Raw genomic sequence first — 69,566 nt, 5'->3', positions numbered from 1 at the left:
GATGGGTGGATGGATGGCTGGATGATAATTGAATTGGTGGATGGATGGATGGATAACTAAGTTAGTGGATGGATGGATGGAGGGGTGGATAGTTCAAGAAGTGGATAGATGGATAACTGAATCGGTGGATGGATGGATGGAGGGGTGGATGAGTGGATGATGGATAAGTGAATTGGTGGGTGGATGGATGGATGGATGGGTGGATGGATAGTTGAAGCAGTGGATAGATGGATAATTGAATTGGTGGATGGATGGATGGATGGATGGATGGATGGATGGATGGATGGTGAATAACTGAACTGGTGGATGGATGGATAACTGAGTTGGCGGATAGACGGATAACTGGACTGGTGGATGGATGGATGGACGGATGGATGAATTGAGGGGCAGACGTGTGGACTAATGGGTTGTGCCCAGTTTTTCTCCTGTCCTGGGCAAGCTCCTCCCGTATCATGACCTTTTTCTGCTGTAGACTCACCCTGGACTCCTTACCTTATGGGCCAGCTCCTTTAAGGCCGCAGCTGTCTCCGAACTAACTCAAGCCGACTGGACTCTCCTGCCTCCTTCCTGCTCCAGCGGGGCCCTTCCCCTCTGGGTCTCCCCCTCAGTTCACGCCACTGCCCTCAGCCGGCAGCCAGAGCGTGGGACCTCCGGTGCCCTCTTACCCCCGTAATCCAACCGGACACCCCGGATCGAGCTGCGAGGCCTTCATCCCATCCTCATCCTCCGCTCGGCACCTTCGACCCGGCAGCCGCCCCCGCCCCACGCTGCCGATCCTGGTGTGGAGCCACGTGGGAACGCCGAGGCACGACCCCAGTGGGAGGCGCCACAGGTCTGCAGTATAAGGTCTTCCCGCGAGCGCGTGGGTGGGTGAGCGCACCCGAGCCTGACTCAGCGTCGCCGTTACTGTAAGAGTTTACTCGGCATCCTGCGTGTGCCTGAGGGCTGTCTCCAATTTCGGGTCGCCTGCAGACAGACGCCTTCACTGCACACACGCCTTTTACACCCACAGGGACTGTGTGTGTGCGTGCAAGCCCAGTCACGTGGTCATGTCCGTCTCTTTGCGACCCCATGGACTGCAGCCGGCCAGGCTCCTCTGTGCCTGGGATTCTCCAGGCAAGAACACTGGAGTGGGTTGCCACGCCCTCCTCCAGGGAATCTTCCGGACCCAAGGATTGAACTTGAACCCCCTACATGGGTACGTGCATTCTTTACCCCTAGCGCCACCTTGCGGAGCTGCCACACAAATGTATGGAATACAATTTACACATATGCTCTTGTGTATCTGTGGGAAAATCATTCCATAGGACGAATTACCAACATTGAGATTGCAGACGCAAAGAGAATGTGGGCACGTTGAAAATGGTATGTAATAGAATTTGTCCAACCTCCTTTGCAGAATCAGACGAACTTGTGCACGCGACACCAGCAGAGCAGAGACTGGATTCTCTGCTCTGTCTTCCATTCGCAGGGAGACTTTTTATTATGCTGCGTAGTGGCCACGTATGGATGTGAGAGCTGGACCACAAAGGAGGCTGAGCGCTGAAGAATTGATGCTTTCGAACTGTGGTGCTGGAGAAGACTCTTCAGAGTCCCTACAAAAGCAGGGAGATCAAACCAGTCCATCCTAAAGGAAATCAGTCCTGAATATTCATGGGAAGGACTAATGCTGAAGCTGAAACTCCAGTCCTTTGGCCACCTGATGCAAAGAGCTGACTCCTTGGAAAAGACCCTGATGCTGGGAAAGACTGAAGGCAGGGGAGAAGGGGACGACAGAGGATGAGATGGTTGGATGGCATCACCGGCTCAATGGACATGAGTTTGAGCCAACTCTGTCAGACAGTAAAGGACAGGGAGGCCTGGGGGGCTGTAGTCCATGGGGTTGCAGAGAGCTGGACACAACTTTCAACTGAACAGCAAAGGGCATGAGAAATTGCGTTAAAAGTTCTGGACTAAATAAATAAAGATCTAACAAGAGACTGAGGTGCAGAGGACGGACGGGTTCCATGAACTGGGTAACGTTCATGGGGAATGACCAGGCTGATGCCTTTGCTAAGGATGGATAATTAACGTTGGCTTCAAAACAAGACCAAAGGATCACTCCAAGGGAGCTCCCTCCAGTTCCTTAAGGAGGTGTATGCGCCACCTGGTGGAAAGGAGTGGTTCTAACTCAAGTCTTGATATTTCCTGCTGGCTCAGTGGTAAAGTGGAGAAGGAAATGGCAACCCACTCCAGTACTCTTGCCTGGAAAATCCCATGGACAGAGGAGCCTGGTAGGCTACAGTCCATGGGGTCGCAAAGAGTCGGACACGGCTGAGCGACCTTCCTTCAGTGGTAAAGAGTCCACCTGCCATGCAGGAGACCCGGGTTTGATCCCTAGGTCGGGAAGATCCCCTGGAGGAGGGCATGGCAACCCGCCCCAGTACTCTCGCCTGGAGGATCCCACGGACAGAGGAGGCTGGGGGGGCGGGGAGCGGAGGGCTACTGTCCACGAGGTCACAAAGAGTTGGACGTGACTTAGTGAGTGAAACAACAACAGTCTTGAGAGGCATGGATCTGTGAGGTGGATGGACAGAGGCGTGGCCCGATGGGCAGACGGAGAGGTGGGTGCGTGGGTGCACATACAGACGCCCAGATGGATGGAGGCATGGACAGATGAGTGGACGCAGATGCGTAGGTGGATGGATGGACAGTCAGACCAATGGACAGCTGGATGCATGACTGAGTGAGTGGGTGGTAGATGGGTGGATGGGTGGATGGATGGATGGATGGGGGGAGTGGATGAGGTATGTATGTATGGATGGATGATGGATGGTGAGATGGATGGGTGGATAGATGGACAGATGGGTGGATGGATGGATGGATGGATGAATAGATGGATGGATGATGTATTTATGGACGGATGGATGATGGATGGTGAGATGGATAGATGGATGGATGGATGGATGGATAGATGGACAGATGGATGGGTGGATGGATGGATGGATGATGGATGATGGATGATGGATGGGTAAATGGATGGATGAATAGATGGATGGATGGATATATGGATGGATGATTAGACGGATGGGTGGATGGATGGATGAATTGAGTGAATGGATGGATGAATGGATGCATTGTTGGATAAGTGGATGGATGGATGGACGATGGATAGATGGATGGATGATGGATGGGTAAGTGGATGGATGAATAGATGGACGGATGGATATATGGATGGATGGTTAGACGGATGGGTGGATGGATAGATGGATGGATGAATTGAGTGGATGGATGGATGAATGGATGCACTGTTGGATAAGTGGATGGATGGATGGATGGATGGATGGATGGATGGATGGATGGGTGGAGAGGTGGAAGGATGGACTGCTGGATGAGTGGGTGGATGAGTCCCCGGATGTTTGGACAGATGGGTAGATGAATGGATCGATGAACAGATGGATACCTAGGTAGACGGACGTTGGAGGGGGGCTACGCGTAGAAAGAGCACAGTCAGCTCTGACAGTCATCCTCAGATCGGTCATCAGTGGTCTGACCAGCACCATCTTGGTTGTTTTAGGTACAATCAATCTTCAGTTGCACGGTCAGTTTGTTCCCATTCCTTGAGGCCAGTTCTCAGATCTGGGACAGCCTATGTCATGCCTACAGCCTGGCCATGAAGTTGTTAACTTCTCCCCCTGGTAGGGGGTGTCAGTATCTACAAGGCAGCTCACAGGAGGTGGCTCAGAACCTCTATAGCTCTTGAATGCGTGCTCCGTCGTTAAGTCGGGTCCGACTCTGTGACCCCCATGGACTGTAGCCCACCAGGCTCCTCTGTCCGTGGGATTTTTCCAGGCCAGAATACTGGAGTGGGTTGCCGTTTCTGACTTCACTACAGCCCTTCGGGAGGAACTGAGGGTACTTGACTGTGCTTAATGAGTCAACTGTCATAATTTAGTCTTGCTTGACTGATTTTGTGTGGTTCTGCCATGTTCTTACTTCTCTGATTAAACTTCTGCTTCAGCTAAAGCTTATTTTATTTTTTGACAGACAGAAGGCAGGCGGAGGGCGTGGGAGACAAGGACCATAGGTTGTTGCTCCGTTTCAAAGGGACACTGCAGACTGTCAGCAAACCACAGAAAGCCTGCCGACAGACCCGGAGCAGATCCTTCCTGGGAGCACTCGGAAGGAACCGAAATGCACCCACGCCTTGGTTGGTTTCAGACTTTCTGGTCTCCAGAACAGTGAGGGTGTACATTTCTGTTCTCTCTGGGGTCACAGCTTACAGCAGCCCTCGGAAACGAACAGAGCGGTAAGATTTAAGCACAGAACGTACATCATTGTCTGCATGGGGTAGAGAGGCACACTTTACTCTGGTCGGTTGTTGTTCGGTTGCCAAATCATGCCCAACTCTCTGCGACCCCGTGAACTGCAGCACGCCAGGCTTCCCTGCCCTTCACCAGCTCCTGAAGCTTGCTCAAACTCATGTCCGTGGAGTCGGTGATGCCATCCAACCATCGCATCCTCTGTTGCCCCATTCTCCTTCTGCCCCCAATCTTTCCCAGCATCAGGGTCTTTTCCAATGATTTGGCTCTTCACATCAGGTGTCCAGAGTATTGGAGCTTCAGCTTCATTCCTCCCAATGAATATTCAGGGTTGATTTCCTTTAAGATGGATTGGTTTGATCTCCTTGCTGTCCAAGGGACTCTCAAGATAGTTCAAAAGCGTCAATTCTTCAGTGTTCAACCTTCTTTATGGTTCAACTCTCACATCCATACGTGACTCTAGCTTTGAATACAGACCTTTGTTGGTAAAGTGATGTCTTTGCTTTTTAATATGCTGTCTAGGTTTGTCATAACTTTTCTTCCAAGGTCAGGCCCACCTAGAATACTCTTCTCATTTCATTAGACTGACAGCATCCATACCTTCACCACTCAGAAGCCACATGCCAATTCCTGCCCAACGGCCTCTTTTTTCCCACCAGGCAATTGGCTTCCTCAAAGGCAACCAGGCTGTGTTTCCGCCGTTTTAAATGGTTTGGATCCCGACACCTGATTAGGGCAGGCCCACCAGGAATAACTTCCCATTTCATTAGCTGGACTCTACAGATGATGGACTTTAATTTCAATTGTAGAATTCCTTCAGCTTTGCAATATCACCCTGGAAGTGACCGTGCATCCTATTGCCATTTTCCATCATGCTCAATGGGAGTGAAATTCGCATACCTGGTATTTATCACTCCTCAAGAAGATTAAGGTCCCTGGGAACTTTGTTTGTGTTTCTGGGGAACATTCTGTGGAGGGATATTTTGCTGAAAAAATGTAAAACGACTTTCTTTGAATATTTCCCAGATTCTTGCAATTGTCTCTGAGTCTTGCTCGTCCCCAAGAAGGGAGTATCTCATGTCTTAATTCTCTTTGCTTGGTACTTGGCAGTTTCCAAATTTAACAGGTCCCCAGGGATATATTTTTGCCTGAAAAAATCTCACCAACAGAGGAGCCTGGTGGGGGCTACAGTCCAAAGGGCCACAAACAGCCGGACACGACTGAGCAGTAGGTTGCCATTTCCTTCTCCAGGGGATCTTTCCGACTCAGGAATTGAACCCAGGTCTCCTGCATTGCAGGCAGATTCTTTACCAACTGAGTTATGAGGGAAGCCATTTTATTTATACCATAAAATGACCTAAATGTACGGAGAAGGCAGTGGCACCCCACTCCAGTACTCTTTCGCCTGGAAAATCCCATGGACGGAGGAGCCTGGTGGGCTGCAGTCCATTGGGTTGCTAAGAGTCGGACACGACTGAGCGACTTCACTTTCACGTTTCACTTTCATGCACTGGAGAAGGAAATGGCAACCCACTCCAGTGTTCTTGCCTGGAGAATCCCAGGGACGGGGGAGCCTGGTGGGCTGCCGTCTCTGGGGTCACACAGAGTCTGACACGACTGAAGCGACTCAGCAGCAGCAGCAGCACCAGACCTAACTGTATTATTATGCATAAGATAAATATTACAGGTAAAATTATACAAAAGGTCATTATTTTTGAAATGGATTATATATAACGTGGGTTTCCCGTGTGGCACAGTGGTAAAGAACCCACCTGCCAATGCAGGGGACACAAGACACACAGGATTCACCCCTGGGTCAACAGGATCTCCTAGCGAAGAGAATGGCAACCCACTCCAGTACTCTTGCCTGAAGAATCCCATGGACAGAAGAGCTTGGCAGGCTACAGTCTATGGGCTCGCAAAGAGTCAGACACAACTGAGCGACTGAGAACACAGATATATAACACAGAAAGCATATTATATATTTATATTTACATTTTATATATTAAGCAATTTAAAATAATAAAATGCATAGATGTATATCAAAAATATAAAATAATAATTATGGAATTTGTGTTATTTTCAGACATCCTTAAAAGTAAGCATGGAACATCAATGTTAAAATGTAAAAGGTTTCAATATTAAAATACTAGATGTTTATACTAACACTATATTACTTAAGTGTGTGTAGTGACATTACGGGAGGTGAAAGTCGCTCAGTTGTGCCTGACTCTTTGCGATGCCTGAAGTCCACGGGATTCTCCAGGCCAGAATACTGGAGTGGGTATTCATGCCCTTCTCCAGGGGATCTTCCCAACCCAGGGATTGAACCCAGGTGTCTCTCATTGCAGCCGGACTCTATCAATGGATCCACCAGGGAAGCCCGTTACATTATATGTATGCTACATTATAGCATGATATAACAATGTCATCCAAGCAATCCATACTCATTCGGAATAAAATCAGTAATTAATAAATACACACTTGTCATAGTTCATAATGATATGATATCTCATGTGCGACGCATGACTATAACAGCAGTGTGCCCCACACAGCCGGCCTGAGTCCCGAGTCTGGCGTCTTCACCCTGGGGCCCCAGGTGAGGCCTCTGCCTGGACCTGAAAACAGGCAGCAGGGTTGGGGGCGGGGCGGGGCGGGGCGGGGTGGGGGAAGGGCGCGGCGGGCTCGCGCACGCGCACCGCGAAGCCCGGGCCGGCCGGCCCCACCCACCGCCGCCCCGGAAGTCCCGCCTCTTGGGGGCGGGGCCATGGCCCGGAGGAGAAACCCGGACCCGCCGCGCGGCCTGCTTCCGCGGGCCCGAGCGGCGGAAGCGGAAATGCGTCACGGGGGCGGGCGGCGGCGGCGGCAGAGGAGGCGGCAGCGGGTCGCGTCGGGGGCGCCTCCGGCGGACGGTGGCGGCGGCGGCGGCGCCGGGCGGGGAGGCCGGGCCTGCCGGCGTCGTCGGGGGCCCGCGGGAGCGCTGGGGCCAGGGCGGCGGCGGCCTGGTACGTGGACGGGGCCCCGCCCGCCGGGCGCGGGGGACCCCGGGGTGTCGGGGGGCCGGGGAGGGCGGGCTCGCGGGGCGGGCGGCCGGGGCGCGGGTCTCCTGGGCCTGCGGGCTTCGGGGGTCGAGAGCCTTCGAGGGGCCTGGGGGCGGGGGCGTCTGGGGGTGACGGAGAACCGGGGGCCGGGGGCTGCGGCGGTCTCGGGGCGGCCGGGGCGGGGGTCTCGTGGGCCTGCGGACTTGGGAGCGGGGGGCCTGGGGACTTGGGGGCGGGGGCTTTGGGGGTCGAAAGCCTTGGAGGGCCTGGGGTGACGGAGTGCCGCGGGCCGGGGTCTGCAGCGGTCTCCCCGGGCGACCGGGGCAGGGGGTCTCGTGGGACTGCGGACTCGGGGGCAGGGGCTTCGGGGGTCGAGAGCCTTTGAGGGGCTTGGGGATGACCGGGGGCTGGAGGATGTGGGGGTCTCCCGGGACGGCCGGGGCATGGGTGTCCTGGACCTGCAGACTTGGGAGCAGGGGTCTGAGGACTTGGGGGTGTGGGCTTTGGGGGTCGAAAGCCTTTGAGGGGCTTGGGGGTGACGGACAACCGGGGGCTGCAGGGGTCTCCCCGGGGTGCTGAGAGTGGGGGGGGGTCTTCTGGGAGAGGATTTGGGAGAGGGGACAACGGCGATTGAGCAGAGGAGGGGAGGTCTCCAGGGAGCTGCGGGGTTGGGGCAGGGGGTGGACAGGGTCCCTGCAGGCGAATCGGGGTCCACCAGGGTAAGAGGTAAGCAGGCTGTACCGGGGTGGGGAGTGAAGTTAGGGGTTACTGGAGGCTGGAGGGGGTGACCGGGGGCCACAGGGGCGGCTGGGGAGAGAGAAGGCGGGAGTTGGGCCAGTGGGGTGAGCATTTGGAGGGGTGGAGGCGATGAGGATTATGAGGGGCTGCCAGGGGTGTGTTGACAGGGGTGCAGCGAATGGGCTGGGGGTCATCCCCAGGGTGCAGGGGCAGCTGGGCGACCAGGGAAGATGGGAATCCCCAGGGTTCCTAGTAGGCAGTGGGCTTCCGGAGTCTCTGACTCAAGTTCTCTCTGAGGTCTGGAGGTTTTCTGCGGGTGGAGGGGGGCTGTCGCCACTCTCAGCGCAGGCTGAGCCCCCTCACTGGTGCCCCAGACCTGGGCCAGGTGGCTCTTCCCTCCAGCTGGGACCCCTCCACCCCCATCCCTGCAGCTTCTCCCGGGTCTGGGTGTGTGTGTGCTGAGCTGCTCGGTCGTGGCTCTCTGTGACCCCGTGGACTGTAGCCCACCAGGCTCCTCTGTCCGTGGCTTTCTCCAGGCAAGAATACTGGAGTGGGGTGCCATGCCCTCCTCCAGGGGGTCTTCCCGCCCCAGGGATTGAACCCAGGCCTGGTCGGAAGCTCTCAGAGCCATCTGGTGCGCGGGCACAGAGCCCAAGGCCCCTCCATTACTGTTTGGTGTCCGTGGGTCAGGTCTGTCCCTGCTTTGCGGAAGTAGGCACCTGTCTGACCGGTAGGGAGAAGCTGGTTGAGGGGGAGGAGAGCACAGTTAGCTCCCCGTCCGCGGCTTCCCAGAGGCCCCGCGGCTTTGATGGTTTTATCTGGACACAGAGAAAGTGCTTCTGCCTGCGGTAGAGATACTGAAGTCAACGGTCTTCAACCATTCTCTCGGCCTGAAAGTTCCTTCCTGTTTCCGCGGGCTTCCTCCTGCACAGACCTTCCCAGGTGCTTGTGTGGGTCGTCCCTTCCCCAGTGAGGCGCCTGCAGCCTCCATGGAGGTGGCCTGTCCCCCACATCCCGAGGGCAGGGACGCTGCCCATCTGGGCTCCCGCCAGCCCAGCCCTGGTGGAGCTGCCTCTGAGTATTGGGGGCAGCTCAGTGCCCATGGAGGCTTGGGGCAAGCAAGTGTTCCTAAAAGTTTTGAAAACCCAAATTTTTTTCCCCTGCATTTGTGTAATCTGATTAAAAGGGCCCACATGTCAGGGGCTGGGGCTTTCCTGGTGGTTCAGACAGTAAAGCATCTGCCTGCAATGCAGGACACCCAGGTTCGATCCCTGGGTGGGGAAGACTCCCTCTTGGAGAAGGGAAGGGCAACCCACTCCAGTATTCTTGCCTGGAGAATTTCAGGAGCAGAGGAGCCTGGCGGGATACCGTCCACGCGGTCACAGAGAGTCTGACACGACTGAGCGACTAACCCTGAGGGGCTGAGGGGCCTTCCCTGACGTAGCGACTAGTGTGTCGGGCACGCAGAGGGCAGACGGGCCTCCCTGCCCCTGGCCCGCGTGCTGGCCAGCCTGGGGGCGGGACACCGGGCCGGCCGTGAACGCGTGGCGTGTGCGTCTTGTGTTTCAGGCCCAAGGTCCCGGCTATGGCCGCGGCCACCATCGTGCACGACACGTCTGAGGCGGTGGAGCTGTGCCCGCTGCACGGCCTGTACCTGAAGCCCATCACGAAGATGACCATCAGCGTGGCGCTGCCGCAGCTGAAGCAGCCGGGCAAGTCCATCTCCAACTGGGAGGTGATGGAGCGGCTCAAGGGCATGGTGCAGCACCACCAGTTCTCCACGCTGCGCATCTCCAAGAGCACCATGGACTTCATCCGCTTCGAGGGCGAGGTGGAGAACAAGAGCCTCGTCAAGTCCTTCCTGGCCTGCCTGGACGGCAAGACCATCAAGCTGAGCGGCTTCTCCGACATCCTCAAGGTGCGCGCCGCAGAGTTCAAGGTCGACTTCCCCACGCGCCACGACTGGGACTCCTTCTTCCGCGACGCCAAGGACATGAACGAGACGCTGCCGGGCGAGCGGCCGGACACCATCCACCTGGAGGGGCTGCCCTGCAAGTGGTTCTCGCTGAAGGAGTCGGGCTCGGAGAAGCCGAGCGAGGAGGTGCTGGTGCGCGTGTTCGAGCGCTTCGGCGAGATCCGCAACGTGGACATCCCCATGCTGGACCCCTACCGCGAGGAGATGACGGGCCGCAACTTCCACACCTTCAGCTTCGGCGGCCACCTCAACTTCGAGGCCTACGTGCAGTACCGCGAGTATGCCGGCTTCATCCAGGCCATGAGCGCGCTGCGCGGCATGAAGCTCATGTTCAAGGGCGAGGACGGCAAGGCCGTGGCCTGCAACATCAAGGTGCGGGGGGCGGCGGGCGGCGCCCCGAAGGGCCTCCGGCATGGGGAGGGCTGCCTGGGCCCCCCACGCGGTGAGCGCACTCTGTGTCTCAGGAAACGTGGGGAGAAGCGGAACGCGCTCGCAGCCGCCCTTGAAATGAGGGCGCTGTTCATCATCGCCGCGGACTCTGGCTCGTGCTGGCTCCCCACGTCAGGCTGGCGGAGGAGCCGGGGCCCTCGGGGCGCGAGCTGTGCCCGGGCGCTGGGTGGTGAAGGCAGCTGGCTGCAGAGCGAGGGGGGCGCCCACCGCAGGAGGGGGAAGGGGTCAAGCGCTCGCACGCAGGGCTGGCCTCCGGGGCACTGGTATTTCCGGCAGAAGGGGCCGTCCTGGAACGGGTGGGGTCCCCGAGCACTGATTTCGAGCCCTGCCCCCCAGTCCCGAGGTTCCCCCAGTCCCGAGGTTCCCCCAGTCCCGAGGTTCCCCCGGTCAAGGGCATTGGGGGGTGCCCGCTCTCTACGGTGAGTCTGAGGCAGGGCGTCCGGTGAGCGCGGGGCTGTCTGCGTGCTCAGGACGGTGTGTGCGCCTCCTAACCCTGCCCCGTCCTGCCTCCGAAGGTCTCTTTCGATTCCACCAAACACCTGAGCGACGCCTCCATCAAGAAGCGGCAGCTCGAGAGGCAGAAGCTGCAGGAGCTGGAGCAGCAGCGGGAGGAACAGAAACGGCGGGAGAAGGAGGCGGAGGAGCGCCAGAGAGCTGAGGAGAGGTGCGTGCTGCGGGCCGGGCGCCAGAGAGCTGAGGAGAGGTGCGTGCCGCGGGCCCGGGCGCCGGAGAGCTGAGGAGAGGTGCCGAGGAGAGGCGCATGCTGCGGGCCCGGGCTCCGCGGGCCTGGGCGCCTGCGTCGGTCCCCTCGGAGACGCAGCGGGACTGCGGGGCCTGCGGCCGACCCCCAGGGCACCGCCGGCTTCCCACCCGGCCTTCTCGCTGAGCCTCCCGGGGTGCCGTGCCCCACCCTGCTGACGCGGGCATGGAATTTTTGTCCAACTTACAAGGTTTTTTGCGTTCAGGCTGAAGCTGTCTTAAAGTGAAGTAGGGAAGTGAGGGTATTGTTGGCTTTTCCCAGCAAGAGCCGTTGAGGAGCCCTGTAAAGTCACTGAGAGTCAGGCGTCTTGGCTCAGGACCTCTGTTTCTCGCTTTGACGTTCTGGCGCTAGAGGAAAAGAACCCGCCTGCGTGCCAGTTCAGTAAGAGAGAGTGCGGGTTCAATCCCGGGTTGGGGAGATCCCCTGGAGAAGGGAAAGGCACCCCACTGCGGTGTGCTGGCCTGGAGAATCCCATGGACCGGGGAGCCCGGCGGGCTGCATCCGTGGTGCCGCAGAGTGGGACGGGACTGAAGGGACTGCGTGTAGCGTGCTGTGAGCCCTGCAGGCAAGCTGGCCAGTGTGCTGAGCTGGCTTCTGGGAAAGGAGCGGCAGTTCCTGGTGCGCCACCCTGACCCCTGTGCTTGGGGGTTTCTCCCGCACTTGTCCGTGTGCGTGGCGGGCAGGGTTTCTTGTGTGTGTTTTGCAGACTGCTGAGTCTCAGGCGTGTGTGCTCCGGCGTTCTCTCCTCACCAGCCTGTGTGTGGGTCTGGGCTGACCTGACTTGTGTGTCGCTCCGGCCTTGGGGCTCCTGTGTGGTTCCCGTTTGGTTCCGATGCTCACTAACACAGATTCGGGCCTTTCTCTGGGGTCAGTGCTTCCCCTGTCTGCCCCGGAACCCAGTTCCAGAGCGGCAGGTGCTGGAGATGGTGCTGGCCTGTGTGCAGGCAGCTGGCGAGGGTGTGGACACGGGTAGGGGGTCGGGAGCCCCGGAGTGAGGCGGTGGCTGCAGAGAGGACAGGTGCCCAGAGAGGGCGGGGTGTCCTGGCTGCATGGCAGGCCTCAGGTGGCGGCCACAAGGGGGAGCAGTTTGGATCTCACACTGGACGAGGCCGCGGGGTCGACGTGCCCACCACAGGCTGAACCAGGGAGCGCAGGTGGCATGCGGACCACGGGTCCTGGTTCCAGGCAGGCCCCGTCCTCTCTCTTCCACAATCGACCTTGTGCGCAGTCCCCGAGCTGGGCGTCACAGGGGTTACCCCATGGCCTTTCCAGGGTCTCAGGGCAGGCGCTTTTCTCCACCTGCACATTAATGCGGGGAAAGCCGCCCTGAGGGTGGCCTTTGAGCTCAGGCGGCAAGGGGTGTCGTGGTGGGGACACTCATAGTCGGCGGGGTGGTACCTCTGATGCGGCTGAGGTGGCTGGCAGGGCTGGCCTGGCATGAAACATGGGCCCGGGGGTGCCCGGGAGGCCCTCGGGTGTGCAGGGCTGTGTCCAAGCCCAGTTGGCCTCACTGTTAGCCTGCGGGCCGGCCCGGGAGCCTGGGCGTCTGTCCTTCGTCAGGGGCGAGCGAGTTGGTCCTTTCCTGCTAATGAGGTACAGCGTGGCCTGCAGCAGTCCTGTTCCTGGCCATGGGCCCTTAGCTGGCCAGGTGAGGGCCCTGGGCACTCAGGGCCGCTGACCAGCAGTCTGAGCGGCAGCCCCTCACTGACCCCTGCTGTGGGAGACCGTCTGGTGTGTGGCCTCCCGGACGCCAGCGTCCTCGCGAGCTGCTTCGCCTCCCTGCGTGGCCCGGCCTCCCCCACGGCTGGAGCTCTGGTCCTCCAGCCTCCTCATCCAGCGCTGCATCTCTGCAGGCCTGGCGCCCTGGGAATGATGCCGGCTCCTCTGCAGAGTGTCCTTCCTGGCCTTGGCGTCCCCGGGCCATGTGCTGTCCAGGGTGGCCTTGCCTCTCTGCTGTGCCCGCCCTGCCCCTGGCCTGAAGGTTAAGTCTGAGGGGTGCGAGTGTTCCGTGAGGACACGCTCATTGGTCTTCCCGCCCCTGGAGGTCCGGATCCCTCCCAGTTGTGCTGGGGTCCTGGCTTCTGGGTGAGGAAAGGGTGCTGTTGGGTCTGAGCTGGCCGGCGATCTGCGGGTGCTTACGGAACTGCCACTGTCCCCAGGTGACCTCACGGGCTTTCCCCAGGGGTGCATGCTGTGGGGCCCCTCTGCTGAGGGACACACCCCCCTTCCCCAGAGCAAGCCGGATTGGCTTTGTGTCACTGAACGTGTGCCTTTTCTGCTAGTCCCCATGAAAGGCCATGCAGTGTGTTCTCTTGGGGGCTTCCAGTAGCTGGGTGCTTCTAGAAACTTCCTGCCACCGGGTGCATTCCTGCTCCCCTCCAGCTCCGGGGCTGGGGGCTCGGGATGGGAAAGCCCAGGGCAGGGGTTTCTCGTGCAGTGGGAGCCGGGCCTGTCCAGCGCTCGAGCGGTGCCCGTGTGGTGCCCGTGGTGGAGGGCCTCCTCCCTGTACCACTGCGGCCTGTCCTGGTTCGTCTGCTGCGGTCCCTGCAGGAGCAGCTGGATTTGGTGAAAAACTCCGCTTCCCACGCGTCCGTCTTGTTTGTTCCGGTGTCTGGGCTGGGGTCGAGTTTAGCCAGGCTCTCCCTGGAAACATGGGGAAAGCCTCGCCCTGTGCGCCCCTCACTCCTGGGGCCCTCGGCCGCGGCTGAGATGTCTGTGTGGACAGAGCGCTAAGGAGCCAAGTGCCGCGATCGCCGGCCCGGGCCCTGCGGCCCTCACGGAGCCGTCGTGTCCCGCCCGCCCGCGCAGGAAGCAGAAGGAGCTGGAGGAACAGGAGCGCGAGCGGAAGCGCGAGGAGAAGCTGCGGAGGCGCGAGCAGAAGCAGCGGGACCGCGAGCTGCGGCGCAGCCAGAAGAAGCTGGAGAAGATGCAGGCGGAGGAGCAGCGCAAGCTGCAGGAGAGGATCCGGCTGGAGGAGCGCAAGCTGCTGCTGGCGCAGCGCAACCTGCAGTCCATCAGGCTGGTGGCCGAGCTGCTGAGCCGCGCCAAGGTACCGCCCCCCCCCAGGGGGACGCCCCGCCCTCAGGAAGCCCCGCCCATAGGGGCTGCCAGTCTATAGGGATGCCCCGCCCTCGGGAAGCTCCGCCCACAGGAGTGACACCCCCACAGGGACTGCCAGTCTCTAGGGATGCCCCACTTACATGGGCGCCCCACCCTTGGCGGGGTGGCACACGCTCAGGAATGCCTGGTGCAGAGGGCGGATCAGCCCTTGGGATGTCCTACCCTTGGGGAGGCCCTGCCAGCCTATAGAGATGCCCTACGCTGGGCCATCCCCCGCTCACAGGGCCTGCCAGCCTATAGGGATGCCCCATCCACAGGGATGACCTGCCCGCGGTTATGCTCCGCCTCTGGGAAGCTCCACCCATAGGGCCTGCCAGCCTATAGGGATGCCCCATCCACAGGGATGACCCGCCCACGGTTATGCTCCGCCTCTGGGAAGCTCCACCCATAGGGCCTGCCAGCCTATAGGGATGCCCTACCCTGGGGGATGTCCCGCCCACATGGCCTGCCCGCCTATAGGGATGCCTGGATGTCTAGGGAGGATCGGCCTTCACGGACACGCTGCTCCTCGCTGGCGCCTGGTTCTAGCCTGGGGATGGTGTTCGTCGCGGGGGACCGCGGTTGCCGCGCTCCATGTTGCCCCAGGCCGGGTCTGTACCCCAAAGAAATGGCAGCGCCGTGGGCCCGTGTCCAGGCTTCCAAGGCCCAGCGCCGCAGCCTCGCCAGCGATGGGAGGGCCACCGCCTGGCTCCAAGACTCTTCGTGGTCCCGCTGCGCCCATGGCGCCAGTGTCCTTCAGGCCAGGCGTCCCCGACCGCCCGGGAGGACGGGGCGGGCCCCAGACGAGGCACAGTCCCCGTGGCAGCCCTTGGAGCCGGGCTGTGCTCCCGCCCCCACTGTCGTGAAGCTAGCTAGCCGCCCTGTGCGGGTGGCGCGCGTGGAGCCCAGGCAGGCGCGGGGCGACCCTCACCTGCCATCTGGTTACAGTTGTGACCAGTCTGCGGGAAGGAGAGCAGCATGCATGCCGAGAGCTGTGGCCGCGTGTTCTTAATTGCGTGGTGAACGTTGAAGACCCCGAGCAGGCCAGGTCTCCTCGCCTCCCACACCCACGCGGGATGTCAACTGTCCGTACTGTAATCTGGGGCCTATGTGGCAGGGAGCGTGCACCGGAGGGCCCGGGCCGCCCTCGAGGCGCCCCCCACCCAGGGCTGTGCCGAGGAGGTTTGCCGGGCTTGCTCCTGGCTGACGATCATGGCCACAGAGCGTGCCAACCCGGAGAGGCTCGGTCCACCCGAGAGGGGCCCCTTTCAGGAGGGCTGTGCCGGGAAGCTTTGCCGGGCTTGCTCCTGGCTGACGATCGTGGTCTGCGAGCGTGCCATTTGGAGAGGCCTGGGCTGCCTTGAGAGGTGCCCCTCCCTGCCTCCCTACGCCACAAGGTTGTGCCCAGGAGCTTTGCCAGGCGGCATCCTGGCTGATGATCGTGGCCTCCGAGTGTGCCACCTGGAGGGCCCCGGCCCCCGATAGGCGCCCCTCCCCAGGGTTGTGCCCAGGAGCTTGGCCGGACTTACCCTTGGCTGCCGGTCGCAGGACTCCCGGTGTGGTTGGACCCAGCGGGCTGCGCTCCAGCGGGGCCGTCCGTGGAGCGCCTGCCTGAGCGGAGAGCCCGGCTCAGGCCCCGTCGTCCCCCTCTGTCCCGCAGGCCGCCAAGCTGCACGAGCAGGAGCACAAGGAGGAGAGCCTGCGGCTGCAGCAGCTGGAGGAGCGGCGGCGGCTGCAGGAGGCCGAGCTGCGGCGCGTGGAGGAGGAGAAGGAGCGCGCGCTGGGCCTGCAGCGTCGGGAGCGCGAGCTGCGCGCGCGCCTGCTCAGCCTGCTGCTCAGCAAGAAGGCGGACGAGCCGCGCGCCACCGCTGCCGAGCCAGGCACCGCCTCCCCCGCCGACCTGCTGCGGCCGGTGCTGGACATCCTGCACACTGTGTCAGCCTCGGCCGGCGCCGCGCCCCGGGACCGGGAGCCCGCGGTGCGGCCGGCCGCCCCCCAGAACCTGAACGGGAGCGTCGCCGCCGCCGCCGCCGCCCCCGCCACCGCCCCCGCCGCCCAGGAGGAGGCGGCCCCAGGCAAGGAGGGGCAGGACCCTCGAGGCCCGGAAGACAGCCACTCGGAGAAGAGGTGCCCTGCCGTGCTGGCCTGCATCCCGGACAACACCCAGCAGCCCAAGGCCGCGCCCGCTGCCTGCGAGCCGAGTGCGCCCCGGAAGGACGCGCGCTCCGAGCAAGACAAGTGCAACCGGGAGCCCAGCGGGGGCGGCGGCCGGGCCGGCGGCGGGGCGGGCCGGGATGACGGCGGCGACGCCGAGCACAGGCCCAAGCGGGAGCGCAGTGCGCCGCGGCGGCGGGCAGGCAGCCGGGAGGACGGCAGGCCGCGCCGGGAGCGGCGGGCGCACCGCAAGCGCTCGCGCCAAGGCCGCAGTGCCAGCCCCGAGGAGCGCGGCCGCCCCCGCAAGTCCCGCAGCCGCAGTCGAGAGCGGCGCAGCCGGCGGGAGAAGAGCCAGAGCCGCGGCCGCGAGCGGGACCGCAGGGCTAGCTCCAGCCGGAAGCGCAGCCGCCATCGGCGGGGCGACGACAGGCCGCGCTCGGGCTCCGCCGGCCGCCACCGCAGCGCCTGGAATAGGTAATGAAGGCCGCGCGCCCCGGGGTCGCCTTCCCGGAGACCGGCCATGCCACGCGCCCCCGGGGAGCGTCCCGGCGAGGAGCGCAGGGCCCCAGGCTTTTCGTCCAGAGCATCTTCCAGGCGGCGGCCCTAGTGCGTGGGGCTCGTGATCACGAGCTTCGGTTTTCCATCAAACTGTTGATCCAGTCGCTTTAATGTCGCCGGTCCTCCCTGGATCAGGAGAAGCTCAGGGGGCTGCGAGCCATAAGCATCGGAGACCCCGCCGGGCTCAGCCAGACCAGCGGCGCGGCATCGGGCCACCCGCAAGGAGACGCCGTGTCCTGACCTCACGGGAGCAGAGCCAGGCCGCAGTGACGGGGACGTACCGGCTTCCAGTCCGGCAGCCGCGGCCCCACCGGGCATTAAGAACAGGGAGCCTCTCGCTGGCGGTCTTTGGTTTGCTTTTTGTTTTTCCTGTTTTCTGTTTCGTTTTTTCCCCTTTTCTGTAGGGTTAACCTCTCGGGAATGAAGTTTGGGTGGGATGCCAAAGGCAAGTGGCTGTTAACGCGATTAAGTCACCGGAAGGAAGCTGCGTGCTGTGAAACACGAAATTCTCCTCGGGCGTGGGCTGGTGCAGACGGGATACAGAAGGGGCCCAAACTTTCACTTTCTACGAATTCAAGTCATCCAACGTACAAAAGAAAAAGCGTCAAGTGGTACACAGGGGTCCTAAACATTCACTTTTTACAAACTCAAGTCATTCAGCATAAAACAGAAAAGCAGGTTGGTTTAAAATTAGCTTTGGTTTCTAGTCAAGGTTAGCCTGTGTGGTTTTTTTAAGAAGCCATTTTGCTAAATTATTTTTACTTGGAACGTTTCAGATTTAAGGCTGCAAACTTGTTAAATTTTATAATTGTCAGCTTCTCCAATGGAAGCTCGGAAATACTTAAAAATAGCTGTAATGTCCACCTTAGGAGAGATGGTGTTTATTCCAGGTTGCATTTTTATGGTAAAATAAAATCTTTTTTTCCAATGAACTCATGTTTCCCATACTCACGTGGGGGGGTTTTTTGTTTCAAGTTCTTTAGGCTATGTCACAAGCTGAGCATAATCTAGCATCTTTGAAATCACTTGGTCATTTGTAAATGTTTATTTCACATGCTGTTACTATCCTAACATAACTCCCTAGAGGAGAACATGGGTCCTCTGAGGCATTTGACTCGTTTGCAAGTGAAAGTGTTAGTTGCTCAGTCGTGTCCCATTCTTTGCCACCCTGTGGACTGTAGCCCGCCAGGCTCCTCTGTCCGGGGGATTCTCCCGGCAAGAATCCTGGAGTGGGTTGCCGTTTCCTCCTTCAGGGGATCTTCCCGACGCAGGGATTGAACCCTGGTCTCCTGCATCGGCTAGGAGGTTCTTTAGTTCACAAAAGCAATTTTTTTTTAGCTACAGTGCTCTTTTGAAAAAGTGATGGAAAGAAAGTGGGTCTTTTCTAACCTCGAAGTAGTGGGTAGGTGTTGGTGCCCCTGCAGAGACCCTGGTTCTGAGAGAGGGGCGTCTGTGTGAGTCACTAATTCACGTCCATCTCTCTGCCACCCGTGGACTGCCGCACGCTCACTGTCTCCCAGGGTTTGCTCAAACTCATGTCCATTGATCCGTGACACCATCCAACCGTCTCGTCCTCTGTCCTCCCCTTCTCCTCGTGCCTTCAGTCTTTCCCAGCATCAGTGTCGTTTCCAATGAGTTGGCTCTTTGAATCAGGCTGCCCAAGTATTGGAGCTTCATCTTCAGCATCAGTCCTTCCAGTGAATATTCAGGACGGATTTCCTTTAGGATGGACTGGTTGGATCTCCTCGGAGCCCAGGGGACTCTCAGGAGTCTTCTCCAGCACCACAGTCTGAAAGCACCCATTCTTTGGCGCTCAGCTTTCTTTATGGTCCAGCTGTCACACCCGTATATGACTGCTGGAGAAACCATAGCTTTGACTGTATGGGCCTTTTATCGGCCAGGTGATGTCTCTGCTTTTTAGGATGCTGTCTAGGTTTGTCAGAGCTTTTCTTCCAAGGAGCAAGCGTCTTTTAATTTGTGGCTGCAGTCACCATCCAGAGTGATTTGGGAGCCTAAAAAATAAAATCGGTTGCGGCTTCCGCTGTTTCCCCATCTATTTGCCATGACCTGATGGGACCGGCTGCCATGACCTTAGTTTTCTCAGTGTTGAGCTTCATGCCAGTTTCTTCACTCCCGTCTTTCACCCTCATCAAGAGGCTCTTTAGTTCCTCTGCACTTTCTGCTCCTAGAGTGGTGTCATATATGTCGGAGGCGGTTGATATTTCTCCTGGCAATCTGGATTCCAGCTTGTGCTTCGTCCAGCCCAGCGTTTCTCATGATGTACTCTGCATAGAAGTTAAATAAGCAGGGTGACAATATACAGCCTTGACGTACTCCTTTCCTCATTTGGAACCAGTCTGTTGTTCCATGTCCAGTTCTAACTGTTGCTTCCTGACCTGCATACAGATTTCTCAAGAGGCAGGTGAGGTGGTCTGGTATTCCCATCTCTTGGAGAGTTTCGCACTGTTCGTTAACGATCCACACAGTCCAAGGCTTTGGCATAGTCAGTGAAATCGAGGTAGATGTTTCTCTGGCATTCCCTTGCTTTTTCTGTAATCCAGCGAGTTTTGGCAATTTGATCTCTGGTTCCTCTGCCCTTTCTAAACCCAGTTGAGCGTCTGGAAGTTCTCAGTTCAGTTACTGCTGAAGCCTGGTTTGAAGGATTTTCAGCATAATTCTTGCTAGCATGTCAGATGAGTAAAATTGTATGGTAATTTCAGCACTCTTTGGGATTGGAATGAAAACTGACCTTCTCCAGTCCTGTGGCCACTGCTGAGTTTTCCAAATTTGCTGGCATGTTGAGTTCAGCACTTTCAGAAAACCATCTTTCAGGATTTGAAACAGCTCAACTGGAATGCCGTCGCCTCCACTAGCTTTGTCTGTAGTGGTGCTTTCTAAGGCCCACTTGGCTTCACGCTCCTTGCCGTCGAGCTCTAGGTGAGTGAGCACACCGTGATGGTTATCCGGGTCATTAAGGTCTTTTTTTGCAGCTCTCTGTATTCTTACCCCTCTGCTTCCTCTCGCATGCTTCTATCTAGTTCTTACCGTTTCTGTGCTTTTTCACGCTCATCCTTGCATGAAGTGTTCCCTTGATAGCCCCAGTTTTCTTGAAGAAATGTCTGGTCTTTCCCGTTCTGTTGTTTTCCTCTGTTTATTTGCATGGTTCATTTAAGAAGGCTTTCTTTCCTCTCCTTGCTGTTTTCTGGAATTCTGCATTCAGTTGGGCGTATCTTTCCCTTTCCCCCTTGCCTGTCACTTCTTTCCTGAGCTATTTGTACAGCCTCCTCAGACAACCAGTAACTTCCCCGGTGACTCAGCGGTGAAGAGTTCTGCCTGCAACGCAGTAGCCCCGGGAGGTTCTGCTTCTGTTCCTGGGTCGGGAAGAGTCCCTGGAGAAGGGAATGGCAGCCCACTCCGGTATTCTTGCCCGGAGGATCCCATGAGCAGAGGAGCCTGGTGAGCTACAGCCTGTGAGGTCACAGAGAGCCAGACACGACTGAGCGTGCCCGCAGAGAACCACGTGGCCTTGCTGCGGTCGGACCTCTGTATATGGGTCCGACGCCCACAGCCTCCACCAGCCTGGGCTGAGAACGGTGTTTGGCAGCTAAGCTTCGTTGAATCCGGTGGCACAGACCCGCAGATGCAGGAGACAGAGCTCTGGGACTTTAACATTGGAGAAGTTTGGTGCCAACAGGGGGTCCTTGGAACCCCACCCAGGGGGATGGTGTCGGGGTGGGGGGCGTTTGGGAGGTGACAGGTTATGCAGGTGGGGCCCCACAGCACGTCTTCATAAAAGACTCCCTAGGGAGCTCCCTTGTCCCTCCACCATGGGGTCACACAGCGAGACAACACCCTCTGAAAACCAGCAGGAGCCCTCAGCAGACACTGAATATGCCCCCTCCAGGGTCTTGGACGTGCGGCCTCCGGGACCCTGAGGCGGGTTCTCTTGTTCCTAGGGCCCCCTCACCCGCTCTGAAACACCACAGGAGCCGCAGCTACCCAACACGAGGTGATGTCTAAGAACATCCGAGCACGTCCCCTCTGACTTTAGGGCAGCAAGCTAAATCATCCCACCGTGCAGTCTCCAGACTTAAAAAAATGAAAAATGTTACTCCCTTAGAGAAAACACGAGGATAGCAGTAGCACTCATCACTGTCGTCGCTGACGACAGTACAAGGGGGAAGAGTGCTGGCAGGGATGCGGAGAAATTGGCTGCTTTGGCGCTGCTGGTGGGGAAGTAAAGTAGGGCAGCCGCTGTGGGAAGCAGCTGAGCAGTCGCTTTTAAAAGTCAGACGTGGAGAAGGAAATGGCAACCCGCTCCCGAATGGTTGCCTGGAGAATTCCACGGACAGACTACAGTCCGTGGGGTCGCAGAGTCGGACACGACGAAGCGGCTAACGCTTAAACAGTCAAACATAGAAGTTCCATGGGACCTACTTGCCCTACTCTACACGTACACCTGAAATAGGTGAGGAGTTGTCCGAGAAAGACTTTCTACAGTAGTTTTCATAACAGCGCTGTTTACAACGGCCATGGTTATGGAGATCACCCAGGTGCATGGATGGATGGGTGGAAGGGTGGGTGAGTGGATAAATCAATGGATGGCTGGGTTGATGGATGGATGGGTAAGTGGGTGGGTGGGTGGATGGATGGATGAATGGATGGATGAGGAAATGGATGATAGGTGGATGGATGGAAGGGTGGGTGAGTGGATAAATGGGTGGATGGCTGGGTTGATGGATGGATGGGTAAGTGGGTGGGTGGGTGGATGGGTGGATGGATGGATGAGGAAATGGATGATAGGTGGATGGATGGAAGGTTGGGTGAGTGGATAAATCAATGGATGGCTGGGTTGATTGATGGATGGCTGGGTTGATGGATGGATGGCTGGGTTGATGGATGGATGGCTGGGTTGATGGATGGATGGCTGGGTTGATGGATGGATGGCTGGGTTGATGGATGGATTGCTGGGTTGATGGATGGATGGCTGGGTTGATGGATGGATGGCTGGGTTGATGGATGGATGGCTGGGTTGATGGATGGAAGGGTGGTGAGTGGATAAATCAATGGATGGCTGGGTTGATGGATGGATGGCTGGGTTGATGGATGGATGGCTGGCTTGATGGATGGATGGCTGGGTTGATGGACAGGTGGATGGATGGATAAGTGGGTGGTTGGACAAATGGATAAACAGCACGGGGCCCACGCACACAGTGGAATGTGACGCAGCCATGAAAAGGAGTGAAGCTCTGACAGGCTACAGCGCGGGTGGACCCTGCGCACACGATGCTCAGTGGGAGAGGCAGACAGAATGACGCACGGTGTGGGGCTCCACTGATGGGAAACGTCCAGAACAGGCAGACCCGCAGAGACAGCAAGTGGGTTCGTGGTGCCAAGGACGGGAGGAAGAGGATGAGGAGTGGCTTCTACTGGGGACAGGCTCTCCTTGGTGGGGTTGGGAATGTGACGTGGCAGGCGTGATGTCTGCACAGCACTGGGAAAGGCCTGAGATCTTGCGAACTCACTTAAAACAGCTTTACGTTAGGTGCAGCTTTGTTACAGCTCAGTCGTGTCCGACTCTTTGCGACCCCATGGACCGCAGCACGCCAGGCCTCCCTGTCCATCACCAACTCCCGGAGTTTGCTCAAACTCGTGTCCATTGAGTCGGTGATGCCGTCCGACCATCTCGTCCTCGGTCGCCCCCTTCTCCTCCCGCCCTCAATCTTTCCCGGCATCAGGCTCTTTTCCAGTGAGTCAGCTCCTCGCGTCAGGGGGCCAGAGTACTGGAGCTGCAGCTTCAGCCTCAGTCCTTCAGTGAACATTCAGGGTTGATGTCCTTTAGGATTGACTGGTTTGATCTTGCCGTCCCAGGGACTCGCAACATTTCAATGCAGTATTGAGCATTTTCCTTGAATAAAAACCTAAGAAGAGGGTGTTTTGGCTTCTGCTTTTGATTTCTCCTTTCCCTGGGCTCTGGAGGATCACTTGGTCTAATGAGTGGACAAAACTCGGGTCCACTCACCTGCACAGAGATAAAGCCAACCTCCTGACCATGGGTGCTGGTGAAGGAGAGGGCAGCTTTATTACCGCAGGTGCTGGACAGGTGCTGGACGGATGCTCAAAAAGGGCAAACTGCCCCCCGCGAAAGGTTTCAGCCAAACTTCTTTAAAAGGCCCCGTGGTGCTGGAGGGGCCCTGAACGTCTGGGAGGTGGAGCGGGGGTGGAAGGTTCTCAGCCCTCAGTCCCCAGGCGCCAGTCCGCTGAGGGCTCCTTGCTCCTCGGGTTAATTTCAGCCACCTGGTGGTGATTTCAGCATCTGCAAAACAATTCAGGAAGTGTGCATCAGAAGTGGTTAGCCGTGAACTTTAGGGAGGAAGTGAATGGGAGGGCGTAGGGCAGGGGGTCTCTCCCTGCAAAGGCGCCTTAGGGTCCTGCTTGGTTACAAGGATTTCCCTGGGCGCTTCGGACTTTGTCAAGGTTTCAGTCCAGTCCAGTCACTCAGTCGTGTCCGACTCTGCGACCCCATGGATTGCAGCACGCCAGGCCTCCCTGTCCGTCACCAACTCCCAGAGTTTACTCAAACTCATGTCCATTGAGTTGGTGATGCCATCCAACCATCTCATCCTCTGTTGTCCCCTTCTCCTCCTGCCTTCAATCATTCCCAGCATCAGAGTCTTTTCCAGTGAGTCAGCTCTTTACATCATGTGGTCAAAGTACTGGAGTTGCAGCTTCAGCCTCAGTCCTTACAATGAATATTCAAGACTGATTTCCTTTAGGATGGACTGGTTGGATCTCCTTGCAGTCCAGCGGACTCCCAAGAGTCTTCTCCTTGTAATCCCCAGACATCGGGCAGCCCCACCTTCTTGGGCCACCTGCAAAAGATGAGGATGGCGTGGCCCCCGCCCTCCTGCCCCCCAGGTTCCCCCCACGTCCCCCCCCATCCAAGGCTCAGGCGATACCATCTTCCTCACACCCGCTCCGTACCTCCTTACCCTCAGACCCCCGCTGCAAGACACAAGAGTTGTGGCTGCCCCTCTGAGAGATGAACCCTGCCGTCCGCCAGTCCCCCAGCGCTCTGTGGCCCTCCAGTTACTCGTCATGTAGCCACGCGTTGCGGGAAACACACTCAGGACGATGCAGATCGTGGAGTGCGGTTGATTACACCGGCGGGCCCCAGGCAGAGTCTCCTCTTGGCCAAGGATCCCGACCAGTTTTTCTGAAAACCTTATATACCCTAAGCATCCGTGCCCAAACCCACCTCCCCAAATTCCCTGAAACTAGTCTGAACGAAGGGAAAGAAAGATGCAAAGTTAACCCGTGATTCGTATGCCTTAAGCCTAGGTGGTTAACAGTGGACAATTATCAATAGGCCTGTGGTCATACCCCAGTAAGCAGAATAGAATGTATGATTCTGTTCGGTCACACGGATAATTAGGGCATTCTTTTAGCTGACCGAGAGTCTAGGTACGAATCCTGCGGTTCTTCCATCCGGGGGGCTTTGGTTTTCCAGTTGGTTGTCGTTTCCATAGACACTGGGCATAGCGCTCAAAGTCCACAGTCCGGCCCGAGATGGGGTCCTGCTCTCAAGACGGAGCCTGTTCTGTCTGTTTCCTCCTTCGGTAAGAAATCCGTAGGGGTTTTCTGGGGAGCGTGTGACGAATCGCCACGAGCTGGGGGCTTAAATAAGAAACACTTGGCATGCGAGCTTCTGCCCAGTCGTGTCTGACTCTTTCGCGACCCCATGGACTGTAGCCCTCCAGGCTCCTCTGTCCATGGGGATTTTCCCTGTAGCTCAGATGGTAAAGAATCTGCCTGCCACACAGGAGACCCGGGGTCAAAGAATGACTGAGCGACTTAGAGTTTCACTTTCAGCAGAACAGGGCCGCTTCCCTGGTGATCCACTGATAACGCATATGCCTGCAGGGGACGTGGGTTCGATCCCTGGGTCGGGAAGAGCCCCTGGAGCAGGAAATGGCAACCCACTCCAGTGTTCTTGCCTGGAGAATCCCATGGACAGAGGACCCCGGTGGGCTACGTCCAAGGGGCCGCAGAGAGTGGGACACGCCTGCATGAGTCACACACGTGCTGGAGTGGGTTTTGCCGTTTCCTCCTCCAGGGGATCTTCCCCAGCCAGGGGTGGAACCTCGTCTCCTGTGTCTTCAGCATTGCAGGCAGAGTTTTTTTTTCTACTACCTGAGCCACTGGGCTAAGAAACACTCACGCTCCCCTTAACAGTGAAGATTCCACAGGCCACGACTCAGACCCAGGGAAGCCAAATAAATAAATGTTACTTAAAAATCCGTACGTTGATTCCCTGCAGGGCCCCTGCGGTACGAAGTAGGAAAGTGGAGTTTCTTCAAAGTTAACCCGTGAACTGAGGGCACTCTCGCGAAAAGGAGACCAGACGTCTGAGGTCAGGGGGTCCCAGGTCTGAGCTCCCTGCAGAGGCTCCAGGGGAGGGCCCTCCCCGCCTCTTCCGGCTTCTGGGGGCTCCAGGCGTCCATCCCTGGGCTGGTGGCCGCCTCCCTCCCGTCTCCGCCTCCATCTCCACGTGGCTTCTCCTCTGCGTCCATGTCTCTCCTCTTCTGTGTCCTATAAGGACCCTGTCCTTGGGTTTAGGGTCACCCCCACCCAGGAGGACCTCATCTCAGACCCTTGCCTTTATCACACCTGCAGAGACCCAAGGTTCCAGGAATTTTAGGGGAACAGTCTTCAACCCAGAGCAACATCCCAGTTTCAGAGATGTTAGTTGTGTGTGTGTGTGTTTTTTTTTTTTCCCCCTATGTTTTCGCCACCCACAGTCCATGGGGTCTTAGTTCCCCGATCAGAGATTGAACCTGTGTCTTCTGTAATGGAAACGACACTGCCGGTGAAGTGTCTTTAAAAAGTTGTTGTTTTTTTTTTAATCTGCATTTTGCAGTTGACGCAACCATTTCTCATGTAATGACTGCTGGTTTACTCACTAAGTCGTGTCTGACTCTTTGAGACCCCATGGACCCTGCCTGAGTCCTCTGTCCACGGGATTCTCCAGGCAAGAATACTGGAGTGGGTTGCCATGCCCTCCTCCAGGGGATCTTCCCGACCCAGGGATCGAACTTGGGTCTCCTGCACTGACAGGTGGACCCTTTATTGACCAAACCACCCAGTGACTAGCTCGTGTTGAATCTTTGACTTTACACATCAGACCTGGAGTGTTTTAAAAGCCAAAAAACCTGATTTCCTGATTACGGGGATCCAAGCTGGCGCATTTGAACGCAGAGTTCTAAAGAATATCAAGGAGAGGTAAGAAAGCCTTCCTCAGCGATCAATGCAAAGAAATAGAGGAAAACAACAGAATGGGAAAGACTAGAGATCTCTTCAAGAAAATTAGAGATGCCAAGGGAATATTTCATGCAAAGATGGGCTCAATAAAAGACAGAAATGGTATGGACTCAACAGAAGCAGAAGATATTAAGAAGAGGTGGCAAGAAGAGGTGGCAAGAATACACATAAGAACTGTATAAAAAAGATCTTCATGACCCAGATAATCACGATGGTGTGATCACTCACCTAGAGCCAGACATCCTGGAATGTGAAGTCAAGTGGGCCTTAGAAAGCATCACTATGAACAAAGCTAGTGGAGGTGATGGAATTCCAGTTGAGCTATTTCAAATCCTGAAAGATGATGCTGTGAAAGTGCTGCACTCAATTTGCCAGCAAAGTTGGAAAACTCAGCAGTGGCCACAGGACTGGAAAAGGTCAGTTTTCATTCCAATCCCAAAGAAAGGTGATGCCAAAGAATGCTCAAAATACCGCACAATTGCACTCATCTCACATGCTAGTAAAGTAATGCTCAAAATTCTCCAAGCCAGGCTTCAGCAATACGTGAACCGTGAACTTCCAGATGTTCAAGCTGGTTTTAGAAAAGGCAGAGGAACCAGAGGTCAAATTGCCAACATCCACTGGATCATCGAAAAAGCAAGAGAGTTCCAGAAAAACATCTATTTCTGCTTTATTGACTATGACAAAGCCTTTGACTGTGTGGATCAAAATAAACTGGAAAAGAGATGGGAATACCAGACCATCTGACCTCCCTCTTGAGAAATCTGTATGCAGGTCAGGAAGCAACAGTTAGAACTGGACATGGAACAACAGACTGGTTCCAAATAGGAAAAGGAGTGCGTCAAGCCTGTATATTATTACCCTGCTTATTTAACTTATATGCAGAGTACATCATGAGAAACACTGGGCTGGAAGAAACACAAGCTGGAATCCAGATTGCTGGGAGAAATATCAATAACCTCAGATATGCAGATGACACCACCCTTATGGCAGAAAGTGAAGAGGAACTAAAAAGCCTCTTGATGAAAGTGAAAGAGGAGAGTGAAAATTTGGCTTAAAGCTCAACATTCAGAAAACTAGGATCGTGGCATCTGGTCCCATCACTTCATGGCAACTAGATGGGAAAACAGTGGAAACAGTGTCAGACTTTATTTTTTTGGGCTCCAAAATCACTGCAGATGGTGACTGCAGCCATAAAATTAAAACACGCTTGCTTACTCCTTGAAATAAAAGTTATGACCAACCTAGACAGCATATTAAAAAGCAGAGACACCACTTTGCCAACAAAAGTTTGTCTAGTCAAGGCTATGGTTTTTCCAGTGATCATGTATGGACTGTGAAGAAAGCTGAGCGCTGAAGAATTGATGCTTTTGAACTGTGGTGTTGGAGAAGACTCTTGAGAGTCCCTTGGACTGCAAGGAGATCCAACCAGTCTGTCCTAAATATCAGTCCTGAATATTCATCGGAAGGAATGATGTTGAAGCTGAAACTCCAATACTTTGACCACCTGATGCAAGGAGCTGACTCATTGGAAAAGACCCTGAAGCTGGGAAAGATTGAGGGCAGGAGGAGAAGGTGATGACAGAGGATGAGATGGTTGGATGGCTTCACCGACTCGATGGACATGGGTTTGGGTGAACTCTGGGAGGTGGTGATGGACAGGGAGGCCTGGCGTGCTGTGGTTCATGGGGTCGCAAAGAGTCAGACATGACTGAGCGACTGAACTGAAACTGAAGCTGGCCCAGGGGCAGGTCTCTGAACGGCCCGTCCCCCAGGCAACTTGCACTTGCCGTCAAGATTGAGGACTGGGCAGATAAACATCCTGTTCCTTCAAGTCCCTTCCTGGGTCCTGAGATCAGAGACTGTGGCCGACGGGAGGGTGACCGTCCATCTGGAGAATGAGATGTGCTGATGGTCAAATAGTCAGAGGCCCTGAGCCGTGGATCCGACCCCCATCCTCCCTTAGTTGCAGTTCAGTCGCTCAGTCGAGTCCGACTCTGCGACCCCACGGGCTGCAGCACGCCAGGCCTCCCTGTCCATCCCCAACTCCCGGAGTTCACTCAAACTCTGTGTCCGCCGCGTTGGTGATGCCATCCAGCCATCTCATCCTCTGTCGTCCCTGATCAGGCTCCATTGATTAAGGAGGCCAGGAAACCCTGGTCGGTTACCATTTTCTGCTCCCGAAGAGTGACTCCAAGGTCTGACCCTGAATTTCACGGTCCAGTCTCAGGGCGGTGCTGATCTTCTCCAACGCTGCATCTCATCACTGAACTAATCGCCTTAAGTGAAGACTGATTCCACAGCCTCAGGGGGTCTGGCTGAGCAAGGGCTGCTGGCGGTTTAATCAAGCAAATGCACTCGCTGGCCAGTTGCTCTGTCCTCCTGGGGGCTCCCTCCTGGGGGTCCCCCCGTCGCCTTCCCCTTTAGGCTTTTTGTCGATAAACCTTGACTGGAACCCTTTCTACCTACCACCTGTCCGGTCAACAAGGCTTTCACCTGTGTGGTCCTCTTGCTTTATTGGTATCTGTTCCACCACCCTTTTTGTCAATAAAGCTTTATTGGAACCTTGTTCTACCACCTCTCTTGTCAATAAAGATTTATTGGTATCTGTTTCACCACCTTTTTTTTTTATCAATAAAGCTTAATTGGAACCTTGTTCCAACACTTGCCTGGTTAATAAAGCTTTATTGGTATCTGTTCCATCACTTGTTTTGTCAATAAACCTTTATTGAAACCCTGTTCCACCACCTGTTTTGTCAATAAGGTATCTGTTCCACCACCCTTTTTGTCAATAAAGCTTAATTGGAACCTTGTTCCAACACTTGCCTGATTAATAAAGCTTTATTGGTATCTGTTCCATCACTTGTTTTGTCAATAAGCCTTTATTGGAAACTTGTTCCAACACCTGTCTGGTCAATAAAGCTTTATTGGTAACTGTTCCACCCGCCTTTTTTTTTTTGTCAATGAAGCTTTATTGGAACCCTTGCTTGCCGAGCCACGAAGCAGAGAGGACCTCTCCGAGACGAAGCAGAGCAGAGCGTTGTTGCATAGTCGGAGCTTTCCCCCAACCCCTAATCCAGCAGGGCGTCCCCAGAAACAGGGCATGAGGTACGGCGTGGTCAGCGGACACTGAGGTGTGCTTGCCGGGGTTCAGGATGGAAGAGGGCAGGGTGGGGGGTGGAAGCTGAAGCGCCCGTCTGGGCTCCACGAAGCTGAGCGTCAGAGATGGCTGGGAAAGAGAGAGTGTATCCCCAGTGGGGCTGTGGCGGCCCACGGCAGGACAGCAGCTCAGGGCAGGTTCTGGGCTCCCTCCCCCAACAGCGGGGCTCACCATGGTCCCTGGCAATTGAAATGCCACTGCCGGAAATAACGGGATGCCTCGACCACGCCCGTGTATGAGGTTGAATCACCGCTCCCCAAACAGCTGTCCATGTCCTCACCCCCAGAACCTGAGAAGCTGCCCTTGTTTGGACAAAGGTTCTCTGCAGCTGTGCTGGAGTGAAGGGTCTGAGATGAGGTCCTCCTGGGTGGAGGTGGCCCTAAACCCAAGGACAGGGTCTTTGTAAGACACAGGAGAGGAGAAACACGGACACAGAGGAGAAGCCACGTGGAGACGGAGGTGGAGACGGGAGGGAGGTGGCCACCAGCCCAGGGATGGACGCCCGGAGCCCCCAGCCCAGGGATGGATGCCCAGAGCCACCAGCCCAGGGACGGACGCCCAGAGCCCCCAGAAGCTGGAAGAGCTTGGGAAGGAGCCTCTGGACAGCGCTCAGCCCTGGGACACCCTGACCTCAGACGTCTGGTCTCCAGGGCTGGGGGAGGACGGATACCTGTGGTTTTAATCCCACAGTGTGTGGTCATTTGTTACGGCTGCACCCAGACAGTTAATACACCTGTCCCCCACGTTTGAAGGGCTCAGAGCGTGTTCGGTCCATCCAGTGAGTCATCATCAGTAGTGATTAGTGGGCATGTGGGTTTGGGACCAGTAGCACGGCTGATGGTACAAGGATGGGAGGGGGCTGGGGGTGACAGGCGATTTTCGGGCTGTGTGCTCATCACAGACAGAAGGAGTGAACAGAAGCCCCAGGGGTCCCCTGTAAGCTTTCTCATCCCCTTCAGCAGGCTGACGGAATCTCCTAGAACGATCCGTCTTGGGCTTGCTCCCCGGCGTCCAGCTGGCGGGGTCAGTAGTGACCTGCTGGCTGTCCGCCCAGGTTGCTCATAGACTGGTGAAGCCAAGCTAAGATAGCCGAGGTCCCTCCAAGCCAGACCAGCCCGGAAGGAAGATGTGCTCCCAGGAGGATGAGGGCTACCGTCTCCTGAAGGAATACGCCAACGGCTTCATGGTCTCCCAGGTAGGAAGAGGCCCCCTCGGCTGGGGTTCTGTTGCCTGGAGGTGAGGAGGGCGACAGGCAGTCAGTGCTGAGTGAGGACGGGGTCTCCTCCGGGGGGCGCGAGGGTGTGCCGGAACTCTGGGCGTGTCCACGGGCAGAAGCTTGGCCATGCGGGGCCTTTGGCCCTTCCAGGCCTGTGTTGGCCCTCACGGAGTGGCGTCTCAGAACGGCACTTGGAGGCGCTTCCCTGGGGGCTCATTTGGTGAAGAATCTGCCTGCAAAGCAGGAGGTCCAGGTTCCACCCCTGGGTCGGGAAGACCCCCTGGAGGAGGGAATGGCAGCCCACTCCAGGATGCTTGCCTGCACAATCCCATGGGCAGAGAGGCCTGGGGGGCTACAGGCCATGGGGGTCGACGATGAGTCAGACATGACTGACTAACCCTGTTTCCACTGTGTTAGTGAAACAAGAGTGCGTACAATCTTACTAGAATACAGCTTAATATGAGCCGAGTATTAAGAAATACCATCTCAATAGAACAAAGGTGAATCCGGCGTTGAGGATAAAACTTAATAGAACCTCAGCAGAGCAACAGACTTCATAAAATCTTGGGTGGGTTGGGAGGCTGGGATTGAGACGTAAACACTGTCGATCGTGTGTATAAAACAGGACTAGTGAGGACCTGCGGTGCAGCTCGGGGAACTCGACTCCAAGTTCTCTGCTGACCTCCATGAGCAGGAAAGGCAGGATAGGAGGGGGTCTGTGTGTAAGCGATGGCTGATCCCCTCGCTGTCCAGAGACTAACACAGCGTTGTAAAGCTGCTGCTGTAAAATTAGCTAAATATTTCGGGAGAACAAGAGCGAATCCAGTGTGAAGAGAATAAACCTGAATCCAACCTGAGTGGAATCAGAGCCTCAGTAAAACTCAATAGATGGACTTCCCCGAGGGCCCAGTGACTAACACTCGGAGTTCCCAACGCAGGGGCCCGGGGTTCGGCCCTGGGTCAGGGAACTAGACCCCACATGCCCCGACCAAGACCTGGTGGAGACTAATAAATACAAATAAAAATAATTTAAAAACGCAATAGAATAAAATCTGAATACAACCTTAGTAGGATGAGTTCGAAACATCTCACTCAGACAAGAGGGATTGCAACCTCCCTGGTGTCTCAGAGGTTAAAGCGTCTGCCCGCAATGCGGGAGACCCGGGTTCGATCCCTGGGTCGGGAAGATCGCCTGGAGAAGGAAATGGCAACCCACTCCAGTATTCTTGCCTGGAGAATCCCATGGACGGAGGAGCCTGGCGGGCTACAGTCCACGGGGTCGCAAAGAGTCGGACACGACTGAGCGACTTCACTTCACTTACTATAGTAAGAGTTAATACAACCTCAGTAGAAAGCCAACGCCATATTAATTGGATAAAACGTAATGCAACCTCAATAGGACAATTGATAAAATCTCGATAGAATGAGAGCACATCCAACTTTCAGAGAATAAAACGTCCTGCAGCCTTACAGAATCAGAGTCACCACCCCTTTAACAGAACAAGAGCTGATACCATCTTAATAGAAGATAACTGAAGACAGCCTTCGTATGAAGAGAGCTGATAAAATGTGAATAGAAAAAGACCTGAATGCAACCTAAATGGAGTGAGAGTTTATAATACCTCAATAGAACCAGACTGCACCCAAAGTTAAGGCAAGAAAATGTACTACAATCCCTTGGAATAGGGGTTCATAAAATCTTCTTTCACAGAGAGTGAAAGAAACCCGAATACAGGGCTTATACAATCCTTGCAGGCTAAGTGTTAGTCACTCAGGCGTGTCCGACTCTGCGACCCCATGGACTGTGGCCCTCCAGGCTCCTCTGTCCATGGGATTCTCCAGGCAAGGATACTGGAGTGGGCTGCCATTCCCTCCTCCAGGGGATCTTCCCGACCCGGGGATCAAACTTGGGTCTCCTGCATTGTCAGGCAGATTCTTTCCTGTCTGAGCCACCAGGGGAAACCCCAGAGGCTCTTGTCTGCTGAAACCTGGCAACAGAGAGTGAATAAAACCTGAATATAGGCGCTTGTATAATCACAGCAGGGTAAGAGATCGTGCCAACTTTACTGAACAAGAATCAACACAACTTTAAAGGGTGAGAACTGATTCCATGTGAATAGAATACGGCTGAATACAACCTTTGTACAAGGGGAGTTAATAAAATCCTGATAGAAAAAAATCTGAATGCACTCTTAATGGGCTGTTCATGACATCTCAATAGAACAAGAGTCATTAAAACTTAATATAATTAGAGTTAATATTAAGCTCACTGCAAGAGCTGGTACCATCTTAAGAGGATAAAGCTTAACACCATCTTAATATAGTAGGACTTCGAGTGACCTATTAAGGATAACAACTAATAGAACTTTAAGAGGGGTAGATACAATCTTAACAGAATAAGAGTTAATACAGTCTCAACAGAACGGGAATGGATACGGCCTTTTTAATGTAAACGTTTCATTTTATACTGGGGTATAGCCAGTGAACAATGCTGTGATGGTTTCAGGTGGACAGCAAAGAGACTCAGCCAGACATGTACATGTACCCACTCTCCCCCAAACTCCCCTCCCATCCAGGCTGCCACGTGACATGGAGCAGAGTTCCCTGTGCTGGGCAGCAGGTCCTTGCTGGTTCTCCATGTTAAACACAGCAGTGTGTCCATGTCCATCCCACACTCCCTGACTATCCCTTCCCCCATCCTTCCCTCTGGTGACCATAAGGTTATTACCGAGGGTTGAGCAGAGTTCCCTGTGCTGGGCAGCAGGTCCTTGCTGGTTCTCCATGTTCAGTCCAGCAGTGTGTCCATGTCCACCCCAAAGTCCCTGACCATCCTTTCCGCCACCAGCCATAAGTTCATTTTCTAAGTCTGTGAGTCTCTTTCTGTTTTATAAGTTGGTTTGTGTCATCTCTTTACAGATCCCACATGTAAGGGATGTCGTGTGATATTTCTCCCTCTCTGTCTGACTCACCCTCCTGAGAGTGTGAGTCTCCTGAGAACTAAGGCTGACTCTGGCTTCATTGCCCCGAGGTTCTCTTTGCTGCCTGTGAGCTGGGGGTGTTTGAGCTCCTGGCAGAGGCCCTGGAGCCCTTGGACTCAGCGGCAGTGTCTTCACGTCTGGGCTCCAGCCCCCGGGGGACAGAGCTGCTGCTGGACACCTGCGTGTCCCTGAAGCTGCTGCAAGCCGCCGTGAGGGGAGGAAAAGGTAAGCACCCTGGCTCTTTGGAAGAAAGCGTTTTAAAGGCACACTGTCAGCACAGCTTTCCGTTTTATTTTTCTGGAAAGAGCCACAGAGTAAGTCTTCTCAGCCTGGTGGGCTGGCCACTGTGTCTCTGCAGATGACACTCATCTCTGCCTTCAGAGCATCAGAGCTGCTGGAGACAGACAGACGGGCGGGGCTGAGTCCTAATAAAACTTTATTGGTCAGACAGGTGGTGGAACAGGGTTCCAAATAAAGCTTTCTTGATCAAACAGGTGGTGGAACAGGGTTCCAGTAAAGCTTTATTGGCCAGGCAGGTGGTAGAACATGGTACCAATAAAGCTTTATCAGCCAGACAGGTGGTGGAACAAGGTTCCAATAAAGCTTTATTGGCCATACAGGTGGTTGAACAAGGTTCCAGTAAAGATTTATTGACCAAACAGATGCTGGAACAAGGTTCCAATAAAGCTTTATTGTCAACACAGGTGGTGGAACAGGATTCCAATAAAGCTTTATTGACAAAACAGGTTGTAGAACAGGGTTCCAGTAAAGCTTTATAGACCAGACGGGCAGTGAAACAGAGTTACAATAAAGCTTTTTAGCAGAACAGGTGATGGAACAAGGTCCCAATAAAGGTTTATTGACCAGACAGGTGGTGGAACAGGGTTCCAATAAAGGTTTATTGACAAAACAGGTGGTGGGACAAGGTTCCAATAAAGCCTTGTTGACTAGACAGATGGTAGACAGGGTTCCAATAAAGATTTATTGATAGACAGGTTGTGGAACAGGGTTCCAGTAAAGCTTTATAGACCAGACAGGCAGTGAAACAGAGTTACAATAAAGCTTTTCAGCAGAACAGTTGATGGAACAAGGTTCCAATAAAGCTTTATTGTCAAAAACAGATGGCCAAAACCGGGTACCAAACTCGGGTTGTCATTTGCTGACTGTGGATCAGGAAGTTTCGAGAGGCTGGTGTTAGCACTGAAACCCTGATGAAATATCCAAGGAATAAGACAGAAACGTGACCAAAAAGTTACACGGGAGTAGTTTTTCCATCATGCTCAACTACTTTTCAAGGGTTGCCCTTTGTGTTAAGATCATACCCTTGTTTTGGTATTGAAGCTGCTTTCCTCTTACAGAAGATGGTCCTTGCCAGTGTTTACTTTTAATGCCCTTTCTTTGCAAAATTAAAAATTGTTAAGCCCTATCTCAGTCACTCAGATGGTTTTTTTTTTTTTTTTTTAAGAATCTTGAGAATTTGTGAAATTGCAAAGTGTAGGGACCACTGCCTGACAAAGTAGGGGTGGCTGGGTGGGCAACGGTAGGGGTGGGTGATGGGCTTTCTCCCTGAAGCAAGGACTTGCGTCCCCGTTGGATTTATGGGGTGCAAACAGTGAGGGTCAGTTAACTCGAACAGGAGGACACTGTTTGGGGGTTGATGGTACTCAGATGGCCACGGGCTTGGGAATCCAGCAGTCACACCCCATGAGTAAGCTTTGTAGCCCCGTCCCTTTCCCCCACTGGCAGTGCCAACCTCGAACCCCCAGCGCGGGCTGCGGTCTGGCCAGGACACATCTGTGGAGGATGGTGGACGTTCACGGGGAAGCTCCTGGGGGCGGGAGGAACCTGCTGTACCTGAAGACCCTCGGGGAGGCACGTCGGGATGTGGGCTAACCTGCCGGCCCGGAGACACAGGGATGCTCGGCTCAGAGACCAGGTTACAGAACCTCCTGCTGCAGCTCTGTTGCCCTGGGGACCCCTGGGAGCCCCGCAAGCATTCGGCAGGTACAGGTTGGGCAGAAACAGTGAGTGGATTCAGTTCAGTCCAATCGCCCCGTCGTGTCCGACTCTTCGCGACCCCATGGACTGCAGCACGCCAGGCTTCCCTGTCCTTCACCATCTCCCAGAGCTTGCTCCACCTCATGTCCATCGAGTCGGGGGTGCCGTCCAACCAGCTCATCCTCTGTCGTCCCCTTCTCCTCCCGCCCTCAGTCTTTCCCAGCATCAGGGGCTTTTCCAGTGAGTCAGTTCTTTGCAACAGGTGGCCTTAGTATTGGAGCCCCACAGACACGTATTACATGTAGTCGACGGGTCGCAAAGGGTCGGAGGCGACTGAGGGATTGAACACAGGGGCTCGCTGGCCCTTTCCGTTTGCTAATCGGATCTTTCCGTGGGATTTACCAAAGCTGAAGGCAGCAGGCAGGACACGCAGCCCCTGCACCACAGGTCAGCCGGTCCTTCGGGACCGAGGGTCCAGCTGTCGGGGTTCCGACAGTCCCAGGCGAGAATCACGTCTCCAATCAGGAAGTTGCCAGAGTCACTGTTGGCATCTTGGCGATGCCTGGGTGTCTAACTTTATTTTTTTTCCCCTCCGTTCTGTTTGTTTTCAGCTGTGTATGCAAACACGGAGCTCGCCAGCACCTACCTGGTGAGAGGCAGCCCCAGGTCCCAGCGGGACATGCTGCTGTACTCGGGCAGGACCGCTTATGTCTGCTGGTGCCACCTGGCCGAGGCAGTGAGGTGCGTGTCAGCTGCATCCCCGAGTCCCCAGGGCTGCTGGCGGGCTGGCTTCCAGGCGTCCCAGGAACCAATATGTTAGGTTTCTTATTGCACGGGTCTCCAGACTCCCGGGTCTAATGCCTGATGGTGTGAGGGGGAGCTGATGGGATCATAGCAGGGATAAAGGGCGCAGTCACTGGAAGGGCTGACGCTGAAGCCCCGATCCTTTGGCCACCTGATGTGAAGCGCTGACCCACTGGAAAAGACCCCGATGCTGGGAAGGATTGAAGGCGGGGGGAGAGGGGAAGGACAGAGGATGAGATGGTTGGATGGCATCACCGACTCCATGGACATGGGTGTGAGCAAGCTCCGGGAGCTGGTGATGGACAGGGAGGCCTGGCGTGCTGCAGCCCACGGGGTCGCAGAGAGTCGGACACGCCTGAGGGACTGGACTGAACTGCAAACTGGAAAACGATTCCTGAGTACTCTTGGGTTACTCGTTTCCGGCGCAGGCCGTCTGTGGTGCCAGGGTAAGGTCTGTGAGCGCAAGGCTGCGTGAACGGAGTGCAGTGACCTCTTGGGGCCTGAGTGACGGTCTCCTCCTCTTTTTCAGGGAAGGGAGGAACCAGTATCCGAAAGCCTTCGGGATCCCGTCTGAGGAGCTCTTCTCTGCCATCTACAGGTGACGCTGCCCACCCACTTGGCGTCCTGCTTTAGAATTCAATTTCTGTATTTCTCATCGAAGGATAAGCACTTTGCAGTGTTGTGTGCGTTTCTGCCGGACATCCGCATGAATCAGCCGTGGGTTTACCTGCGTCCCCTCCCTCTTGAAACTCCCTCCCACCTCCCACCCCATCCCAGCCCTCTAGGTTGGCCGAGAGCCCTGGTTTGAGCTCCCTGAGTCACCCCGCAGATTCCCATCGGCTATCCGCGCCACATATGGTGACGTACGTTTCCGAGTTCCTCCCTCCGCACCTCCCGCCTTCTCCTCCTCCCTACCTCCCCGGGTCCGTAACTCTGTTCCGTTATGTCTGCGTCTCCTCTGATGCCCTGCCAATGCCTTCATGAGCACCGACTTTCTAGATTCCATGCGTATGCGTCAGTACAAGATATTTGTTTTCTGACTTGCTTCCCTCTGTGTCACAGGCCCCAGGATCCTCCGCCTCATTACAACTGACTCAAAGGTGCTCCTTTTCGTGGCTGAGTAACATTCCATTGAATACGTGTACCACAAATTCTTTATTCATTCTGCCGATGGGCATCTAGGTTGCTTGAAACGTTACAGCAATAGTGTTGATTTACAATGTTCCATGAATTGCCACTCTACGGTAAAGGGATTCCGTTACACAAATATACACGTGATTTCATTGTGTAACAACTGATGAATATCCCACCCTGTATACGCACCCCATCTTCTTTCTCCATCCCTCTGCTGATGGACCTTGAGGTTGCTTCTGTGTCTTTGCTGTTGTGCATAGTGTTTTGATGAACCCTGGGGTGCACGTGTCTTTTCTAATTATGGTTTTCTCCACGTGTGTGCCCCAGCGGCGGGACCACAGGATCGAACGATAGGTCTATCTCTAGTTTTTTAAGAACATTCCATACCGTTTTCCATAATACCTGCACGATACAGATTCCCACGAAAACTGCAGAGGGCTCCTTTTTTCTCCACGAGCTACAGACATTTAATGTTTGTAGAGTTTTTGATAATGGCAGTTCTGGCCGGTGAGAGATGATATACCTGTGGTAGGTTTGATCTGCATTCCCTAATATTCAGCAACTTCCCTGGTGGCTCAGCTGGTAAAGAATCCCCCTGCAGTGCAGGAGACCTGGGTTCGATTCCTGGGTCGGGAAGATCCCCTGGAAGAGGGCGTGGTGACCCACGCCAGTTTTCTTGCCTGGAGAATCCCATGGACAGAGGAGCCTGATGGGCTACGGTCCATGGGCTTGCAGAGAGTCGTACACGACTAAGCGACTGACACTTTCAAGAGTGATGCTGACATCTTTTCATGTGATTTTCTTAACGGGGTGTGAGCTAAGGGGACCTCTTGAACTTGGATTCGTGCACCTTGCCCAGTGTCGAACTCTTTCCGCTGACCGCCCGTAGAAAGCTTCTTGGAGGGCAGCAGTTTCATGCTTAGAGCCGAGTCGACCCGGTGAAGGTCAAGGGCCCTTCAGCGCAGCCTTTAGGTTGTTGTTCCAAACTCGGACACAAGGTGGCAGCATTTCTTCATGGCCGCCTTTTTTTTTTTTTTTCCATCGTTGCTTTCTATTGGAAATGGCACCCACTCCAGTGCTCTTGCCTGGAAAATCCCATGGGCGGAAGAGCCTGGTGGGCTGCAGTCCATGGGGTCGCTGAGGGTCGGACACGACTGAGCGACTTCACTTTCACTTTTCACTCTCATGCATTGGAGCAGGAAATGGCAATCCACTGCAGTGTTCTTGCCTGGAGAATCCCAGGGACGGGGGAGCCTGGTGGGCTGCCGTCTATGGGGTCGCACAGAGTCGGACACGACTGAAGCGACTCAGCAGCAGCAGAGTTGAGTTTCCACATGGTGTTTCTTTTTTTCAGGTTTCTTTTTTTTGGTAGTTTGATTCAGTTATACATAGAGGTTTATTTCTTTTTTGGGTTCTTCTCACAGAGGTAATTTTATGTTCAGTAGACTTCCCTGTGCAATTCAGCACAGACTTTTTGATCATCAATTCCGTATATATGAGCGTGTATATGTTCATTCCTAACCTTTCCTTTGTCTCTTTCCCGTAATTTTTTTTTTTTTTTGATAGTCATAAGTTCCTTTGAGCCTTACTGGTAGTTCAGTTGGTAAAGAATCCGCCTGCAATGCAGCAGACGCTGGTTCGATTCCTGGGTCGGGAAGATTCCCCTGGAGGAGGGATAGGCCACCCACTCCAGGATTCTTGGGCTTCCCTGGTGGCTCAGCTGGTAAAGAATCCGCCTGTAATGTTGGGACACCTGGGTTTGATCCCTGGGTTGGGAAGATCCCCCGGAGAAGCGAAAGGCCCCCCACTGCAGGATTCTGGCCTGGAGAATCCCATGGGCTGTATAGTCCGTGGGGTCACAAAGAGTCGGACACGACTGAGTGCCTTTCTCCCATAAGTTTCTTTACTCCATTTCAGAGTCTGGCTCCGTTGTGTCTGTCAGTTCATTTGGTGAGTGCCTAGAGCCCCCGTCATGGTCCTGTGACATCTGTCTTTGTCTGACTCCCGTCACTTGGTGCGGTAGTCGCTCGGTCTGTCCAGGCTGCTGGCAGCGGCCTTCTTCCGCTCCGCTCTGTGGCTGAGCCGTATTCCTGTGCAGAGGTCTTACCACCCTGGCTTCCTTTTCCTGTCAATGGACGTTTTGGCAGATTCGGTATCTTGGCCATTCTGTATCGTGCTGCCCCGAAAACAGGAAGGCGTGTGTTATTTTGAAATAGGACTTTTTGTCTGGATCTGAGCCCAGAAGTGGGATTACTGGATTGTACGGTTTCTGGATACTTAAGTTTTGTAAGGAACCTCCATGCCGTGCACCAGTTTAGCTTCCCACCAAGAGTGCAGGAGGGTTCCGCTCTTTGTCTGCCACTTAGTGTTTGTAGATCTTACCGAAGACGGCCATTCTGACCTGTTCGAAGGGATGCGTCATGGCACTTTTGATTTGCTTCTCTCTAATAATTACTGATGCTGAGCATCTTTTTATGGGCCTGATGCCAACCTGTATGCCTTCTTGGACGAGATATCCATTTTGATCTTTGGCATATATATATATATTTTTTCTTCTTGGGTTGTCTGTGTTTGTCATATTGAGATGCATGAGCTCTTTATAAGTTTTGGAGTTGAGTTTCTTGTCAGTGTCTTCATTTGCAAAAACTTTTTTTTTTTTTTTACAGTCTGAACACTGTCTGCTTCTGTCATTCAGGACTTTCTTTGCTGTGCCAATGCTCTTCAGGGAGATGAGGTCCCGTTTTCTTCTTTTCATTGATTATTCATTATACTACTATATATATAGTTCAGCTCAGTTCCTCAGTCGTGTCTGACTCTTTGTGACCCCCATGGACTGCAGCACGCCAGGCCTCCCTGTCCATCACCAGCTCCTGGAGCTGGCTCAAACTCATGTCCATCGAGTCGGTGATGCCATCCAACCATCTCATCCTCTGTCATCCCCTTCTCCTCCTGCCTTCAATCTTTCCCAGCATCAGGGTCTTTTCAGATGAGTCAGCTCTTCACATCAGGTGGCCAAAGGATTGGAGTTTCAGCTTCAGCATCAGTCCTTCCAATGAACACTCTGATTTCCTTTAGGATGGACTGGTTGGATCCAAGGGACTCTCAAGCGTCGTCTCCAACACCACAGTTCAAAAGCATCAATTCCTCTCCTGCCTTCAATTTAACGACAGTAAACACATTAAAAAGCAGAGACATTACTTTGCCAACAAAGGTCCATCTAGTCAAGGCTATGGTTTTTCCTGGTCATGTATGGATGCGAGAGTTGGACTGTGAAGAAAGCTGAACTCCGAAGAATTGATGCTTTTGAACTGTGGTGTTGGAGAAGACTGTTGAGAGCCCCTTGGACTGCAAGGAGATCCACACAGTCCATCCTAAAGGAAATCAGCCCCGGGATTTCTTTGGAAGGAATGATGCTAAAGCTGAAACTCCAGTACTCTGGCCACCTCATGCAAAGAGCTGACTCATTGGAAAAGACTCTGATGCTGGGAGGGATTGGGGGCAAGAGGAGAAGGGGACGACCCAGGATGAGATGGCTGGATGGCATCATGGACTCGATGGATGTGAGTCTGAGTGAACTCCGGGAGACGGTGATGGACAGGGAGGCCTGGCGTGCTGCGATTCATGGGGTCGCAGAGTCGGACACGACTGAGCGACTGAACTGAACTGAACTGAAACACAGCTTTTATGTTTGTCGTTACAAACCCCAGCCACGAGGTGGCAGCATTTCTCCATAAACCGTTTCTTGCCCCTTTGGTTTGTAGTAGAAATGTTAGTTTCCATCGGAGAACGCTTCCTTTGCGCGGTGTTGGCCTTTGTTTCAAGCGTACAGGACCTCGGATCTCATTATACACACGTGTTCATCTCTTCTTTATTTTTCCGCCACAGAGGCGGTTAGAGTGTGTTCTGTTGATCAGTAGGTCATTTTTGATCACCTGTTTGGTTATATTAATCTGGTGGCTCGGTGCATAAAGAATCTGCCTGCAATGCAGGAGACGAGGGTTTGATCCCCAGGTCGGGAAGATCCCCTGGAGGAGGGCATGGCAACCCGCTCCAGTGTTCTTGCCTGGAGAATCCCGCGGACAGAGGAGCCTGCTGGGCTACAGTCCACGGGGTCGCAAAGAGTCGGACACGACTGAGCGACTCAGGATGAAGAAATGTGTGTGTTATTAGCAAACTCTTAATGGATCCCTCATCACTAACATTTTTTGTTTTTATAAGCGTAAGGTTCTTTTTGTGTGCGTGTAATAAAGTTTTATTAAAGTATAAAGGAGATAGAGAGCGCTTCTGACATAGGCATCGGAAGAGGGCAGAAGGAGTGCCCCCTGCTCGTCTTCAGCGGGATGTTATGTAGTCACTAGCAGGCTGCTAACGAAAGGAACGCCTCAAAACTCAGAATGGCACCAGGCCCCTCACCCATAAGATGCATTTGGGGAAATCTTGGACCATAAGTTTCTTTTCTCTGTTCCAGCGTCTGTTTCTGTTGGGTAAAGCAGTTGGCTTGTATCCATTGTTAGATTCCAGCCACAGGTGGTCTCCTATGATATTTCGCCCTGTCTGCCTTCCTTGTCTAGGTGTGATCATCTCTGCTTCCTTCTCTCAGACTGGACGTGGCATTCTCTCCTGCCCGTCCATGGCTGAGTTAATGGTCCGTCGTGTCTGTGTGGCCCCCATTCTTTACCCGTTCAGCTGTCCCCGAACGCTCAGGCTGTTTCCGTGTCCTGGTTATTTTCCTGGCGCGGCTGTGATCTGCCGAGGGTGCCTATGTTTTGGAAACCCTGGGGTTTCTCTGGCTCTGTGCCCGGGGTCGGGGTGAGCGTGTCCTAAGATGCTTCACTGTTTCGTTCTCTGAAGGACCCCCATACTCTTCTCTCTCGTACATGGACCGTTCCCCATTCCCAGCAACAATGCAGGGAGGCTCTCTCCCCTCCACACCCTCTCCAGCGTTTATTTTTGGAGATTTTGTGAGATGCCCATTCTCACAAGATGGTGATAAGATACCTCACCGCAGAGGCCTCTCTCTAATAAGCAGTGGCGCTCAGCACGTTTCCATGTCCCTAGTGCGATCTCTGCCTTCTCGGAAAACATGCCCGTTTCAATCTCTGTCCCCTGTATTTCTTGTGTGTGTGTGTGTGTGTGTGTGTGTGTGTGTGTGTGTGTGTGTGTGTGTGTGTATTTGACACAGAGCCGCACAAGCTGTCTCTGTGTTTCAGACACGAGTTCTCCGTGGGTATCTTGGTTTGCAAAGACTGTTTGCCATCGTGAGTGTTATCTTTTCACGTGGGGCTCCCCGTGCTGTGCAGATTCTTTTGCAGCTAACTGTGTCCTGTTTTCTTACTTTGGCGTATATTTCATCACTCTCAGTGGATGGCAAGGCTGTCCCGACTGTGTTTTCCGCCTGAAGCTCACAGTCTTGGTCCTCTGACTTAGAGCTCGCTCTTTCCTGAAGTGCACCTTTCTGTACGGTCTTGGGGAATATTCCCATTTCGTTCTGGCTTCCACTGATTCAGGCGCCCCCTACGCTGTCCCGCATGACGGCTGTCACCTGTCTGGATTCCCAGCATCCCCGGAGGAGGCTCCCCTGCTCTCCCACCGCCTCCGCGGCATCGGATGTGTGTCGAGGGTTTGACCGGGATCATCCTCAGCTGTGTGAGGTGAAACCTCGCTGGAATTTGATCTTCCTCTCATAATTCCTGGTGCCCAGCACGTTTCATGAATCTAATGCAACCTCTATAGTTTCTTGGAAGAAATATGCATTTCCATCTTTGGCCTTTTTTTTTTTTTTTTCCCATGGGTTGGTTGTGATTTTGGAGATGAATTTCTGGCAGGTATCTTCGTTTGAAAATGATGCTCCCACCCTGCCACAATTTTAGGGATTTCTCTTTCCTTGAGGATGTCCTGGCTGTGGAAACGCTTTTAAGGTTAATTAGGTCCTGTTTTCATTCTTCTCACTGAAAGTCGCTCAGTCGTGTCTGACTCTCTGCGACCCCGTGGACTATACAGCCCATGGGATTCTCCAGGCCAGAATACTGGAGTGGGTAGCCTTTCCCTTCTCCAGGGGATCTTCCCGACTCAGCGATGGAACCCAGGTCTCCCGCATAGCAGGCGGATTCTTTACCAGCTGAGCTATCAGGGAAGCCCAAGAATCCTGGAGTGGGTAGCCTTTCTCTTCTCCAGGGGATCTTCCCGACCCAGGAATTGAACCAGGGGTCTCCCGCATTGCAGGCAGATTCTTCGGCAGCTGAGTTACCAGGGAAGCCCCATTATTCTGAGGGGTGGGTGTCAAAATGTGTCCCGTGTGTATTTCCCCTGAGAGTTTCATGGAACCTGTCCTTCCATCCAGGTCTTAGACTGTTTGCAGATTCTTGTTGTGTGTGGTGTTATGGGGTGTTCTGATTGCCTTCTCTCTCTTTCTCTCTCTCTCTCTTTTTTAATTGTTTGAGGGGCATCCACACTGCTATCCATGGTGGTTGGCACCATCTGCATTCCCGGGGTGGGGGGGAGGAGGAGAATTCTGTTTCCTGCACAGACTCTTCAGCACTGAGTGTTTGCAGAGTTGTTTACAGCGGCCATTCTGACCGGTGCCAAGCGATTGCATTGAAATCTGGTTTGCCTCTTGCTAGTAATCCCTGATGCTGTGTGTTCCTCACCCCAGCAGAGTGGCTCTGGTATGCTACGTACACCTGGCTTCTTTCCCCTTTGGCGGCTGAGCCATATTCCACGGTGGTGTGCAGCACGGCTTCTTCGTCTGCGTCGTATCCCACGCCTTCCCCGTCTGCGCCTCTGTCCACGGACAGCTTGGTTGCTTCCACGCCTTGAATATTGTGACTAGTGTTGCTGTGATCATCGAGGTGCGTGTATCTTTTCAAATTATGGTTTTCTCCAGGTATATGCCTTGAGGTGAGATTGCTGGGCCATGAGTTCCGTTCAGTCGCTCAGTCGTGTCCGGTTCTTTGCAACCGCATGAATCACAGCACGCCAGGCCTCCCTGTCCATCACCAACTCCTGGATTTCACTCAGACTCACGTCCATCGAGTCAGTGATGCTATCCAGCCATCTCATCCTCTGTCGTCCCCTTCTCCTCCTGCCCCCAATCCCTCCCAGCATCACAGTCTTTTCCAAGGAGTCAGCTCTTCGCATGAGGTGGCCAAAGTATTGGAGCTTCAGCTTCAACATCAGTCCTTCCAAAGAATACTCAGGACTGATGTTGTTTAGGATGGACTGGTTGGATCTCCTTGCAGTCCAAGGGACTCTGAAGAGCCTTCTCCAACACCACAGTTCAAAAGCATCAGTTCTTTGGTGCTCAGCCTTCTTCACAGTCCAACTCTCACATCCATACATGACCACAGGAAAAACCATAGCCTTGGCTAGATGGACCTTTGTTGGCAAAGTAATGTCTCTGCTTTTGAATATGCTATCTAGGTTGGTCACAACTTTCCTTCCAAGGAGCAAGCGTCTTTTAATTTCATGGCTGCAATCACCATCTGCAGTGATTTTGGAGCCCCCAAAAATAAAGTCTGACACTGTTTCCACTGTTTCCCCATCTATTTCCCATGAAGTGATGGGACCAGATGCCATGATCTTCGTTTTCTGAATGTTGAGCTTTAAGCCAACTTTTTCGCTCTCCCCTTTCACTTTCATCAAGAGGCTTTTTAGCCACTCTTCACTTTCTGCCATAAGGGTGGTGTCATCTGCATATCTGACGTTATTGATATTTCTCCTGGCAATCTTGATTCCAGCTTGTGCTTCCTCCAGCCCAGCGTTTCTCATGATGTACTCTGCATGGAAGTTAAATCAGCAGGGTGACAATACACAGCCTTGGTGGACTCCTTTCCAGATTTGAAACCCGTCTGTTGTTCCCTTCCCTAGTGCCTGACTGTGTTGAGATCATTTCATGTGATTTGCTTTTAATGAGTGCAGGTTAAAGGTGCCTGTTGACACTGGCTTCGTGATCACCTGCCCAGGTTTGAGTTCTCCTTCGCTGACCACCCCTAGGAGACGTCTAGGAGCGCAGGAGTACTTTACTGGGAGCCCGGCAGAGCTTGGGAATATTAAGTGCCCGTCAACGCGGCTTTTATAGTCGCTGTTACCACGAACGGCCACAAGGCGGCAGCATGGCTCCAGGCAATGCTTTCGCTTTTCTTTTTCCCCTTCGTTCTTTCGTGGTTTCTTTACATTGGAGCAGAGTTGAGGATCGGAGAGGGCAGTGGCACCCCACTCCAGTGCTCTTGCCTGGAGAATCCCAGGGACGGAGGAGCTTGGAAGGCTGCAGTCCATGGGGTCGCTGAGGGTCGGACCCGACTGAGCGACGTCACTTCCACTTTTCACTTTCATGCATTGGAGAAGGAAATGGCAGCCCACTCCGGTGTTCTTGCCTGGAGAATCCCAGGGACGGGGGAGCCTGGTGGGCTGCCGTCTATGGGGTCGCACAGAGTGGGACACGACTGAAGCGACTCAGCAGCAGCAGAGTTGAGCGTCAGTGATACGTTTGCTTCAGATGTACAGGAAGTTGGTTCAGTGAGACACAGACACGTGTCTATTCTTTTTTTCGGTTCTTTTGCCCATATAAGCTGATTACTGCGTGTTCCCCAGACTGCCCCATGCTGCTCAATAGGTGCATTTTCATCATCTGTGACATATACATTCATGCCTGGGAAAATCCCGTGGGTAGAGCAGCCTGGTGGGCAATGGTCCATCAGGTCACAAGGTCTTGGACACGACTGAAGTGCTTGAGGATGCTTGCCCAAACTGCATTTGTTATTCGCCAACTCAATTTTTCCTTTCTCTCTTTTTTTAATTTTTGATAACATTAGTTGGTTTTCAAAGTTTAGGTCTTTCCTGGTGGTTCAGACTGTAAAGAATCCGCATGCAATGGTGGATATCTGTGTTCAGACTCTGGGTCGGGAAGATCCCCTGGAGGAGGGCATGGCAACCCACTCCAGGGTTCTTGCCTGGAGAAACTCACGGACAGAGGAGCCCGGCGGGCTGCAGTCTGTGGGGTTGCAAAGAGGCCGACAGGACTGAGAGAGTAACGCTTTCTAAGTTTGTGTTCTTATTGGTAAAATGGTTGATTTGCATGAATTTCTAGTCCGTGCCTGTTGGCGGTATAGTGCCTGACTTTCTCTCTCTGAGTTCCTTTCCTGAGTATGATAGCCACTCGGTCCGTCCACGCTGCCATCAGTGGGAGTAATCTGTTCTTTTTCTTGGCTGAGTAATGCTCCAGTAGAAAAGTTAGGCACTCGTTTGATCTGTCCAGAATGAGCCTGGAAATCCTCTTTATTTTGGGGCTGGGGGAGGCTGTGGAAAGACAAGCCTGGGGCTTTGCAGGCAGCACCAGCGTGAGCTCTGGGTGACTTGTCTGACGAAATATGACACCGCAGGGGTCAGACTGTGCTGGTGACTTTTTGATGATGAGTCAGACGATGCTGATGGCTTCGTGACTGTCTGCCGTGTGTGGGGGCTGCTCCCAGGGTGGGGCGGGAAATGCACCAAGGATTAAGGGGGCAGGGTGGTCACTGCTGAGGGTCCTGAGAGCTGGGGCCTGCTCTGCACCCCGTGTGCTCTTCCCTGCTTCCCCGCCTCCCCACTGACTCCAAAACCACCGAGCAGCCTCTGCGGAGGGTGAGAGGAGAGAGGCGGCCCCCAGGAGACCCTCACCGGCCCCTCCCCCCACCCACCCTGCAGCGTCCTTGGCTCCTTCTCACCTCTGCCCCCTCCCGAGACCGTCCTCGCTGCTCCTCCTGGGACCCAGCTCCCCGTACACGTGTCTCCACCTCCCTGAATCCCCGTCATGCCCAGCCCTCTCCCCCAGCCTGTGTGGACAACCCCCACGGCCTCCAGCCTCCTGCATTGCACAGCTGACCCGGTGGCCTGGCGCTCCACCCCGGTGGGTGGAGGACCCAGGTCTCTGCTCAGCTCAGGGGCCCCCAGGTCGTTGCTCAGGGTGATACCCACTGGACTCCACGTGGTTCTCATGGGCTCGTCTCGTCGTGTTCCAGGTCCGAGGACGAAAGGCTGCGGTTCATGGAGGGCCTGCAGGACGTGTGGAGGCTGGAGGGGGCGAGTGTGCTGGCCGCCTTCGACCTGTCCCCCTTCCCGCTCATCTGCGACCTCGGGGGTGAGTGTCCGCCCCGAACCTCGCAGCTGTGTTTGGAAACCTGTTTGTAGACCCTTGGCCTTCCCTGGAGGCTCAGATGGTGAGGAATCTGCCTGCAATGCAGAACTCCTGGGTTCGATCCCTGCGTCGGGAAGATCCCCTGGAGGAGGGCATGGCGACCCACTCCAGGATTCTTGCCTGGAGAATCCCATGGACAGAGGAGCCTGGGGGGGCTACACTCCATGGGGTCACACAGAGGTGAACACAACTGATGTGCGTTAGCACACAGGCACACTATATTGAGTGGAATTCCCTGCGCTGTGCACTAGCAACTTGTCAAGTATCAGCGTGGTTTATAGCCGTGCGCCCACGTCCGTCCCACTCTCCGGTCAGCGTGGTTTATAGTAGCGCGCCCACGTCCGTCCCACTCTCCGATCAGCGTGGTTTATAGTAGCGCGCCCACGTCCGTCCCACTCTCCGGTCAGCGTGGTTTATAGTAGCGCGCCCACGTCCGTCCCACTCTCCGATCAGCGTGGTTTATAGTAGTGCGCCCACGTCCGTCCCACTCTCCGATCAGCGTGGTTTATAGTAGCGCGCCCACGTCCATCCCACTCTCCGATCAGCGTGGTTTATAGTAGCGCGCCCACGTCCGTCCCAGTCTCCGGTCAGCGTGGTTTATAGCCGCGCCCACGTCCGTCCCACTCTCCGATCAGCGTGGTTTATAGTAGCGCGCCCACGTCCGTCCCACTCTCCGATCAGCGTGGTTTATAGTAGCGCGCCCACGTCCGTCCCACTCTCCGATCAGCGTGGTTTATAGCCGCGCGCCCACGTCCGTCCCACTCTCCGATCAGCGTGGTTTATAGCCGCGCGCCCACGTCCGTCCCACTCTCCGGTCAGCGTGGTTTATAGTAGCGCGCCCACGTCCGTCCCAGTCTGCGCATTTATCCCTCCGCTCTTTCCCGGTTGGTAGCTGTGTGTTTCCTTCCCGTGTCTGAGAGTCTTATTTCTTTCGCGCCTGAGTTCCTTTGCATTGCATTTTACGTTCCACGTGTGGCTGACATCACGTGGTATCTGTCTGTCTCTGTCTGACGAACTTCTCTGAGTACGATCGTCTCTGGGTCCATCCGCACTGCGGCAGATGGTATCCGTTTGTTCTTTCCCACGGTTGCCTAATATTCCACTGTATATGTGTACGACATCTTCTCTATCCATACCTCCGCCGATGGACCTTTAGGTTGGGGTTGTCTTATAAAAGCAGATTCCCTGACTGTGGGATGTTCACGCTGCTGGCATCTGGAGCGAGGTCTCCATTTCCTCACCCGGGTGTCCCCCGGAAATGTCTCCCACAGGCAGACATGGGCACGTCTTCCCGTAGCATCTGCCCAGGGGCTTCCTCTGCCTGGCCGTCGTCTGTCCTTGGGCGGACGAGGGGATGCCATCAGGTCAGAGTCTACGTGGAAGGTTGGTGTGTGGGTTGGTCCAGCCCGGAAGATACCTTAGGTGCAGGGCTTTGTAAGTGAGCCTGTCACCATGGAGACCGGACTGTGGGTCCCGCCCAGGTCTGGGGGCCGTCACAGTCCATGCCCTCTTGCAGGTGGTTCCGGGGCTCTGGCCAGGGCGTGTGTGTCCCTGTACCCGGGATGTCGGGTCATCGTGTTTGACATCCCAGGAGTGGTGCGGATGGCAAAGAGACATTTCTCAGCCTGGGAGGACGAGCGGATCAGCTTCCATGAAGGTGGGTGACTGGAACACTGCCTGTGTCCACGGGGAAACAGACGGGTCCTGGCGGGCTGGGGAGATGGAGACGCTGGGCGTTCAGCGTGGCTTTCTGGACCATCCAAACACACCCCCTTAAAATGGAGCTTCCGGGTGGCTCAGTGGTAAAGAATCCACCTGCCAGGGCAGAAGACGCGAGAGATGCAGGTTCGATCCCCGGCTCGGGAAGATCCCCTGGAGAAAGAAATGGCAACCCACTCCAGCGTTCTTGCCTGGAGAATCCCCATGGACAGAGGAGCCTGGTGGGGCTACAGTCCACAGGGTCACAGAGAGTCGGACATGAGTGAGCACACGGGCGTTTAAACAGAACTGTGACGCAGGATGGATGGGGAAAGGTGGGAGGGTCTTGTTTTCCTGCAGTTAATTCTTTCCTGAGTGTTGTATGGAGTTCAATGTGTCTCCTCACCCAGAGTTTGTAAACAGGACTTTAGGAAATAAGGTGTTTGCAGAGGTGACGGAATGAAGGGTCTGAGCTGAGGTTCCTCCTGGATGGGGGTGGCCCTAAACCCCAGGGACAATGTCCTTATAAGACATAGAACAGGAGAGACACGGACGCAGCGGAGAAGCCACGTGGAGACGGAGGCGGAGACGGGAGGGAGGCGGCCGCCAGCCCAGGGATGGCTGCCTGGAGCCCCCGGAAGCTGGAAGAGGCGGGGAGGACCCTCCCCTGGAGCCTCTGCAGGAAGCTCAGCGCTGGGACCCCTTGACTTCGGATGTCTGGTCTCCAGGGCTGGGGGAGGACGGATGTCCTGGTCTCTGGGCATTTCTTACTGCCGTCCAGGGAAACTCACGTAGGTATTTACAACCAGCTGGTGTACGGGTGGCAATGAGTGACGTGGGTTGAAGGCAACGTGAGGGGACAGTTATCGACTGAAAAGACAGAAGCTCCTCAGACGTCCCAAGGCTCAGAAACCACAGCAGCTTTGCCGACCGCTGCGAGGGACTTGTGCTTGCCTTGGAAACGTGGGGCACGGTTCCCAGCTGCGGGCTGTCGCTTCAGTACCGAGGTCTGAGCTGCAGACACCCTGTACCTCCGTGTGTAGACGCAACTGGCTGTTCATGCCTCTTTTTCTCTGCTGTCTTGGGAGGAAGACAGCAGGTGGGGGTGTCATTTCTGTCCCCTCTGAGCTCTGCCAAGAACTCCCTATTATTATTATGATTATTGTTATGATTTTGGCCATGGGATGCAGCTTGTGGGATCTTAGTTCCCTGCCTGGGAACTAAGGGGTTGAACCTGCTTTCTTGGTAATGAAAACACAGAGTCCTAACCGCTGGGACAACAGGGGAATTAATTCCTTATTTTATTTTTTTAAAAAGTTCACCTCCAAGTTCACGGCATCTCAAGGGACAGGCCACCAGCATTCCATCCAGGGCCATATGTGGGGGTCGGGGGGGGCAGTCTGACTGACCCGGGTGAACAGTCAGCTGCTTTCCAATGACTCTGCGTCCGACAGGCGGATTTCAAGGTGTGCCAGACTGTGTCCTTGAAGGACTGGATGCTGCTTTTATTTAAAATTCTTAAATTTAGATCATCAGGAAGTTTTCTTTTTTGGGGGGCATGGGAAATGAGCATCCTTATGTTAGATTTTTTTAGACCATTGACTTAAAATATACTGAATCTGAATGACTGAGTTTGGGGAGCCCCTCTTTGATTTTGTGCTCAGAAGGAGGACCTCAGTGTGATCTTAACCGTGGTTAAGATGCCCTCTGGGCATCTTCTCGGAGCTGCTAACCACCTCTAGGGCATCTTCTTGGAGATACATGTACTGAGGGTGTTAGTTCTGTGCCTCACCTGGGAAATGGGGCAAAGAAGGAGACTTTGGGGGACTTCCTCGGTGGCCCAAGAGGCTAAGACTGTGAGCTCCCAGTACAGGGGGCCCTGGTCCGGCTGCTGGTCCGGCTGCTGGTCCCGCCCCTGGTCCCGCCCCTGGTCCCGCCCCTGGTCCCGCCCCTGGTCCCGCCCCTGGTCCCGCCCCTGGTCCCGCCCCTGGTCCCGCCCCTGGTCCCGCCCCTGGTCCCGCCCCTGGTCCCGCCCCTGGTCCCGCCCCTGGTCCAGGGGCTAAGTCCTTGCATGCTGCAATCCCCAGTGCCAGAAAGAAAGAAAGGGGAGGGGGAAGGAAGGCTGAGAAAGAGAAAAGAGAAGAAACAGAGAAGAAGAAAAAAGAAACCAGGAAAGACACTGCAGGCCCCGTTGGTTTAAAGGAGAAAGAGTGGAAAAAGAAGCAGGCTGGGAAGCTGGGAAAATGAGATGGACGTGAAATGGAAGCGTTCGTTGCCCAGTCGTGTTCGGCTCTTCGCAATGCACAGACTGTAGCCCACCAGGCTCCTCTGTCCATGGGGGTGGCTCCAGTCGAGAATGCTGGAGTGGGTTGCCATTCCCTTCTCCAGGGGGCATCTCCCCAACCCGGGGATCCAACCCAGGTCTCCCGCATTGCGGGCGGGTTCTTGACCATCTGAGCCCCCTGGGAAGCCCAGGAAGGTTGGGGACTGCTGCTTTAAGGGTGCTGTTTACAGGAGAGTTTCTGAAATCGAGTAAAAATGAAACCGTCGTCCAGAGCTGATGCGGAAAGGGGGCCTAAAGGGAGTACCCCATTGTTCAGAGTCGTCTCAGCATCACGCGGAGACGTCGTCTGTTTCGGGAGGTCAGCAGCTGGGGGGATCTGGGGACACGTCTGTGTGTGCAAGTGACCCAGCCACGCGGGGCGTAGGTGTGCTCACGTGGAATTGACAGGCAGGCTGACAAGAGGCCCCCGCGCCTGTGTTGCAGGGGATTTCTTCAAAGACCCCCTCCCGGAGGCGGACCTGTATATCCTGGCCAGGGTCCTGCATGACTGGACCGATGCCAAGTGCTGCCACCTGCTGCAGAGACTGTATCGGGCCTGCAGGACAGGTAGGGGGCGGGCACGCTGGGCGCCGGGCCCCGGGCTCCACTCAGGGCAGAGGTACTGGTGTCTCGATGCGCCGAGGGCTCGCAAAGCCCGTCACATGTGTCTGTGTGTGAGGAGGCCGGAGTTCCGGCCGCCCTCTGGAGGCCGCCTTCCTTTTCGAGCCATCACCACGTCTCGGGCTCCCTCACATCATCTCTTTTTTTTGCCGCACTCTTCCGCATCCCCCCCGCGAAGTTGAGGTTCTCAAAGTACGGCGTCATTTTCAGAAGTGAAGTCTTTCATGGAGGGCTGTGTCTAGAGCCCTTCGGTGGCGGAGCTCTAGGTAGTGTGTTGCGCAGAAGTGAATTGTTTATGTTTGAATGCATACTGAAGTTACTTGATGGTGAGTTGTTTTTTGTTTTTTTGACTTTGTGTAGAGGGATGTTTGAAACCTTGGTCCTTTAAATTTATTTTTACTGCTTCATTTCTTCAGCCGGTGGCTCAGATGGTAGAGCGTCTGTCTACAATGCGGGAGTCCCGGGTTTGATCCCTGGGTCGGGAAGATCCGCTGGAGAAGGAAATGGCAACCCACTCCAGTACTCTTGCCTGGAAAATCCCATGGACAGAGGAGCCTGGTGGGCTACAGTCCATGGGGTCGCAAAGAGTCGGACACGACTGAGCGACTTCACTTACTTACTTCTGTAGCTGTGCGCAGCCTTAGCCACGGCACTGGAGGTCTTCCATCTTCGTTGTGGGATACGGGGTCTTTTGTCGCGGCCTGCAAACTCTTAGGTGTGGCAGGCGAGATCTAGTTGCCTGAGCAGGCGTGGAACCTGGGTCCCCTGCTTTGAGCGTTGAGTCTTAGCCAGTGGACCTCTGAGGACGTCCTTCATTGGACCCTAGAATTATTATTATTATTTGTTTGCCTTGTTCTGGTCCATACGTGACATCATCCGAAAGGAACAGAAAGCAAGGTTAGTACAAATAGGAAAATCGCCCAGGAACGGATATAGATGTATCCGCAGCCTGGAGAACCCCATGGACAGAGGAGCCTGGCGGGCTGCAGTCCCTGGGGTCGCACAGAGTCGGACACGACTCAAGCGACTCAGCACGCAGCCATATACAGCTAATTCTCTTTGCTGTGTGGCAGAAACGAACGCAACATTGTAAGGAAGCTATATGTCCATAAAAAATTAGTTAAAAGAAGAAAAAAAATATAAAGTTGCCAAGTGGGGTAGTGGCCTGCCTGCAGTTTTTCCATTTAGAATAATCAAGGCTCCGCGTCTCCAAGGTCACGGAAACCATGAGTTTCCCCTGCAGGTGACGCTGTGTGGGCTCTGGTTCACTTCCTGTGTTTCCGTTCAGTCGCTCAGTCGTGTCTGACTCTTTGCAACCCCATGGAGTGCAGCACGCCAGGCCTCCCTGTCCCTCACCAGCTTCCGGAGTTCACTCAAACTCATGTCCATCGAGTCAGTGATGCCATCCAGCCATCTCATCCTCTGTCATCCCCTTCTCCTCCCGCCTTCAATCTTTCCCAGCATCAGGGTCTTTTCCAAGGAGTCAGCTCTTCACATCAGGTGGCTGAAGGATTGAAGCTTATCACATATATATACACAAATTTCAGGTGGTGCTGTGGTGAAGAACTCAGCTGCCAGTGTAGGAAACTTGGAGACGCATGTTTGATCCCTGGGTCGGGAAGATCCCCTGGAGGAGGAAACGGCAACCCCCTTCAGTATTCTTGCCTGGAGAGTCCCATGGACAGAGGAGCCTGACGGGCTACAGTCCACGGGGTCGTAGAGAGTCAGACACGACTGAGCGACTGAAGCCGCACATATATAACACATAAAGCATGTTATATTTACATTTAAAGCTTATATATTAAGCATCTACTTTTAAATAACAAACGAATACACGGATGTCAATAACATAAAATAATAGTTATATAATTTGGGTTATTTTTGGATATCTTTAAAAATAAGTATCATGCAAAATGTTAAAATGTAAAAAATTTAAATATTTAAATACTACATATTTACAGTAAAACTATACGACATCTGTGTATGTAGTTACATTATGGGCTGTGACAGTTGCTCAGCCATGCCCGACTCTGTGTGTGTATAGCCCATGGAATTCTCCAGGCCCGAGTACTGCCGTGGGCAGCCTCTCCCTTCTCCAGCGGATCTTCCCGACCCAGGGATGGAACCCAGGCCTCCCGCATTGCAGGTGTATTCTTTACCAGCTGAGCCACCAGGGAAGCCCAAGAATACGGGAGTGGGCGGCCCATCCCTTCTGCAGCGGATCTTCCCGACCCAGGAATTGAACCTGGGTCTCCCGCATGGGAGGCGGGTTCTTTACTAACTGAGCTGTCAGGGAAACCCGTGTCTATATGGGTGCGTGTGTGTGTGTATGTGTGTGTTACACGTGTTTGCGTCTGTACATATATGTGCAGGAATATGTATTCACACTCAGAAGTTGCATGCGTGGTGCAAACACGAGCTTACAGAAGGCTCTCGTCTCTGGACAGCGCAGCTAGAAGAATCCCCCAGATCTGGAGGCAAGGCTCTTTTCCTCACGTTCTCGCTGCCTGGAGGTCCCATCTCAGCCTCTCCCCACGAGCCTCCTACTGATGGTCAGCCCCACTGTGTCTGCATCGCGGCAAATTACTGCCCATAATGCACGGATCTGACTTTGATGTCTGGGGGAGGGAGTGTGGGCATTCCTAGCCACGAGATCCATTGTCCAAAAAGGACGCAGGACGTGGTGACTTTTCAAGGAAGCCAGGAGACTGTGGCTTAGGACGTGGCGTTTGGGCTGAGAATCGGGTCAGAATGTGTATGAGCTGTACTTCGGCCGCTTGCTTGGCACACTCGAGTTTGTGCTTTCAGCGAAAATGACGTGACGCATCGTTTTCTGGATTTGTTTCTAAGCGACGAAGCTGGAAAATAAGAAAGAACGGTCGCGTGTCATTTCCCAGGCCTGCGTTCCGGGTGATGCGCTTCGGGGATCGATGGTCCTTTTCCCGCCTCCCTCCCGTCTCTGCGTCTGTTCTCACGTGGCTTCGCCTCTCTCTCTGCTTCTCTCCTCTTGTGTGTCTCATAAGGACCCTGTCCTGGCGTGGCAACCCTCTCCAGCATTCTTGGCTGGACAGTCCCGTGGACGTGAGGAGCCTGGCGGGGCCGCAGTCCACGGGGTGGAAAGAGTCAGACACGGCCGAAGAGACTGAGCATGCTCCTGGTTACACGCCGTGCAGCAGAGGGGGGTGGGCAGTGTGTGTAGACACAGCCTGGCTTAATCCTGTGCGCTCTCCAGCGCCTATGGGCCACGCTGGCCTCTAGAGCTGGGAGGGAAGAGGGGACGGTGGCTGTGTGTCCTAGGTCAGGGTTGGTCCCGCGGGACGTCTTACATCAGGGTCTGTCCCACAGGGTTCTTAGGTCAGGGTCTGTCCCATGGGGGGCGGGGTCCTAGGCCAGGGTCTGTCCTTCGGGGGGGGGGGTCTTACATCAGGGTCTGTCCCATGGGGGTCCTAGGTCAGAGTCTGTCCCACGGGGGGCGGGGTCCTAGGCCAGGGTCTGTCCCTCAGGGGGGGTCTTACATCAGGGTCTGTCCCGTGGGGGTCCTAGGTCAGGGTCTGTCTGTCTCTGGGGGGGGGGTCTTACATCAGGGTCTGTCCCTTGGGGGGTGGTTTCCTAGGTCAGGGTGTGTCCTGCAGGTGGTCCTAGGTTTGGGTCTGTCCCTCGGGGGGTCCTAGGTCAGGGTCCACCTTGCAGGGGAGGGCGGGAGATGCCCAGAGCTGTGGGCTAATCTGCGTGGCGGGGGTGTAGGCAGGAAGCCGGGTGAGGAGAGAGTGGACAGCGGGTCCTGGGTCCGGGCTGACCCTCGCTCAACCCCTCCCCCTCCCCGCGGCAGGTGGCGGCGTCCTGGTCATCGAGAGCCTCCTGGACGCGGACGGGCGGGGCCCCCTGACCACGCTGCTGTACTCGCTGAACATGCTGGTGCAGACCGAGGGCCGTGAGCGGACCCCCGCCCAGTACCGCGCGCTCCTGGCCCCCGCCGGCTTCCGAGACGTGCAGTGCCGGAGGACGGGGGGAACCTACGATGCTGTCTTGGCCAGAAAGTGAGCCCTGCAGCGTGTGACCCCCCCAGCGTGTGACCCCCCCGTCATGACGCAACGCCTGCGATGAAGAGACGGTGTCGGTCACGTTTCGCTCCTGCCTTTTCTTCTTCTTTCCCCCTTGTTGTCCGTCTGTTTTACGCTTTTCTTGCTTTCCTGCCCTGTCGAGGGGTATGAGGTTTATGCCCGCGGATGGTCACTTTGTGTTTTATCTTGCTTCCTTTCATTTTCCTTATTTCCATTTCATTCCAGTCCGTTCTATTTTGCTTCCTTCCTGTGAGGGAGTGAAGGTCTGAGATGAGGTTCCTCCTGGGTGGGGGTGGCCCTAAACCCAGCGACAAGGTCCTTGTAAGACACGCAAGAGGGGAGACACGGACGCAGAGGAGAAGCCACGTGGAGACGGAGGCGGAGACGAGAGGGAGGTGGCCACCAGCCCAGGGACGGACGCCCGGAGCCCCCGGAAGCTGGAAGAGGCGGGAAGGACGGTTCCCTGGAGCCTCTGCAGGGAGCCCAGCCCCCGGACCCTTGACCTCGGATGTCCGGTCTCCAGGGCTTGGGGAGGGTGGATGTGTGTGGTTTTAAGTCATGATCCCATTTGACATTGTTTTGGCCGACCCAGGACACTCATACACAAAGTAATGGATAGATGATGGACAGATCTCAGATTGTTTAATGTTGCAAAAGCAGAAAAGAATTGATGGTCTATTTTGCACCACAGAGTCCAAGAGGTCTGTCATGAGGACTGTTAATATCGCCTCCTTTAGCAACTTTCTGATGTACAATAAATAAGTATAGTGGCATGAGCTACCATCACCCCCCTGCATGTCGTGTGGCTTATACCTGCAGGTCTGGGCCTCTGACCGTCTTTCCCTGATTTGTTCACCTCCCACGCCTCACCTGTGGCAGCAGTCTGTATCTGTGACGTTTCCAAGGTGGCCCTTCCCTCCTCCAGGGTGTCTTCCAAGGTGGCGCTTCCCTCTTCCAGGGCACCTTCCAAGGTGGCACTTCCCTCCTCCAGGGGGTCTTCCAAGGTGGCCCTTCCCTCCTCCAGGGCGTCTTCCAAGGTGGCCATTCCCTCCTCCAGGGCATCTTCCAAGGTGGCCATTCCCTCTTCCAGGGCACCTTCCAAGGTGGCCCTTCCCTCCTCCAGGGCATCTTCCAAGGTGGCCCTTCCCTCCTCCAGGGCGTCTTCCAAGGTGGCGCTTCCCTCCTCCAGGGGGTCTTCCACGGTGGCCCTTCCCTCCTCCAGAGCGTCTTCCAAGGTGGCCCTTCCCTCCTCCAGGGGGTCTTCCAAGGTGGCCCTTCCTTCCTTCAGAGCGTCTTCCAAGGTGGCCCTTCCCTCCTCCAGGGCATCTTCCAAGGTGGTGCTTCCCTCCTCCAGGGGGTCTTCCAAGGTGGCCATTCCCTCCTCCAGGGCGTCTTCAAGGTGGCCCTTCCCTCCTCCAGGGGGTCTTCCACGGTGGCCCTTCCCTCCTCCAGAGCGTCTTCCAAGGTGGCCCTTCCCTCCTCCAGGGGGTCTTCCGAGGTGGCCCTTCCTTCCTTCAGAGCGTCTTCCAAGGTGGCCCTTCCCTCCTCCAGGGCGTCTTCCAAGGTTGCCCCTCCCTCCTCCGGGGCGTCTTCCAGGGTGGCCATCCCCTCCTCCAGGGGATCTTCCTGACCCAGGGATCGAGCCTGGGTCTCCTGCCTTGCAGGTGGATTCTGTACCATCTCAGCCCCCAGGGACTCCCCTGACGACCTCTAGGTCCGTCCATGGGGCTGCCGATGGCTGCATTCCACTCTTTTTTAGGGCAATAATGTGCTATTGTACATATGCACCCCATCGTCTGTGACCATTCCTCTGTCAATGGACAGCTTAGTGTGTGTCCCCGTCTTGACTGTTTGGTAAATTCGCTTGTGTTTCTTTTAGGCTCTGCATGTGAGCATGATGATATACTGCATTGGTCTTTCTGTGTCTGCCTTACTTCCCTTTGCGTGAAATCCGTACTTTATCCTACTGTATTTCACAGTCACATAGCGTGTGTGCTACGTGGGGTCTTTCCAGACCGGAGATCAGACGGGTCTCCCCTTTATTGGCCAGTGGAGTTTTAACCACTGGACGGCCAGGCCAGTCCAGTTAGATACTTTTTATAGTCAGAAGCCAGGCAAAACCTCAACTGTCATTTTTGAAGAAGCATTTAATCTTTGTTTTCGGTTGAGCTAGGTCTTTGCTGCTGTGTGTCTTTTCTGTAGTTGCGACGAGCAAGGGCTGCTCTCTTCCTCCACTTCTTGCCTACTTTCTGCTTTCCTCGGGAGCGTCTTCTCTCTCTCGCTGCAGACCACAGACTCTCGGGCACACGAACTTCAGTACTGGCTGCTCGTGGCCTCAGCGGTTGTGACTCCCAGGCTCTGGAGCCCGGGCTCACTGGCTGTGGTGTGTGGGTTTTCTGGCTCCAACGACGTGTGAGGATCTTCCCGCAGAGATCGAGCCTGGGTCTCCTGCGTTGGCAGGTGGATTCTCAACCACTGCACGACCAGATGAGTCCAGGAAGCTGTTAATAATCACGGTGTTTGTATTTACGTATATGTTTCCCCCCGAACTGTAACCTCTGTGATCACCCGCAAGGGGCTCCATCCCACGGGTGTCATTGCTCCGAGCTTCAGTCCCTTCACCGTCCACCTGAAACCATCACAGCATTGTTAATCGGCTGGACTTCAATACAAAATAAAGAGATTTTCTAGGAGTGTAGGAAGAAACGTAATTTACCACTTGATGACACGCTAGGCTAATGGGCTGCTATTATTTTTTTGTTTACTCACTAAGTCAAGCTTTACTTTTTGGGACCACATGGACCGCAGCACGCCAGGCTTCCTTGTCCTTCACTATCTCCTGGAGCTTGCTCAGACTCACGTCCATCGAGTCAGTGATGACATCCAGCCATCTCATCCTCTGTCGCCCCCTTCTCTTCCCACCTTCAATCTTTCCCAGCATCAGGGTCCTTTCAAACGAGTCAGTTCTTTGCATCAGGTGGCCAAAAAGGAATGGAGTTTCTGCTTCAACATCAGTCCTTCCAATGAACATTCAGGAGTGATTTCCTTTAGGAAGGACTGGTTGGATCTCCTTGCAGTCCAAGGGACTCTCAAGAGTCTTCTCCAACACCACAGTTCAAAAGCATCAATTCTTCGGTGTTTAGCTTTCTTTATGGTCCAACCCTCACATGCACACATGACTACTGGAAAAATCATAGCTTTGACTAGACGGGCCTTTGTTGGCAAAGTCATGTCTCTGCTGTTTAATACGCTATCTGGGTTTGGATGGTGCCAGTTGAAGCGACTTGGCCTCGTTGGATAGAGCGCACACTTGGAAACGCTGAGCCGTGCGTTGTGGGTCGGCCAGGTGTGGCTGCTCTTAGGAGATAACAGAGCTGACTGCTGAATCTGACCGGGGACAGGAGTGTTCATCTTGGGTGTTGCGTCCTGGAACCTCCGGGTGCCGCCCTTGTGTGGCTGGAATTGAATGTCAAGCTGATGCAGTTACGGAAGAAAGATGCCCTGGAGGTGGTGCCTGGGGGCTCTCGTTTTGCTGGAGATACGGGGTTGGAATTGGCTTCCTGTCTACTCATGTCTGACTTATGACTTCTCATAATTTCCCCGCTGTTCCGCCTGAAGACTGGAGCGGTGTATGAATAGATGTACTTAGTTCTGTGGTTACATAGCGGCTGTTTATACTGCAGCCTGGCGTGCTGCGGTCTGAGGGCTTGCGAAGAGTCAGACACGACTTGGCGACTGAACAAAAGCAACAACAATAACATACGATGCCACAGAAATCAGATGTGCGCCTATCTGTACATACCTGCATGTCTTTGTGTGCGCACGTGTGTGTGTGTGCGCGCACGTGTGTGCCTCCACGAGTGTCTGTGATGATAGCCCTCTATCCGTGTCTTTATTACTGACCACACTGCTGTCTTCGTATTGTCTGGAACCTAACTCTGTGATCTGTCTGTACGTATAAAAACCTGTGTGTGCTAAACACGTTTTTTTTTTTCAAAACAACTTTACCATTTATTTCAATAAATGGAATCTGTATATATATATTTTTTTACAACGACTGGGACGCCTCATTTATTCCAGGTGGTCATAGAAAGAGGTATTCCACGTGACTGAATTAGATAAAGTCTGAATTAATTTTTTTTTTTTTTCTGGAGTATATGCTAGGCTGTGCTTGGACTTAGACGGTGAAGAATTTGCCTGAAGTGCAGGGGACCTGAGTTTGATCCCTGGGTAGGGAAGATCCCTTGGAGGAGGAAATGGCAACACCCCCCAGTATTCTTGCCTGGAGAATCCCATGGACAGAGGAGGCTGGGGGGCCGCAGTCCAGGGGGTCTCAAAGAGTCGGACAGGACTGAGAGACCGACAGCTATGCTACGTCACTTCAGTCGTGTCCAACCCTTTGTGCCTTTGCGGACGGCAGCCCGCCAGGCTCCTGTGCCCGTGGGATTCTCCAGGCGAGAATACTGGAGCGGGTTGCCATGCCCTCCTGCAGGGGATCTTCCCGACCCTGGGATCGAACCTGAGGCTCCCACAGTGCAGATGGATTGTTTCACATTGAGCCACCAGGAAACCCTATAAACATATATGGATCCATATAAAGGGGTCAAACCTGCGACTCCTGCATTGCAGGAGGATACTTTACCACTGAGCCACGGGGCAAACCCTTTCTTGAGTATAAATTTGCTACCAGCTTCCGCTACATTCTTCAGTGGGGTTTGCCGATGATGACGACCTTCTTTGTCTCTCTTTCTTTTTTAAAAATTCCCTCTGTTTCTTTCTGCCTCTTGTCTTCTCAGCTTCTTTTTCTCTTAGTATTGCACGGTTCAAAACTCCTGATGTATTTCTGCACTTCTGTTTCATGATGGTTGATCACAGGAGACTGGAGAGAGCTCCCTGCGCTGTGCGGTAGGGCCTTGCTTCTTATCCACCCTGTATGCGATAGTTTGCAGCTGCTAAGCCCCAAACCCCTCGATCCATCCTGCCCTACCCCTCCGCGCCCTTGGCAATCACAAGTCTGTTCTCTCTGTCTGGCTAAACGCACACTGAGATAGGGACGCTCCGGAAGCAGTTTTTCCCCCTTTATCTCCACGGGGTCGCAAAGAGTCGGACACGACCGAAGCAACTAGGGCATTTTTATCTGCTTGAAGGACGTGGGGTTTGAGTGGGAAAAAGTGATTCCCCGTCTGCCTGCAAACAGTGTTGTGTCTGCCTTTGTACAAATGGGCCGTTTACCCGTTTCGCCTGTTTCCAGTCTGATTGTAATTTGCCACATAAGGAGTTGGCTTGAATTAAATTTTTTTAAACTGAAGGAGAGATCATTTACAACGCTGTGTTAATTCGAGGTGTACAGCAAAGTGGGTCAGTTGTGTGTAAATATATGTGTGTGCTTAGCTGCCCAGTCGTGTCTGACTCTTTGTGACACCTCGGACTGTAGCCCGCCAGGCTCCTCTGTCCATGGGCTTCTCCAGGCAAGAACGCTGGTGTGGGTTGCCATTTCCTCCTCCAGGGGACCTTCCCTACCCAGGGATTGCATCCGAGTCTCCTGCCTTGTAGGTGGATTCTTTACCACCAAGTTACCGGTATTTACTCTTTTTTTTAGATTATTTTCCCAGATAGGTCATTACATTCTTTTTTTAAAATCTCTGTTTTTGGGGGAGGGGGCACATGGACCAGCCTGTGGGAAATTAGTTCCCTGACCAGGGGGGTTGAACCGCCTGCAGTGGGAGGACAGAGTGTTAACCACCAGACGGCCCGGAAGGCCCGTCGTGGGTCGCTGAGGAGAGTCCCCTGTGCTATAGACTTGGTCTTTACTTGTCTCTTTCATGCACAGTCACGCCAACCCCAATCTCCCAGTTTACCCCTCCTGCTTAACTTTTTTTTTTAATTGGAAGGACTGATGCTGAAGCTGAAGTTCCAATACTCTGGCCACCTGATGCAAAGAGCAAGGAGAACCAACCTGTCCATCCTAAAGGAAATCAGTCCCAAACGTTCTTTGGAAGGACGGATGCTGAAGCTGAAACTCCAATACTCTGGCCACCTGATGCGAAGAGCCGGACGCCTTGGAAAAGACCCTGATGCTGGGAAAGATTGAAGGTGGGAGGAGAAAGGGACGACAGAGGATGAGACGGTTGGATGGCATCACCGACTCACTGGACCTCAGTCTGAGTAGACTCCGGGAGTTGGTGACGGACAGGGAGGCCTGGCGTGCTGCGGTCCGTGGGGTCGCCAAGAGCTGGACGTGATGGAATGACCGAACAACAGAAATAGAAATTCTGTGCATAGCAGGTCCTAGAAATGCCATCAGTGCCTCCGTGATGGAAAGCAGGTTGCCCAGCGCAGGGGAGAGACTGGCCGGAGGGGGAAACTGGGGGAGTGATGCTTAGGGCCTCTTCCGGGTTAGCCCTTTGTGGGTGTTTCCCTGGAGGACTGCCCTGCACTTGCTCTCCAGGGAGGGGAAGTCCTGCTCTTCTTGAGTCAAAGGGCGTGACATCTGCTGACTGTGAAGAGCCAGGTGAAGGGAAGGAGCAGGTTCTGCGTGTCTGATGGAGCTCAGAGGTGGGGAGGTTGCTCTGAACCCCGTGGGGCTCAGGTGTTGGCCTTGACTTCCCCCCAGATGTCTGGGTTTCCTGCCTGCGCCTCACCTCTGGCTTCCGCCGGACATTTCTCGGTTCAGTTCAGCCGCTTAGTCGTGTCCGACTCTTTGCGACCCCATGGACTGCAGCCTGCCAGGCCTCCCTGTCCATCACCAGCTCCCGGAGTTTACGCAAAGTCATGACATGACCATTGAGTCGGTGTTGCCATCCAGCCATCTCATTCTCTGTCGTCCCCGTCTCCTCCCGCCCTCAATCTTTCCCAGCATCGGGGTCTCTTCCAATGAGGCAGCTGTTTGCATCGGGTGACCAAAGTATTGGAGTTTCAGCTTCAGCATCAGTCCTTCCACTGAATATTCAGGACTGATTTCCTCTAGGATGGAAAGGCAATTTCTCAAGATCCCTCTGAGTTCATCTTCAGCGACTTCACTGAGGCTTCCCGAGCAGATGAGCCTGGACGGACTCAGACACACACAGCTTTGCTCCAGTGATTCTGCTGGGTCCTGGGTGCTCTTGAGGACCCTGAGATAGCGACCAAACCCCAGTTTACACAGGAGACTAGGATGGTTCAGACCAGAGGTCCCCAGCCTTCTCGGCACCAGGAACCAGTTTCGTGGAAGACAGTGATTCCATGAACCATCAGGCGGTGGGGATGCTTGCTGGCTGACTCAAGCACTTTGCATTTACTGGGCGTGTGTGCTGAATCGTGTCTGACTCTTTGCAACCCCGAGGACTGTGGCCCTCCAGGCTCCTCTGTCTGTGGGATTCTCCAGGCAAGGATACTGGAGTGGGTTGCCACGCCCTTCTCCAGGAGATCTTCCCCAACCCAGGGATGGAAGCCCTGTCTCCTGCATTGACAGGTGGATTCTTTACCACCTAGGTCACTGGGAAAACCCATCGATAGCTATATGTATATAAACCACATTTATAAATATGTAACATACATTTCTTCGGCTGCTCTGCCCATGGGATGCTCCAGGCAAGAATACTGGAGCGGGTTGCCATGCCCTCCTCCAGGGGATCTTCCCCACCCAGCGATCGAACCCAGGTCGTCTGCATTTCTGGCGGATTCTTTACCAGCTGAGCCGCTGGGGAAGCCTTGCTTTTTTTTTTTTGTTTGTTTGTTTTTTGCAGTTTATTTCGGTTATTACATCAGCTCCACATCATAGCATCCTTCAGGCATCGGATCCCGGAGGCTGGGGACCCTTGGTCCAGACTGGTGGGATGGAGGAGACCCTGCTTCATTCCTCCTGTGGTGGCTCATGGGTCCCCTTCCAACGTAGCTGAACATGTCCATTTTTTGCCACACGCTAATTTCCAGAGCGTTGGACACTCGTTGAGCTTCCCTGGTAGCTCAGACGGTAAAGAATCCGCCTGCAATTCAAGAGACTCGGGGGTGATCCCTGGGTGGGGAGGATCCCCCGGAGGAGGGCATGGCAACCCACTCCGGTGTCGCTGCCTGGAGAATCGCGTGGACAGAGGAGCCTGACGGGCCACAGTCCATGGGGTTGCAAAGAGTGGCACACGACTGAAGCGAGTGAACACCCAGATGTGTCCTTTCAGGTTCTTTTCTCCCCGATTTGTAACCTTTGCAGCCTGTACCATTTCATTTTCTTCCCCTTTCTTCATTTCTGTTTGAGCCATCCACTCTCGGCTGCTATTTTTTACCTCCTGAATAAGCAGGGTTATTTATATACAGAGAAGCGGAGCCACATTATTTGAAAAAAAAGGAGAAGCTGTTACCTCGCCCCCAGGTCTTGGGCATGTGTAAAGATCAGAAGGAAAATGAGCGTCGGGCCGTACCTGCTTCGACGGAGGTTTCGTGCAGACCTGAGCTCGTGGCTTCCGGGAACGTGTACGTGAGGGCAGGGGCAGCTGGGCTTCTGAGCCTGATTTCCGTTCTGGGGCTTTGGAGAGAGGGGTGGTCTGCCTTGTGTGCTGGCTGCCGGGGTTGCCACAGACAGCTCAAGTTTATTGACGGATTAGAGGCTTCTCAATTGTGCTGCTGGTGAAGACTTTTTTAAAAAAAATATATAATTAGTGTACAGTATCGTGATGATTTTGGCCATGTATCAGCATGAACCGGTCACAGGTACAGGTGTGTCCCCATCATTCTTGACTCCGTGCCCAGCTCCCTCCCCACTGCGTCCCTGCATACGCCACAGAGCTCCGGCTTTGGGTCCCCTGTGTCGTGCATTGGACTTGCCCTGGGCAGCTCTTTTGCCTGTGCTAACATACATGTCTCAGTCCCATTCTCTCAGATCATCCCGCCCTCGCCCTCTCCCACAGAGTCCAAAAGACCGTTCTACACATCTGTGTCTCTTTTGCTGTCTCGTATACAGGGTTATCATTACCATCTTTCTAAATTCCATATATGTGCGTTAGTAAACTGTATTGGTTTTTCTTTCTGGCTTTCTTCACTCTGTAGAATAGGCTCCAGTTTCATCCACCTCATTAGAACTGATTCAAATGTTTTCTTTTTAATGGCTGAGTAATACTCCATTGTGTATATGGACCACAGCTTTCTTATCCATTCGTCTGCTGATGGACATCTAGGTTGCTTCCATGTCCTGGCTATTATAAACAGTGCTGTGATGAACATTGGGGTCCACGTGTCTCTTTCAATTCTGGTTTCCTCGGTGTGTATGCCCAGCAGTGAGTGGGATTGCTGGGTCATCTGGCAGTTTTATTCCTAGTTTTTAAAGGAATCTTCACACTGTTTTTTTGTGAGAGTCCCTTGGACAGCAGGGAGACGCAAGCAGTCCATCCTAAAGGGAATCAGTCCTGAATATTCACTGCAAGGACTGATGCTGAAGCTGCAACTCCAATACTCTGGCCACCTGATACAAAGAACTGACTCATTGGAAAAGACCCTGATGCTGGGAAAGATTGAAGGTGGGAGGAGAAGGGGACGAGAGAGGATGAGATGGTTGGATGCCATCACTGACTCAAGGGACATGAGTTTGAGTAAACTCCGGGAGTTGGTGATGGACAGGGAGGCCTGGCGTGCTGCAGTCCATGGGGTCGCACAGAGTCAGACACGACTGAGCGACTGAACAATAACAACCCCCAGAGGATGTCCTGGGTTCGGTGGGCTTCCCCCCAAACGTGTGCATGTGTTTATGTCCTGAATCCGTGACAGTGACTTTGTTTAGAGACACGGTCTCTGCCGACGTTATTAACTGAAGGATCTGCAGATGACGTCTTCGGGATTATCTGGTCAGCGGACATAAGAGGTTTCTATTGTGTTCATGTTAGTCCTGCCTACAGATTTGGGCCAGGTTTCAGAAACATCCCAGCACAGAGCGTCGACTTAAAAAAAATTGCACACCGTGAGGCTTTCGAGTTACGTTTTATTTGGGGGCTAAATGAGGACCGCATCCTGGGAGAGAGCCCCTCAGAGAGCTCTGAGAAGTTGCGCCAAAGAGGTGACGGTCAGTGAACAGGTGATCCTGGTGAAGGGGGCGTTCGCGCAAGCATTTCTCTTTGCAGAGAGTCTTCTGTTGGTCACCAGGGGTTGATGTGTTCTCACCATGAAGCGATTTGGTGCTTTTCCAGATATGGCAAGATGCAAGAGCTGGCTTCATAACATCGGCTCCTGAAAATATCCGACTATGTGAAGAGCTGTCCCGCCAGCCTTTCCCAGAGTGCAGATGCCTGGTGTCTGCTCTCCACCCTGAGCCCCTTTCGGGGGGTGTTGAAGGTCTGCAGCGGCAGCAGCAGCTGATTTAATCCCTGTAGAGGTGGCAGGCAGGTGCCCGTTTGTAGTGGTGAAAAGCAGAAGGAACCGGGTTTTTTTGTTTGTTTATTTAGCAGGAAGAAAATCCTGCATGCGTGGCTGACCCAGCCAGGCACAATCGTCTTGCTCCCCTTGCAGGTGTGACCCGTTGTTCAGTTCAGTTCCGTCGCTCAGTCGTGTCTGGCTCTCTGCAACCCCATGGACTGCAGCACGCCAGGCCTCCCCGTCCATCACCAGACTCCCAGTCCACGCACCATCCCGGAGTCTACCCAAACTCACGTCCATCAAGTGGGTGATGCCATCCAACCATCTCCTTCTCTGTCGTCCCCTTCTCCTCCCACCTTCAGCTTGTAGCCACGTTGGACAGAAGTGAGTGACCTGGGGACCCACTCCTTGCGGTTGGAGTTGAAGTGAGGGCGGCCTGGGGGGCTGAGCCCTTTACCCCCGTGGGGTCTGCACTAAGTCAGCTTATATCAGGATTGAACTGAATGGCAGGGCGCCCAGAAGGTATCCGAAGAGAACTGGGCCATTGGTCAGCGTGGAAAAGCCACCCTTTGGGTGTTGGAAGACCTTTGAACAGAGAGACAGTTTTCCTTTAACTACTAAAAAAACCTTACTTTTCACGTGTTTAGAGCAAACACCTCCTGCTGGCTGAACTCCCTGCTCTTGCTGTTTTTTCCTGTAAGCCGTGTTCCTCTCTCTCATCAGAATTCTCCAGAACACCAGTTAGATCCTGTCTGTACTTGTTAACCACCTCCCACCGCCCTGCTTCTCGTGGCTGTCAGAAAAAAAGGCTCAAATTGCCTCACCTGTCTGGCGGCCGGCGAAGGCGTACGCGGCGATGGGTGGTCCCTGACGTAAGGAACATGTTTAGAAAGTGCAAGTTGCCCAGCTGTGTCTGACTCTTTGTGACCTCATGGACTATAAAGTCCATGGGATTCTCCAGGCCAGGACACTGGAGTGGGCTGCCATGCCCTCCTCCAGGGGATCTTCCCCATCCAGGGATGGAACCCAGGTCTCCCCGCATGGCAGGAGGATTCTTTATCAGCTGAGCCACCTGGGAAGCTCTAACAATGCTTTGAGGCTAGTGAAAACGATGCTCAGAGTTCGTCTTGGGGTTGATTCTCTGTATTCTGTTGCTTCAAGACCTGCTTAAAAAAAGGTTTTTTTTTTCTACTTCTGTTTGATGAATAGAAAAGAGATTAAAGAGGTTAAATAGAAAAGGGATTAAAATATTTTGTGACCATGTAGGAGCGGCCCCGTTTGCTTTTGCAGGGCCGACGCTCAGAGCGTGTGTAAACAAGGGTCCTGTTTGTCAGGACAGGTGTGCCCCTGAAATTTCATGTTGCGTTTGTCGCCTCTTGCGTAAGGAGAGTAACACGCGTGATTAGTTTTCTTTGCACCGTGAGTTGGTTTCATGCCCTTGTTATGATGAGCTCTGCTCAGCTGTGTCTGACTCTTTGTGGCCCCCACGGACTGTAGCCCGCCAGGCTCCTGTGTTTGTAAGATGCTCCAGGCAAGAATACTGGAGTGGGTTGCCATTTCTCCCTCCAGGGGAATCTTCCGGACCCAGGGATCGAACGTGGGTCTCCTGTGTCTCCTCCTTTGCAGGCAGATTCTTTACCTGTTGAGCCTTCGGGAAGAACTCTATTATGAAAGGTTACAATAAGTTGTTAGAAGTGAGCACAGATCAGGCGGTTTAAAACCACAGACAGGGAGGATGTATATCCTCCCGGAGTCCTGGAGACCACATGTCTGAGGTCAGGGTGTCGCAGGGCTGAGATCCCTGCAGAGGCTCCAGGGTAGGGTCCGCCCCACTTCTTCCAGCTTCTGGGGGCTCCAGGCGTCCGTCCCTGGACTGTGGCCGCCTCCCTCCGGTCTCCGCCTCCCTCCGGTCTCCGCCTCCCTCCCGTCTCCGCGTCCCGTCTCCGTCTCCGCCTCCGTCTCCACGTGGCTTCTCCTCTGCGTCCATGTCTTTCCTCTTCCATGTCTTATAAGGACCCCGTCCTTGGGTTTAGGGCCACCCCCATCCAGGAGGACCTCATCTCAGACCCTTCACTCCATCACACCTGCAGAGACCTCATTTCCAGAGAAGGTCCCGTTCTGAAGTTCAGGCTAGCAGCTAACACTTTGGGGTGGGGAGAGACAATTCCATTGATGACAGCCTCCTCCAAGCAGCACGTGATACATATTTTATTTGGATGAACGTGCATACTTCACCTGCGATGAGTGCCTTAATACACGTGGAAAGTTTCCTCCTGAAAGCCTTGGTCCTCCTTGTGAAGGAGGAGAGAGTGTTGACACCTTTTATCTAGCACGGGCGAGACCTTCTCGTTTTGTCACCGGGCAGCAGTTCTCGTAAAACGCGGACATCAGAGTTGTTTTGGTTGAAACCGATCCGGGGTGGACCGACCAAGCTCCCCAGCTCTCGGGAGCTCTGCCTTTGAGAAACAGCCTCCGGATGTGGGTCGCCTTAACCACTGTGGGCTCGTGACCCAGGCCGATGCGAACAAAGAGTCGCCATTTCAGAATTAGGGGCACTTGGATCCTAGGGGAGAAAAAAGAGGCATGTTGTTAGCACCAGGGTCTGGACGTGCCAACGTTTGTGCATTTGAGGAGTTGAGGAAAAGGTTGGAGGCACAATGGGACGCTGATCCTGGGACCAGCATGGAAGAT

At 54.4% G+C, this 69,566-nt stretch overlaps 2 protein-coding genes across 3 annotated transcripts; both read left to right on the top strand.

Moving 5' to 3' along the window:
* Window positions 1–7,249: 7,249 nt before the first annotated feature.
* Window positions 7,250–17,935, top strand: AKAP17A (A-kinase anchoring protein 17A). The gene is made up of 6 exons (XM_068962508.1): window positions 7,250–7,306; window positions 9,650–10,427; window positions 11,021–11,169; window positions 14,074–14,314; window positions 16,025–16,384; window positions 16,427–17,935. The coding sequence occupies exons 2-6, from the start codon at window positions 9,666–9,668 to the stop codon at window positions 16,994–16,996; spliced, it is 2,082 nt and encodes a 693-aa protein (XP_068818609.1). The 5' UTR covers window positions 7,250–7,306; window positions 9,650–9,665; the 3' UTR covers window positions 16,997–17,935.
* Window positions 17,936–30,683: 12,748 nt separating this feature from the next.
* Window positions 30,684–56,541, top strand: ASMT (acetylserotonin O-methyltransferase). 2 transcript variants are annotated; one of them, XM_068962800.1, is made up of 8 exons: window positions 30,684–30,752; window positions 33,802–33,976; window positions 36,361–36,490; window positions 37,083–37,151; window positions 47,683–47,801; window positions 49,375–49,515; window positions 52,324–52,446; window positions 56,330–56,541. In XM_068962800.1, the coding sequence occupies exons 1-8, from the start codon at window positions 30,684–30,686 to the stop codon at window positions 56,539–56,541; spliced, it is 1,038 nt and encodes a 345-aa protein (XP_068818901.1). The 2 variants fall into 2 exon arrangements, with proteins under 2 accessions (XP_068818901.1, XP_068818902.1); XM_068962801.1 differs by lacking the exon at window positions 49,375–49,515.
* Window positions 56,542–69,566: the final 13,025 nt, after the last annotated feature.

Source organism: Capricornis sumatraensis, chromosome X (assembly GCF_032405125.1).
Source record: "Capricornis sumatraensis isolate serow.1 chromosome X, serow.2, whole genome shotgun sequence".
NCBI classification, from domain to species: domain Eukaryota; kingdom Metazoa; phylum Chordata; class Mammalia; order Artiodactyla; family Bovidae; genus Capricornis; species Capricornis sumatraensis.
This window is presented reverse-complemented; position numbering and strand designations above follow the sequence as displayed.

Coding starts and splice junctions, on each gene's coding strand:
- ASMT (XM_068962800.1), top strand. CDS start 30,684: ATGTGCTCCCAGGAGGATGAGGGCTACCGTCTCCTGAAGGAATACGCC. Junction 49,516..52,323: donor GCGGATCAGCTTCCATGAAG/GTGGGTGACTGG, acceptor CCTGTGTTGCAG/GGGATTTCTTCAAAGACCCC. Junction 52,447..56,329: donor GTATCGGGCCTGCAGGACAG/GTAGGGGGCGGG, acceptor TCCCCGCGGCAG/GTGGCGGCGTCCTGGTCATC.
- AKAP17A (XM_068962508.1), top strand. CDS start 9,666: ATGGCCGCGGCCACCATCGTGCACGACACGTCTGAGGCGGTGGAGCTG. Junction 10,428..11,020: donor CCGTGGCCTGCAACATCAAG/GTGCGGGGGGCG, acceptor CTGCCTCCGAAG/GTCTCTTTCGATTCCACCAA. Junction 16,385..16,426: donor ACCTGAACGGGAGCGTCGCC/GCCGCCGCCGCC, acceptor GCCGCCCAGGAG/GAGGCGGCCCCAGGCAAGGA.